The sequence below is a fragment of the Oryctolagus cuniculus genome, chromosome 1 (assembly GCF_964237555.1).
Source record: "Oryctolagus cuniculus chromosome 1, mOryCun1.1, whole genome shotgun sequence".
Lineage (NCBI taxonomy): Eukaryota > Metazoa > Chordata > Mammalia > Lagomorpha > Leporidae > Oryctolagus > Oryctolagus cuniculus.
In genome coordinates this window covers 4,481,163-4,539,193 of record NC_091432.1, presented here as the reverse complement: position 1 = coordinate 4,539,193, position 58,031 = coordinate 4,481,163, and the positions used below count along the sequence as shown (strand labels likewise).

The following is a 58,031-nucleotide window of genomic DNA, read 5'->3' as shown; positions in this document are numbered from 1 at the left end:
GGGCTCTGGGGCTCCGGGGCTCTGGGACTCTGGGGCTCCAGGCCCGGTGGGGTCTCTCGCGTGGGGCGGGGACCCAGTCGCTGAAGCCATCACTGCTGCCTCCAAGGTCTGCGTGGCAGGAAGCCGGAGGCAGGAGCAGAGCTGAGCATCAAACCTGGGCTCCCTGATACGGAATTCAGGTGTCTTCACTGGTGTCTTAGCCACTAGACAAATGCTTAACCACGGAGAATTTTTAAATCAACAGAAGAGAATTCAATTCATCTAATGAAAAACAGGATGGGGAAATAAAGGAAAACAGAATAAAATAGGAGGGTAAATCCCAACCAATAAATGTCATCACAATAAATGTAAATGAGTTACATTTGCCAATTAAAACACAGAGGATATGGGTCAATTTTTTTAAAGATCCAACAATAATATTTCAAGAGCGCCTCAGTCTTTGTGAGGCCAAGCTAGACTATTCTGTGCCAACAAACAAACACTGAGGCTGCAGCGACGTGACAAGATAAAAACCTGTCTCTCATTCACACCAGCCCAGTGCTGAGCTGTAGTCCTGAGACGCCCTCTGCCAGACAGGGACTCAAGGGCCCAGATGTTCCCATCTGTGGCTCTGTTGTCCTCCATCAGTCATGGAGGGACGGAATGAAGAGGTCGACAAGCAGTGGAGAAGACTGTGGGACATTGTACAGTCACAGCTAGAAATGGCAGGTGTCACTTCTGCCCAATGCTCCACCATCCAGAACCCATCCAACGGCCCCTCCCAACAGCAAGACCACCTGGGATGTCTGGGAGCAGTAAACAGGATTGATTGACACCTCCTGGGATGTCTGGGCGCAGTAAATGGGATTGATTGACTGACACCTCCTGGGATGTCTGGGAGCAGTAAACAGGATTGATTGATTGACACCACCTGGGGATGTCTGGGAGCAGTAAACAGGATTGATTGATTGACACCTCCTGGGATGTCTGGGCACAGTAAACAGGATTGATTGATTGACACCTCCTGGGATGTCTGGGAGCAGTAAGTGGGATTGATGGACACCTCCAGTTTATGCCACATGCATGTAAACCACAGGGTAAAACTTTCTTCATTTTAAGGGACATGGCCTTTTATTCAAAATTAACCAAAGAAAACAGAAACACACAAGTAACATTTTTTCTTTTCTGAAGATTTATCTATCTATTTGGAAGGCAGTGTGTGTGTGTGTGTGAGAGAGAGAGAGAGAGAGAGAGAGAGAGAGAGAGAAAGGTGCCTTCCATCCTCTGGTTCACTCCCCAAATGGCTGCAATGGCCTGGCCTGTACCAGGCAAAGCCAGGAGCCAGGAGCTTCCTCCGGGTCTCTCACATGGGTGCAGGGACCCAAGGACTTGGGCCATCCCCCACTGCTTTCCCAGGCACAGCAGAGAGCTGGATTGGAAGAGGAGCAGCCGGGACTAGAACCAGTGCCCATATGGGATGCCGGCCCTGCAGGTGGAGGATTAACCTGTTGCACCACAGCGCTGGCCCTAATAGCATTTGTGGTTTTTTTTATAAGTTATTCCAGATAATAGGAAAAAATACCTTCCAGAAAACGGCATGAGCATCGTGGAATTTTGATTCCTAAGCCAGAGACAGACAACAGAGGAAATCTGCCCTCACTCCAGCGTGAGCACAGGTGTTGAAGTCCCAACACAACACAGGGCTGTGTGTTCACAACAGCACGTCAGGACCAGCAGGGCTCGTTCCAGGGATTCCTTAGAAGACGCTCAGTGTGATTCTCCATGAAAAAGAACGGCCGCTGGGCTGTGGCGTAGCGGGGAAAGCCCCAGCCCATGGCTGGCGCCGTGGCTCACTAGGCTAATCCTCCGCCTGCAGCGCCAGTACTCCGGGTTCTAGTCCTAGTCGGGGCACCAGATTCTGTCCCGGTTGCTCCTCTTCCAGGCCAGCTCTCTGCTGTGGCCCAGGAGGGCAGTGGAGGATGGCCCAGGTCCTTGGGCCCAGCACCCCATGGGAGACCAGGAGAAGCACCTGGCTCCTGGCTTCGGATCAGCGCGGTGCAGTGCTGGGTATAGCGGCCATTTTGGGGATGAACCAATGGAAGGAAGACCTTTCTCTCTCTCTCTCTCTCTCTCTCTCTCTCTCTCTCTCTCTCTCCCCCCTCACTGTCTAACTCTGCCTGTCAATAAATAAATAAATAAGCCTCAGCCCGCAGTGCCGGCACCCCATGTGGGTGCGAGGAGTGGAAGGCAGGGGGCGGAATCCCCCCTCGTGTGGTCATTGATCTCGAAGGACCACTGGAGATAACACTCAAACTATCAGCAACGAGAGATGTCGTCGTAGCATTACTGATAGCAGCCTGCAAAGCCGACGGTGTCCCCAGACCATCTCTCCATCTCTGACATCCAGCTCAGACTAAGACAGCGCTGTGGTACCCTCAGAGCAGGTCTCCGCCCACGACGCCGGCATCCCGTGTGAGCACTGGTTCAAATCCCGGCTGCTCCTCTTCTGGATCCAGCCCCCTGCGAGGGGCTTGGGAAAAGCAGGGGAGGATGGCTCAATGCTTGGGCCCCGGCCATCCATTTGGGACAAGGATGGAGTTCCTGGCTGCTGGCTTCAGCCTGGCCCAGCCCTGGACGGTGTGGCCATTTGGGCAAATGGCCACAGTGGCTGGGGCTGAGCCAGGCCAAGCCAGGAGCCAGGAGCCTCATCCAGGTCACCCACGTGGGCGCAGGGATCCAAGCACTCAGGCCATCTTCTGCTGCTTCCCAAAGTGCATTAGCAGGCAGCTGGGTTGGAAGTGGAGCAGCCGGGACTTGAACCTGTGCCCATATGGGATGCCGGCGTCACAGGCAGGGCTTCACCCGCCACGCCACAGCGCCAGTCACTCAGATAGATGAACCTTTAAAAAGCAAAAGTAAAAAGGACTCGGCTATGGAAGCCAGGAGAGCACTGCGATGGGCATACAGAGGTGCAAGCAAAGTTTCTGCAGCGTAAAGCAGACACCCGCTCCCACAAAAGCAAACCAAACCTGGAGGAATCTGCGGTAAAGTCAAGGAGTTCTGTTCAGTGGAGCGCACCTTGGGCGAAGTGAACAGGGCGCAGAACAGAAGGCGCCGGTAGCACTTACGGCAACGAGAGGTTGATGTCTAACACAGGACGAGGGCAGCAAGCAGCAGCAGACCCAGGGAAGACGGCCCAAGGATGCAAACACGCAGCGTCCAGAAGAGGAAGGTGGTGTGTGTGTGTGCATGTGCGGTGCGTGTGTGTAGTGAGTGTGTGTCTGTGTCTCCATGTGTCTCTGTGTATGCATGTGGTGTCTGTGTGTGCCTGTGTGTCTCTGTGTGTGCACATGTGCCTGTGTGTCTCTCTGTGTGTGCGTATGTACACACACAGGAGCACACAGATACACACAGGCACACACGCAGGTACACACAGTTATACAGGGAAACACACAGGTGCACAGATACACGCAGGCACACACACAGGTGCACACACAGGCACACACACAGGTGCACAGATACACACAGTTATACAGGCACACACAGGCACACACGCAGGTACACACAGTTATACAAACACACAGGTGCACAGATACACGCAGGCACACACACAGGTGCACAGATACACACAGTTATACAGGCACACACAGGCACACACAGGCACACACACAGGTGCACACACAGGTGCACACTTGTGCAGCAGCACATGCAGGCATAACAGCCCAGGGCCATCCTGTGCCGGCAGTGTGGACGGAGCGGGGCGGGGCCAAGCTGTAGTGAGCAGTGACCCGTAGACAAGCCTCACGGTCCAAGGGCATCGGTGGGGAACCAGCCAGCTGTGGGTGGAGCCAGGCTGCTGGAATGGGGGAGGGGAGAGGGAGACAGGACCCCCCCCCCCCCCCCCCGCTGTCTCCTGAGAGGGGCAGGTCTGGCTGTCCCTGGTGCCTGGGACACTGAGCGTGTGCACGCCTGTGACGGCATGGCGAGGGGGCTGAGCAGGTGCCCACGCGGGGCGGCGGGAGCGTGTGAGTGCCATGATGGGGTGCAGCCCCCAGTGTGCAGGGACAACAGGAAAGAGCAGCGTCCCGGTCTTTGATATTAAAATATTAAAATACACCTGCTCCTTGGCTTTATTTTCTTTGTTGTTTGTGGTTCACTAAAGCCTGAGGATCGCGGAAGGAAAAATCCAAGTTGCTTTTAGATCATTTCCAGGTCCAATGAGCCCGTCCAGCCAGACCAGACAGGACCGGGGTAAAGGGACTGGGGACTAGGGGTGAGACACGGCAGGATCAGAGACCACCTAGGCCCAGGCCCCTGGACCCGGCGCCCGGAGGGAGCTCTCCGGGGATGGCGACCCGGCCCAGACCACGGTGGGCAGAATTTCACCTGCTGGTCGCCAAGCCGTGCCTGTCCCCGCCTGCCCTACTTTGGCCCATCCAGGCCTGGGGACCCCCGCCCACACCACCGGCGCCCGGCACGGACAAAGGCGCTTCCGTTCCAATCCCGGGGTCGCGGCGCGGGCAGAGCCCACAATGACTCAGCACGGGGGGCGGAGCGGGGGCCGGCCGGGGCGGGCCGGGGCGGGCCGACCCTAATAAGGCTCGGGGCCGCTGGCCCTGCGCCCGAGCTCCGCTGCCGCCGCCCGCCTTCCACGCAGCAGCCTGCAAATCTGCCCGCGTCCACCGCGTCCACACCGCAAACAGTGAGTCCGCGCCGCTGGACTCCGAGGGGCTCTGAGAGCGGGGATGGGGCACGAGGCCGCCCGTTCCAACGCCGGGCGGGGGTCTCGGGGGCCCGGGTAGACCGTAGCCCGGGGCTGGGGGCTCCCGGGGGGCCGCGGCGCAGCGGAGGGACCCCAGGGAGCGCAGCGGCGCCCTCCGCTCCGCAGCGGACCCTGCGCGCAGCCCCTCATCCACTTCTCTGTCGCCCCCCAGTGCCGCCCTACACCATCGTCTACTTCCCAGTTCAAGGTAGGCGTCGGGACGCGGAAGAGAGGGGATGGGGGGATGGGGTGGCCGCGGGAGACCCTCTGTGCCCGGGGCCTCCCTGCCTGGGTCCCGCGCCCACCCCACCGCTCCGTCCTCCTCATCCCCAGGGCGCTGCGAGGCCATGCGCATGCTGCTGACCGACCAGGGCCAGAGCTGGAAGGAGGAGGTGGTGAACCTGGAGACCTGGTCGCAGGGCTCCCTCAAGGCCTCCTGTGTGAGTGAGGGCGCCCAGCCCGGGGCGGGGGCAGGGCCTGCAGCGGGGCATCGAGCTCACAGAGCCGCGCCCTTTCTCCAGCTGTACGGGCAGCTGCCCAAGTTGCAGGACGGAGACCTCACCCTGTACCAGTCCAATGCCATCCTGCGCCACCTGGGCCGCACCCTCGGTGAGTCCCGACCCCCCCCCCCCAGGCTGGGGGCGTGTGTGCGGCCGCCATTGGTCCTGAGCTAGCTCTGCCCGCCTTCTTCCCCAAGGGGAGGAAGTGGACAGGCACGGGGTCTGGGCCTGGCTCGAGCCCTCGCTCTCTGCCCGCCAGCTCCCATTGTCCTGGGCAGCACTTGAATGAGGGTCAGCTGCCCCTCCTCTCTGGGCTGTGCAGCCACGTGGCCGCCAGTGCGTCAGCCGGGGTGCGGGGTGGGTCAGGTGTCAGTCACACTGGCCGCTCCCCCCCACTCTGCCCCAGGGATCTATGGGAAGGACCAGCGGGAGGCCGCCCTGCTGGACATGGTGAATGACGGCGTGGAGGACCTGCGCATCAAGTACATCACCCTCATCTACACCAACTACGTGAGCCTGGGCCCCGGCAGCCTTTAGCCCTGACCCCAGCCCGCATGGGTCTCCGGCCGACCTTGCCCGCGGTCAGGGCTCACCAGCCTGCTTCGGCCGGACACACTCCCGCCCCCACTGCGTGGGGCATGAGCACAGTCCAGGGAGGGGGCCCCTTGGCCAGGGCCGAGTTGCAAGGGCGGGAGGCAGCGGGGGCAGGTGCGTCCTGGTGACTGGCGGGCACCGGTGCTCTTGCTGAGTAAGGTGTGCACACAGCAGGGGCCAGGTCAGCAGAGGGTGAGTCCATGCACACAAGCCGGGGGTGGTGGGAGACAGGCCGGGGGGGGGTGGCAGGCCCAGGTCCTGATGAAGACCTTGAACCTGACCGTGTGGAGTCCCCTGAGGGCAGTGGAATGGGGGCCACGCTCAGCAGGTCTGTGTCTGGAAGCTTCCGGGGTGGGGGGATCTGGTGAAAAATCCTAGCGGGGGTGGGGAGACAGAAGAACCAGCCTCTGATGGTGGGGAGGGGGCTGAGGGGAGGAGCAGCAGGCAGCCCTGGGTCCCCCGCCAGGGGGCAGTGCCAGGCCCTGGGGGGGTGGGCGCTGGGAGGGCAGGTGGTGCCAGCGGCTTTGTGTTTCTGGCAGGACGCGGGCAAGGACAGCTACGTGAAGGCCCTGCCCGGGCACCTCAAGCCTTTTGAGACCCTGCTGTCCCAGAACAAGGATGGCAAGTCCTTCATCGTGGGCGACCAGGTGAGCCCCCGGCCTGCCCGCCTGCCCTCCGGCCCCACTCGCTTGCCCTCCGGCCCCGCTCACTCTCTGTAGCCGGTAACAGGTGCACATCACTGCTTCAGCAAGGTGGGGCCGCCCTAGGGGGTGAGGAAGGGGCTCAGGCCCGTCCCACTGGCTGAGACCCCGTCCCCTCCCCTGGCAGATCTCCTTCGCCGACTACAACCTGCTGGACTTGTTGCTAACGCACCAGATCCTGGCCCCCGGCTGCCTGGACGCCTTCCCCCTGCTCTCGGCCTACGTGGCCCGCCTCAGTGCCCGGCCCAAGCTCAAGGCCTTCCTGGCCTCGCCCGAACACGTGAACCGCCCCATTAACGCCAACGGGAAAAAGTGAGGGTTTGTGGGACCTGCCGGAGGCCAGGCTGTCAGGACCAATAAAATTTTCTAGGGAGAAGCTGTGCGGTGCCGCGTGTTTCCTGGGGAGGGAGCTCTGGGGCCCTTGACCTTCAGTTCGGGCCAGAGGGCTAGGAAACCTGCATCCGAAACCGCACTCCTAGTGCCTGCCTGGAGCCCTCTGTCTGTGTCCACAGAACTTCAGGCACAGCAGGTGCAAGCCAAAGAAAGCAGAAAGCACCGTGGTCACCAGAGAGAAACCTTGCTCCCGGAAACAGGCTTCCAGCCGAGCAGGTGCCCGCGGCCGTGGCTCCGCCTAGCACAGCGGAGCCGAGAGGGCTCTGGGCTCAGGGGACACTGGCAGAGGCGCCGGCCCTGGGACTCTCGGGGAGAAGCGGAGTAGCTCGGGGCGGCCAGGGGTGGGCTGGGGGATAGTCACCCCTCACCCCTCCTGCAGGGTGCTCTGGCTTCCTGCTGAAGTGGGGAGCCCTGGCGTGTCCTGTGCACACCAGCCACACCCGTGCCTTGGTCAGGTGCCCCAGAGAAACCAGTGATTCCTGGGGAAGGCAAACATTACCTCTGCCCTTTCAGGGTTTGGGGGCTGGCACTGAGCGTTAGACGAGGACAGGTGATGAGAAGAACGAGCACCCGGCAGCGTGCGCTCCGTGCAAGTTTACGTGGCGCTGGTGCCCTAGAAGGAAGTGAGGCTGCAGGGATGCACTTGGCGTTGAGGGCTGCAAAGGGAAAGGAACCTCAGACTGAGGGAGGGCGGAGGAAGGGCGGGCGGCTCTGGGCACGATGCCCCGTGGCCTGCGAGATCTCCCAGCGCCGGGATAGACCAGTCCCATAAAGCGGCTGAGCTCCAATCAGCTGGGGAGTGTCTGTCTCGTTCATTAAAAGGTGCAGCGTTGGCGCCAGCGCTGTGGTGTAGCAGGTAAAGCTGCTGCCTGCGGCACCAACATCCCATGTGGGCGCCGGATCGAGTCCCGGCTGCTCCACTTCCGATCCAGCTCTCTGCTATGGCCTGGGAGAGCAGTGGGAGATGGTCCAATGCTTGGGCCCCTGAACCCGCATGGGAGACCTGGAAGAAGCTCCTGGCTCCTGGCTTCGGATTGGCACAGCTCCAGTCGTTGTAGCCATCTGGGGAGTGAACCAGCAGATGGAAGACCTCTTTGCCTCTCCCTCTCTAACTCTGCCTTTCAAATAAATAAATAAATCTTTAAAACAAACAAACAAAGGTGCAGCGTGGACCCGGTGGGCTCCGGCGTGCAATGCACACAGAGGCACGGCTGTCCGCCAAGCACGGCAGAGGGTCCTCCTTGTCGCTCTCAGTGTGTTCAGTGCGCGATGATTTTGGCGGACTAAGCCTCTGGCATCTGATCTGAGTGCTTCTGACGTTTGCACAGTGATCATGAACCCCTGATAGACGTGTGTGTGTGTGTGTGTGTGTGTGTGTGTTTGTGTTTGGGTTTGTAAAAGCGTCCCATCCCGAACGTCTGGGAGGCAGACACTATGTTACAAAGGAGCCAAGTTTGCAGTGTGGCTGGCATGTAAGGTGGAGTGACAGGTGGAAACCCTTTGGATACTTTGTTGCCACAGTGCTGGAGCAAGTATTTAGCACAGCCGATAGGAGGTTTCTTGAGACCTCGGGGCTCGGGTGTGGCAGTGGCTGAGTTTGTGTCCCAGCTCCACTCCCATTGTAGCTACTTTCATGTGCACCCTGGGAGGCAGCAGGTGACGGTCCAAGAGCTCGGGTCCCTGCCACCCATAGGAGAGACCCTGACGGAGCTCCCTGAGCTCCCGGCTGCTGGCCTTGGCTTGGCCCAGCCCTGGCTACTCAGTGGATGGGCGATCACTGTCTTTAAAACGCATTTAAAAGGCCAGCGGGGGGTTTGGGAGGTGCCGGCAGAGATTCGGTGTCTCGGCGCCCCTCTTGTTGGCATCTGCACATCTCCATTTGCCGTGCGCTCCTGGAAGTTTGTAAAAGCAAAACAGGTTGGGACGCACCTGTGTGGAAGGGCTGTGGTCTGGCTTTAGCAGCTGCAAGGTTTGCTTGGGTGCCCGACCTTGGCCTTCACGTGGAAAATCCCTGGTATTCGGCTGCCCTGCTGGGGACGCGGCTGAGCTGCCTCCCAGGCTGCAAATGTTTGCCACGCGAGATTTGGTGCCAGGACCGCCTGAGACCCTCGCACGAGGCCTGAGGATGCCACCGGTGGAGTCGAACCCCGGGGTCCGGCTGCAACACTGCCGGGCTGTCACCTAGGAAGGGTTTCGGGATGCACCTGCTTTCTGGGGCGGGGGAATTCCTCCTGATGGCTCCACCTGCGGGAAGCGCAGCCCGCGGACTCCCGAGGACGTTCCTCCACCTCCCGTCAGCCCCGGGAAGCAGCAGACCCTGCCATGCTGTCTTCCAGGGCTGACCCGCCAGCTGCTCGCTTTGGCAGGAACGAAAATTTGCCTTTGGCGAGATGCAAATGTTGACATAACCAGCAATCAGATCGATCGGTCCCTGGGGGGGCCAGGGCTTGGGAAACCAGTGCCAGGGTGTGGGGACTGTGCCATCGAGCAAAGATTAGGGGTTACTAAGAGCGAGGCAGGTTTAAAGAAAGCTCATGGCAGAGGGCAGGGGGGGGGGCAGATGGCAGCCTTCAGAACCAGCGGGGGGAGGGGGGCAGAGGGCGGCCTTCAGAACCAGTGGGGGCGGGGAGGAAGGCAGTCGCTTGGTCTTGTTTGTTTTTCCCATCTCAGGCTTGCATGGGAAGGAAGCAGGTGGAAGTGCGGTTTCCTGACCAGGATTTTGGGGACAGCCGTGTGCTCCCGGAAGTCCTGCACCCCCAGGGCTGATCCGGGCGCGGCTCGCATGCCTCGGGAGTCCAGGAGGGGGGAGCCCAGGCAGTGTCCACACTGAGCACCACTTCAGAAGTCCTTCCCAGCAAGGTACAGGTGTGCTTGCTTCCAGAGCCCCCGAGGTAAACCTGGTCTGCTGAGTGAGGTGCATCGCAACACCTGTCAGTCAGCAGAGGTCATGGCCTTGGTACCAGCTGCAGTACGCTCCAAGTTAACGCCAGCATCCCACATTACAGCGCCAGATCAGGTCCCAGCTGCTCCACTTCCTTTTTTTTTTTTTTTAAGATGTATTTATTTATTTGAAAGAGTCACACAGAGAGAGGAGAGGCAGAAAGAGAGAGACACAGAGAGAGAAAGAGAGAGAGAGAGAGGTCTTCCGTCCTCTGGCTCACTCCCCAATTGGCCGCAACGGCCAGAGCTGTGCCTATCCAATGCCAGGAGCCAGGAGCTTCCTCCAGTGTGGTGGAATGAGAAGGCCATGCAAAAATGGCTGCTGGCAACAGAAACTGCCTGGCAACAGGCTGTGATTGGATGGCTTTGGAAACAGGCTGTGATTGGTTAGGGCATAGACCGCCCCTTGACCGGATTGGCCACCTTGGCTATATAAGCTGCTGTACCAACTGAATTAAAGGAGTCTTCAGGCTGCTCGCCTCTGGCCTGCTTTCACCCAGCTCCCGGGATCTGTGTGGTGACTGCGTGCCTCTTGCCCCCACCACCTACCTCCTCCCAGAAACGAATCCACAGCAACACTCCAGGTCTCCCACTCAGGTGCAGGGTCCTAAGGACTTGTGCCATCTTCTACTGCTTTCCCAGGCCACAGCAGAGAGCTGGATCAGAAGTGGAGCAGCCAGGACTTGAACCGGCGCCCACATGGGATGCTGATGCTTCAGGCCAGGGCATTAACCCACTGCACCACAGAGCCATCCCCTCCACTTCCGATCCAGCTCCTTGCTAATGTACCTGGGAAAGCAACACATGGCTGCCACCCACATGGAGTTCTTGGCTCTTGGCTCCTGCTTGGCCCAGCCCTGGCTGTTGCAACCATGTGGGGAATGAACCAGCAGATGGAAGATCTCTCTCTCTTTCTCTCCCTACCCCCTACCCACATCACTTTGTCTGCTAAATAAAGCTCTTTTTTTTTTTTTAAAGATTTTATTTATTTATTTGAGAGGTAGAATTACAAACAGAGAGAGGGAGAGGCAGAGAGTGAGGTCTTCCATCTGCTGGTTCATTCTCCAATTGGCTTCAATGGCTGGAGCTGTGCTGATCCAAAGCCAGGAGCCAGGAGCTTCTTCCAGGTCTCCCATTTGGGTGCAAGGGCCCAAGCACTCAGGCCATCTTCCACTGCTTTCCCAGGCCATAGCAGGGAGCTAGATCAGAAGAGGAGCAGCCAGACTCAAACCGGCACCCAAATGGGATGCTGGGGTTGCAGGCTGAGGCTTAACCTACCGTGCCACAGCGCTGGCCAAATGAATTTCTTTAGAAGAGCCCTCCAGCCATAATAGCTCATTCTTGCACAGAGCTGGTCATGGCACTGCATTGTTCCCTCGGGCCCATCACGTTCACTGGAGCCAGGAAGGGGAGGCTTAGCGATGCCGGAGGGCAGGGCAACCAGACGCCACTGCCAGAGGGGTTTGGTCTGTGCCTCGGATCCAGAGTATTCAAGCCCAGAATCTTTTTTTTTTTTTTTTGGTCTTTTCTTATTTTTTTAAGATTTATTTGATTATTTGAAAGTCAGAGTTACACACACACACACACAGAGAGAGAGAGAGAGAGAGAGAGAGAGATCTTCCATCCACTGGAACACTCTGGGCTCCTGGCTTCAGATCAGCCCAGCTCTGGCCATTGCGGCCAATTGGGGAGTGAACCAGTGGATGGAAGACCTTTCTCTCTCTCTCTCTCTCTCTCTCTCTCTCTCTCTCTCTCTCTCTCTCTCTTTCTCTCTCTGCCTCTGCCTCTCTGTAACTCTGTCTTTCAAATAAATACATAAATCTTTAAAGACTTATATATATCCTGGGGGGCAGGGAGATTTTCCATCTTCAACTTCACTCCCCCAGTGGTCACAGCAGCGAGGTCTGGGCCAGCCAGGAGCCTGGGACACCATCCCAGACTGCGACTTCAGAGGCAGAGGCCTGGGCACTCGGGCCCTCATCCGCTGCTTCCCAGACACTGTAGCAGGGAGCAGGATCAAAGTGGAGCAGCCGGGACTCAAACCAGCACTCTGAAATGGCATGCTGGCACCAGAGGCGGCAACCTGACCACGGTGCCACAGCATCTGCCCCGCGGGTCGGTCTCCGCGCAGGCTGCCCGTGAACAGCAGGGATTCTTCAGGTGAACAGCCTGGATCTGGGTCCATTGTTTGCTTCTGTAACAGAATCCTTGGCGCTGGGTGATCCACAGAGCGTGGAAAGTGACTCTCAGTTCCAGGGGCTGGGGGTCCCGGATGCAGGTGCCGGTGGGTTTGCTCCTTGGCCCTAAGCTCGGCAGGTTCAGCTCTCAGTTCTAGGCTGTGCCTTCTGGAAAGGAGCCACGTTGTGTCCTCCCGTGGCAGGAGAAGAGAGACCAGGGCCAGCGCTCCCACAACCCCTCATGCTTCAGCCACTGTGGGTCCAGCAGCTTGGCTGACGTCACACAGAGCACCTACCGTGTCCCTGGGGCACGGGGACGGGTGCTACAGAGCCAGCGACTGCGTCTCCCCAGAAAGTTCACCTTGGGAACCTAAGTGTTCTGGGCTGCTTAGGGCAGAGCTCGCCTTGTAGCCGTGAGGCGTTCCTGTGATTACCAGGCAGCCACGTGGAGCAGAGCGGGGCTCACCGCCCCCCGGGAGGGCTGGCAGAGCAGCCAGATTGCCACCGCCACAGCCGGTGAGAAGATGGAGCGGGCGGCTATCCCGGCCTGCTCACAGGCGATCTGTTAGGCGGAGCGGTGCTGTGTCTGAGCCTGTAAAAGAGCAGCACTGAGAGCCAGCGCTGGGATGCAGCCCGTTACGCTCCCGCCTGCGACACCGGCGTCCCACGCGGTGCTGGTTCGAGCCCTGGCTGCTCCAGTTCTGAGCCTTCCTGCTAATGCACCTGGGAGAGCAGTAGCAGGTGGGCCAAGTGCTCGGGCCCTGCACCCGCATGGGAGGGCCAGACTGAGCTCCTGGCTCCTGGCTTTGGCCTGGCCCAGCCTCGGTCACTGTGGCCATTTGGGGAGTGCACCAGCAGATGGAAGATCTCCTGTCTCTCTCTGTCTCTCTCTCTGTGTCTCTGTCTCTCTGTGTGTGTGTAACTCTGCCTTTCAAATAAGTATTTTTAAAGAGTTACAGGGCCGGCGCCGCGGCTCACTAGGCTAATCCTCCGCCTAGCGGCGCCGGCACACCGGGTTCTAGTCCCGGTCGGGGCTCCGGATTCTGTCCCGGTTGCCCCTCTTCCAGGCCAGCCCTCTGCTGTGGCCAGGGAGTGCAGTGGAGGATGGCCCAGGTGCTTGGGCCCTGCACCCCATGGGAGACCAGGAAAAAGCACCTGGCTCCTGGCTCCTGCCATCGGATCAGCGCGGTGCGCTGGCCGCAGCGCGCTGGCCGCGGCGGCCATTGGAGGGTGAACCAACGGCAAAAAGGAAGACCTTTCTCTCTGTCTCTCTCTCTCACTGTCCACTCTGCCTGTCAAAAAATAAATAAATAAAATAAAAAAAAAAAAATAAAAAAAAAAAAAAAAAAAAAAAAGAGTTACAATTGGGAGGACATGACAGATCACGCTGGCACTCTGCCTGTGCCAATCAGAAACTGCCAACCAATCTCTGAGGAGGGCGTTTCCACTCCAACCAATCAAGATGGTTTCCTCTGTCCTGCTGCTATGGCACTTCATAGAGCGCCCCGGCCCCGCCCCGCCCACGCCCCGCCCACGCCCCGCCCACGCCCACGCCCCGGCCCCGCCCCGGCCCCGCCCCGCCCCAGCTCCGAGAGCTGTGCGTTTCTCTAATTCGTGAGTCGCCGCCTACTCAAGTAGAATCTGAGTTAAACGTGCTCCAGTTTTCTCCTGACAGACCTGGTGTCAGGGGCGCGGTCTCAGAGATGCTCACTCCCGCCCCCGGGATGACCTACGACCTCGGGGACAGAGGCGCCCGCTCACACCTACGACCTCGGGGACAGAGGCGCCCGCTGACCTCCTGCTGAGGTCGGCGCTGCAGATCCGCACTTGAACGTGAACTCCACCCAAGCCGAGTTCTCTGAGCCTCTGTGAGGGTTAGGAAGTCAGGACGGGCCGGCGCTGTGGCGCGGCGGGTCCAAGCCCTGGCCTGAAGCGTCGGCATCCGGTCTTTGCGGCCATCTGGGCAGTGAGCCAACAGATGGAAGCCCTCTCGCTGTCTCTACCTCTCTCTGTAACTCTTTCAAATAAATAAAATAAATCTTAAAAAAAAAAAAAGAAAGAAAGTCACGACAGACATTGGGCACAGGGGCTTGTGCTGGGTGCGGCTGCCTAAGCTGCCACCTGCCGTGCCGGCTTCCCATAGGAACCGCGTTGAGTCTAGGCTGCTTCACTTCCCATCCAGCTCCCAGCTAAGGTGTCTGAGAAAGCAGCAGAAGATGGCCAAGTGCTGGGGCCCTGCCATCTGCCTGGGAGAGCCAGATGGAGTTCCAGGATCCTGGCTTCTGCCTGGCCCAGCTCTGACCATTGTGGCCATTTGGGGAGTGAGCCAGCAGACAGAAGATCTCTCTCTCCCCCGTTTCCTCCCTCCCTAACTCCCTCCCCTCCTTCCCCTCTCTGTTATTCTACCTTTCAAATAAATAAAAATAAATATTGAGAGGCTGGCGCTGTGGCATAGCGGGTAAAGCCACCACCTGCAGTGTCAGAATCCCATGTGGGTGCCGGTTCTAGTCCCGGCTGCTCCTCTTCCAATCCATTTCTCTGCTGTGGCCTAAGAAAGCAGTGGAAGATGGCCCAAGTGCTTGGGCCCCTGCACCCCTGTGGTAGACCCAGAAGAAGCTCCTGGCTCCTGGCTTTGGATCAGCACAGCTCCAGCCATTGCTACTAATTGGGGAGTGAACCAGTGGGTGGACGACCTCTCTCTCTCTCTTTCTGCCTCTCTGTAACTTTGCCTTTCAAATAAATACATAAATATTAAAGAAAAAGATGTATTATTTATTTGAAAAGCAGAGAGAGAGAGAGCTTCCATGCCCTGGTTCACTCCCCAGATGGCCGCATGAAGAGGCAGGATTCCATCCAGGTCTCCCCTGTGGCTGGCAGGGACCAGGCACTTGAGCCGTCCATAGCTGCCCTCCTCGGAAACACACTCTCCCTCCCGAGATGTGAGGAGGGAGAGACAAGTTTAACTAAGCTGGACGAACTTTTCAGACGGACACTTGGAGAAGAAAAGAAGCCGAAAGCTTCCAAATTAAGGGCCTGGCGTTGAGAGCAACTCCAGGCCAATCAGCGGCGAGCGTGACCTTGGCCCTGCCCGTAATCCACTGTGAAGCCAGCGGTTAATCCCCTCGTGTCTGTACGAAGTCGTCTGCTCTGTGCGTGTGGTATTCCCACCCCCTCTGGTGCTTCTGAACCAACTAGAATCTTCCAGGGGCCAGGCGTTCGGCGTGGGGCTCGGCTGGTGTGTGGGACCCTCGGGTCCCGTAGTGATTGCAGCGCTGGGTTCGAGGGCCAGGCCCACTCCCGATCCCAGCTGCCCACCGAGACAGACCCTGGGACGCAGCGCTGATGGCTGGGTCCCTGCCGTTCACGGAGGAGACCGGGGCTGTGTTCCCACTCCCAGCTCTGGCCTTCCCCTAGTCCCAGCTGTCGTGGGCAGCTGGGGAGTGAACTAGCAGACAGGCACTCTGTCCAGTGGTCTGTTCCACCCCACTCCCCCCAAGTAAAACAAAAACCTGCCTCTCAATCAAAAAGTCCTTGAAGGGAATTTCTATTCAAATTGACTTGGGATAAGTGAGTTTTCATATAAAGTAAACTATTCCTAAAACTTTCAGAAATATCAAAACTGCCCCACAATGGTTGTTATGATTTCATATGATTTAGGTGGGTCTTTGGTAAATAAAGCTATTTTCAACTTGGTGATAAAAAAGTAAGAATTTGTCATAGCTGAAGGTTTTCCCTCGGTTTCTGGCCAGGCAGAGTTGTGCCATCGCAGCTAAATGTCAAGACCACAAAGCTACAAATCCAGCCCAAGAGCAAAATGGGCACTAAAGATGATTGCTCGGTGCATATCATTTGCAGAAATGATGGTGGGGGGAGTCATGTTTAATTTTTTAGTTTCTTTGTTTCTATGATAATTCTTTTTAGATTTTATTTTATTAATTTGAGAGGTAGGGTTATAGTCAGAGAGAAGAGACAGAGAGAGAGGTCTTCCATCCTCTGGTTCATTCCCCAGATGGCAGCAATAACCAGAGCTGAGCTGATCCAAAGCCAGGAGCCAGGAGCTTCCTCCGGGTCTCCCACGAGGGTGCAGGGGCCCAAGGGCTTGGTCCAGTTCCTACTGCTTTCCCAGGCCACAGCAGAGAGCTGGATTGGAGGAGGAGCAGCTGGGACTCAAACCGGTGCCCACATGGGATGCCAGCACCTCAGGCAGAGGCTTGGCCTATACGCCACAGCGCTGGTCCCGCTTCTGTGATGTTTTTTAACACTTTCCTGTGTTGTCAACAAAATTAATTAACATCAAATGAGCACGCAGGGATGCTCTGTGGGTCTGTGCTGAATCTGTGGGGTAAACTGACAGCAGGCAAATGAGGAAGAGAAAGACTACAATTTCCTGCATGCAAGCGGATGTCCCAAGAGCGAAAAATGAATACGTCCACACCAGTTCACTTGCCTTTTCCATAGGGGAGAGGGTGAGGGGAGGCAGACAGCTCGCAGTGGTGGTGGGGCAATGGGCGGAGCCTCCGACAAGGAGATGATAGGTTGGTGGACAGTTTATCACTAGGAGGTGATAGAGTTTGGAAGTGGTGTCGACCCCTCGTGCTCCCTCCTGTTGTGTTCTGGGCTGGGCCCAGGATCTTCTCTGTCACAAGGAGTTCAAGACAGAGACATAGGTAGAAGTGGGCAGAGAAGCAAGATTTATTTACCTGCAAAATGAAAATACCACTCAGGAAGGAGTTTGGGCAAACGCAGGAGCCAGGGCTGCCCTCAGCAAGGTCTGGGTTGATCTGGAGGCACAGCAGGTGGTGTCTGGGGCAGGGTTCATTGAATATTCAAAGGGGGTGGAGCAAGGGAGCAGGGCTGGAACACCACCCATGTCCTTGCTGTTGTTTGGGAAATCTGGGGAGTGTCATGGCGTCAGGTGCATGATGGGAGCTGGAGTGTCAGCCATGGTAATTCTGTTATACCGACATTATAACGACCTAAAAGTCACCGTGGGGACACAGCCTACTGCACCGGCCCCTCATGCTGCGTTTTCGTAGGTCTTTTTATTAGAAAACAGGAGGGGGCTGGGGCCAGCATTGTGGTGCACGGCAGGTTAAGCCACTGCCTACAACACCAACATCCCACATGGTTGCCAGTTCAAGTCCCGGCTGCTCCACTTCTGATCAGCTCCCTGCTAACGGCCTGGGAAAGCAGCAGAGGACACGTGGGAGACCCAGAGGAAGCCCTGGCTCCTGACTTCAGCCTGGCCCAGCCCGGGCAGTGAACCAGCAGACGGAAGATCAAGAATGAAGATAACGGAAACATTTAACTTTCTCTGCCGTGAATCCCTCCAGGGCTGAGAATCCATTACTAAGTTCCTGCCATCAGGGATAAGACTCTCCTTATGAGGGCAAACAGCTGGAAACACCGCACTTCCATTACAGCGTCCCATCCCGAGCTGCCGGTGCACCTGGCTTCCAGGGTGCCCAGCCCTGCGCGGAGTAAAACGTCGCTTCCTGCCAGGCCCAGGATCCCCGCGATATTTTGGGGGCTGTGAGACAACAGCAGTCCACTCCAGCGTCAAGCTTCAGCCCAAAGCTGTTCCAGGTGCCGTGGCGGCAAGGGCCGGCTTGCGCTCAGCCTGGAGAACTCTCACACTGCAAGCTGAGATTCTTACAGTTCCCGCCCTGCGGGTCAGCGGTCGGCCGCCTGTCCCCAGTGCGCCTGAGGTTTTATTCTCTGCCTGAGCCCCCGGCCGGATCCTGCATTCCCGACCCTCTCCCGTCTTCCCCGACTTGGAATCGCTTTGTCCACGAGGCCGGACTCAGCCCCGCCGCCTGAGGTGTGGACCGCCCACCCACGGCTGGCTGATGCACCCGGGGCCACAGCCAGCCACTTTCCAACTGCAGACCGGGAGAGGCCACAGGAGCTCGGATCTAGCAGTCTTCCACGGTGCCGGCACTGGGCCAGGGGCAGGGGCTGCGGCGCCGGCGTCTCCCCACCCCACCCACGACGGAGTCGCCATCACCAGCGCCCGGCCGGGGCCGTCGAGGCGACACCAGGCGGTCTCAGCGATCAGGGCCGCACGAAGGGATCGGAGACAGAGAAACCAGGCTGTGACCGCTACAGAGAGACAACCCCTCCCGAGCTAACCGGTGGCTCAGGCGCTTTAAATCCCTACGCGTGGAAGTAGGCAGGAAAATGAAATGAGCCACTGGGCCAATCAGAAGTCTCCGCCCAACCTCGGAGGCGGGGCTTTCCCCCACGAACCAATCAGAACCGTCGTCTCTGTTGCGCTTCCGCCAGCCTCACAAAGCGGTCTTTCCCGCGCCAAGTTCTGACTGTGCGGAGGTTGACCGGTCGCCAGAGGTGGATGTGGGAGCCCCAAGGAGCCAGGCCTGTCAGGTGCCGGAAGAGCCTGCAGCCGCGGGCCGACCGGACACGAGAATCGTGCTGCGGCCACCCCCGGGAGGCCACGTGGCCCTGGAATACCCGCGACCATGCCATTGCTCTCGCGGCAACAGAGGGGCTCGGGGTGGCCCAGTGAGGAGGCCGAGGGCAGCAGTGGGACGTGCGGGGGGGGGGGCCGCCCGACGTTGGCCAGGGCTCTGGGGTCCACTTGGCCGTGGCCGGCTTGTCCCTGGTGTGGCCTCTGGGCGTCGCGGGGTGAGCTGTCGGACCCCTAAGCCCCTGAGGCTGAGGTCGGGAGGCCCCGCGAGCACTCTGCCCAGCTTGGGGGCAAGGCCAAAGGTCATCGGCGCCCGCAGCCAGCTCGCAGGGCTTGGGAGCCTTTGGGGGCTCTCAGTCCCCCCACGCACGTCCTGGTCAGCTGTCGCCCTCTATCCAGCCCTCCCCCACACGTGTCCTCGCCGGTGGCCCGCCTCTTGTGAATGGAGTGCGAGGGGATTGCCAGGAAAGCTGGCGGAGGCCAGCACGTGAGCCGGCTGCATCGGCAGAACGGGGCGGGGCGGAGCTGCCTCGCTGGCAGGGGTTTGGCCTGGCGGCTGAGGCCGGGTCAGGACACCAGCACCCCGGGCCGGCCATGGCGTAGCAGGTGAAGCCGCCTCCTGTGGCGCCGGCATCCCACAGCGGCGCCGGTTCACGTCCCGGCTGCTCCACTTCCAATCCCGCTCCCTGCTGTGGCCTGGGAAAGCCGCGGAAGACGCCCGAGTGCCTGGGACCCTGCACCCGCGTGGGAGACCCCGAGGAGGCTCCTGGCTTCAGATCGGCCCAGCTCCGCTCTGGCTGCTGGGACCATCTGGGGAGTGACCCAGTGGACAGAACATCTCTCTCTCTCTCTCTCTCTCCTCACTCAGCTTCCTGCTAACGCAGACATGGCAGGGAGCGGCGATGGGTCAATCGTGTTCCTGCCACCCCATCTGGAAGACCTGCAATGCTGGGATCCCCTGCCGTCCACGAGGGAGACTTGGATGGAGTTAGTGGCCCCGGCTCGGGGTGACCCTGTGGATGGGAGCTTTCTCCCTCTCAAGCACATTTTTAAAGTGTGTGTGTGTGTGTGTGTAACGGCAGCTGGCTTAGTGGCTATAGCAAGACAAAGAACTACAAAGGAACACAGGAGCTTGTTCCGGGTCTCCCACGTGGGTGCAGGGGCCCAGGCACTTGTTCCATCTTCCGCTGCCTTCCCAGGGCACAGCAGAGCTGGACAGGAAGTGGAGCAGCCGGGACACAAACCAGCGCCCGCATGGGATGCCAGCACTGCAGGTGGCGGCTTTACCCACTACGCCACAATGCCAGCCCTGAGGGACGTTTTAAGGTTGCAAGCTCTCCTAAAAATGTTCTTTCTTTATGAATTTAAGATGTACTTATTTATTGGAAAAGTAGAGTGACAGAGAGAGAGAGAGAGAGAGCGAGCTTCCATCTGCTGGCCCCTCCCCAGGTATCCTCAACAGCCAGGCTGAAGCCAGGAGCCAGGAAGCCCATCCAGGTCTCCTGTGGGACTGGCAGGCACCCAGACACTGGGGCCACTGAAGACACGGCTCTGCCTGCACGTGCTCCGGCCATCGGCACCCCCTCCTGAGACGGCTTCCCCACAGCCGAGCAAACCAGAGGGCGCGAGGCTGCTCCGAGTTGCTGTGGTAAGGAGCCAGCTCTGGCACTGCCGTAGGAGAGACTCGCAAGCTGGCGGAGGCGCAGGAAGCTTCAGGATGGACCACGGGAAGGTGGGGGCCTGACCCCAGGCGGTGGCCCAGCTGGCTAGAAGCAGGCGATGCGGGGTAACGGGTTAGGCGCCTGCTTGGCTTTGCCGGCTTGGTCCTGAGTAGGAGGCGGAGACAAACGTTGGGGAAATTGTCCGTTATTAATCAAGGCCTAGCCGGTGGGGACTGAGGGTTTCACAAGTTATTGTTTGGTGTTCTGGAATGTTCCAAGGGAACAGTGAGATAGCAGTGAGACAGGCCGGCTTCCGGGCTGCTTGCTGGAGGCAAGGACTGGCCTCTCAGGCCGGGTGCTATGTGTTGGAGACCTGAGTTCCACCTTCACACATGGTCTACACCTGTCGCACTGTCCACTCAGTGTCCCTGGCCCTGTGGGCCCAGCCATGCCGCTGGCAGCTCTTCTCTGAGTATAGAAACGTCCCACAGGGAAAACGGGAGCCGGCAGCGTCCACTTTGAAGCAACAGCTTCTGGCTGAGTTCGGGGCTCCAGGGGAGACCAGACACTTGATCTCAGGACCCCCAGGAAAAGACGGTCATGAGTCGCCCGTCAGAACCAAGGCTGGAAGACAGGGATCAAACAGCACCACCTCCGCTGCACGCGGTTACAGCGGGAGCTGCCCAGGCAGACCCTGGTGCCCTGGGAGACTGCGTGACTCAGGATGTGACACACTTGGGCCTCAAGGGCAGAGCCCTCTGGGGACAGTAACCCGAGAGCTTCCCTTCCCGAGGGCTCTGCCTGGTACTGCGGACCACCTCCAGCTGGGTCAGCCGCCCTGAGGACCCGGCTTCCCGTAGCATCCCTCTCCATCCACCTTGCCGGGGAAGAGAGAAAGCCAGGGTCGGCGCCCACAGACCCAGGCAGAGGCCGGTGTCAGGATCCCAGAAGAGGTGAGACTGAGGGGTGGGCACGGTGGGTGTCGTTGACAAGCTTTGAGGGAGAGGCTGGGTGGTGTCCACCTGTGCTGTGGGGACACTGGCCCAGAGGACCCCGCTTCAGAAAAGTGCTCCTGGGGCCAGCGCTGTGACGCAGCAGAAGCCGCACTGCGACGCCAGCATCACACGTCGGGGCACCGGTTCAAGTCCCGGTTGTTCTGCTTCTGATCCAGCTCCCTGCTAATGTGTCTGGGAAGGCAGCAGAAGATGGCCCTGCCACCGTGTGGGGGACCTGGTTGGAGTTCCAGGCTCCTGGCTTTGGCCTGGCCCCAGGCACAGTCATTACGGGCATTTGGGGCGTGAACCAGCTGATAGAAGATCGCTCTGCCTCTGTGACTTTCAAATAAATAAAATAAATCTGAAAAATCGGTGCCGTCGACCCACCGGAGACAGCGGCTTGCTGGGCCCCCGTCACCTCTCGATGGATTTCGGGCATCTGTCTGCCACATGGCGAGGTGGATGGCTTTGATCACCATTTACTTGCTCACAATCCGTGGAGCAGGAGGCAGACAGCACCACAGGTGCTGTGAGCTGGAGTGCCCTGGGCTGCATTCCCAGCCCCCAGACGCCAGCCCTGTCCCCCAGCCCAGAGTCTGGAGCGAGCAGTCAGGCCCATTCCCAGGTGGGAGAGCGGAGGAGTCCTCTAGGGGCAGCGCCCACCAAGCCTGCCCTGAAGTTCACGGCTTCTCCCTCACGTGGGACTTGCCATCAGCTTCCCTGTGCACTCCCAACGCAACAGACACCAACAGGCACCATGCGACTGCCGGGCACGCGAGGGGCTTCCCTGACATGAGAGACAAGAATGAACAGGAAGACTGGGTGAGCCTGTGGTGCAGTGGTCAAGCTCCCATTGCAGGGCCAGTGTCCCATATCAGGGGTTCGAGTCCCAGCTCCCTGCTAATGGCCTGAGAAAGCAGCAGAGCAGGGCCCAAGTGCTTGAGCCCCTGCCACTCACGTAGGAGATCTGGATGGGTTCTTGGCTCCTGGCTTCAGCCTGGCCCAGTCCCAGCCATCGCAGCCATCTGAGGAGTGAACCGGCAGACAGAAGACCGCTCTCTCGCTGACTTTCAAATAAAGAAATAAATACTCTAAAAGGAGGAGGAAGAGACTAGAAAGAAATACGCCACTCAGAGAAGACAGGGACCCCAGAGGCAGAACCCTAGAAAAGATTCACAGGAACTTTAATCATCGTCTTCAGGGAGATAAAAGGCCTTACACCCAGCATGTCAGAGAGGAAGTCCGCTAGAAGAATATTTAGGGGAAAAGGAACTTTTGGGAATTACAAGTATGTCAGAAATGAAACATCTCAGGTGACAGTCAAACATGTCATATAAAAATAGAACAAAAAGACAAAAGTGTGGAAAGGTAATGGGAGAATTGTTGAGGAGGGCCAGACAGGGCAGAAAACCAGGTAATGGAGGCAATGGGCGCCTGTGGACCACAGTGCCGATCCTGGGCAGAGGGATCTCCAGGTCTGGCAGGTCACTGATGGAAAAGAACCCGACACAGACGCCACAGCAAGCTTAGCCCGGAACCTAAAACCCACGGAAATACAGTGGAGAGCCCTCAGCCTTCCAGACGGGGGAGAACAAAGAGGCCACGCCGGGCGGGAGAAGGAATTTGGAATTGCGTCAGATCGCGTGCGAGTGATTTTGAAACACGGCCACAAAGCCCCAGACACTCAGCGATCTCTGGGGACGCTGGGCAGGCTCGTGCCTGCCTGGACAAGGGGATGCTGCGGAAGTGACGCCGTGGCCCTCACAGCTGGGCTTTGTAGATCCTCTGTGCCACTCATCACAGGCTTCGTGCGAGGGGTCCCACTGCCTGGAGGCTGCGGGGGAGGGGGGAGGATGGGTGCTGGGGCCTTGGCCAGCCCGACTTCCAGGTGCCAGCCAGCTGGGAAAGAAAGCCTCAAGGTGACCTTGGAAGAGCTGTCACCTGACTGTGACCCCAGGAGACTGAGAACTGCCCGGATTCACAGGAGACAGAATTGGTAAAACCAATCCATCGTTTTAAGAAAAATGACTGGATCCCTTACCTCACGCCATACCCAGTCAACTCCAGAGAGATCACTGGTTCTCAGCCGGGCGCCCGGCAACATTGGGATGCGTCTGTGTTGTCATGGCTTGTGGGGTGCTGCGGGCTCCTGGGGGAGCTGCGTGGTACCCACAGTGCACAGGACTGCGCCTGCCACGAGGACATCTCCAGCCTGAACCGCCCGTGGGTCCAGGCAGAGTGACCGCGCAGCAGGGTCCACCTACATGCTGGACGGGAAGAAAACCCCAACCAATAGTAACAATGCTGCTGATGATGATGATAAGGACGTCCTCCTGACCCTGGCATGACTGCACAGGGCCCCTGACCGGATGACCTTGACTACTCAAAGCTGAAGGTCACGTGTCAGATCTGTCACATCTGACAGATGGCAAACTCAGGCAACACCTGCAGCATCTGACAGGGAGGAAGCCTTGTGGTTATGGCAGGGAAGGCGGTGACCTAACTAAGTTCTTCAGAATCCCCCCAAAGCCGCAAGCAACAGGAGAACCAAGCATGCGCCCCCCACCCTTGGGAAAGTCGGAGGCACAGGAAGTGATGACGGCTATGAACTTCTACACACCAAACCACACACCCAGACATCCGCAAAGCAAAAGCCGACAGCAGCGGCTGGCGGTGTGGCATAGCGGGTTAAGCCGCCTCCTGCACCGCCAGCAACCCATATCAGTGCCAATTTGGGTCCCAGCTGCTCTGCTTCAAATCCAGCTCCCTTCTCATGCACCTGGGAAGGCAGTGGAGATGGCCCAAGTGCTTGGCCCCTGCACCCACGTGGGAGACCCAGATGAAGCTCCTGGCTCCTGGCTTCGGCCTGGCCCAGCCCCTCCCAGCTGCTATGGCCATTTAGGGGGCGAACCAGTGGATAGAAATTTTCCTCTGTGTCTCTTCCTCTCTGTCTCTGTAACTCTGCCTTTCAAATAAATCTTTGAAAAAAAAAAAAAAAAAAAAGCTAATGAGAGGCCAGGACTTTGGCAGCTCTAAGGAACAGGAAGAGAACGAAGGCGAAGGCACCAGCCTTTTCATTGCTACTGGACATTTGCTAAGATAGCCATGTTCCATGCCTCAAGGAGGGAGTTAGAGGGGCTGGCTCTGTGGCGCAGTGCATTAAAGCCCTGGCCTGCTGCATTGGCATCCCACATGGCGCTGGTTCGAGTCCCGGCTGCTCCACTTCCTGTCCAGCTCTCTGCTGTGGCCTGGGAAAGCAGTAAAAGATGGCCCAAGTCCTTGGGCCCTGCACCCATGTGGGAGACCCAGAAGAAGCTCCTGGCTCCTGGCTTCAGATCAGCCCAGCTCCAGCCATTGCGGTCATCTGGGGAGTGAACCAATGGATGGAAGACCTCTCTCTCTGTCTGGCTCTACCTCTCTGTAACTCTGTCAAATAAATTTAAAAAAAAATATTTTTTTAAAGTAAGATTTAGAGCATGAGGGAGAGGCAGAGACAGTACAGCTAACAGTCTCAGAAATAAAACTAAAAATAGCAAAAACCAGGAAACGAAAAACAGCCTACCACCTGCACATTTATAAATCTCACTTAACGTGACTCCTGTCAAAAGAGGAAATAAACACTGAAATCGCAGCGCCTCTAGCAAACGGTAATAAAGGAGCTCCATATATCAGCGCCCAGGTCTGCTTGTCCGACTGCCTCAGACTACAGCCGCGGCTGGGCCAGCCGCGCACACCTTGTTCTTCAAAACAGCCTGGCCGGTGGGTGCTTTGCTGTTGCTTACATTTAGCGCCAGCTTTCGCAGTTTCAGGCGCATCCCGGTGGGGTTTCTGCCGGGAACTTGCAGTGAGCGTATCCATTCATTTGGAAGGAAGCGGCATCTTTATTCAATTATCCCACCCCACCTGGGAAGGCCCGCTGAGCAGCGAGGGGGCTGGGGGCCTGGGCGCACGCAGGAGGAAGTCATAAATACCGCCCCGGCCTGGGGGACCCCCATCCCGCAGCCTTTGCGGCCAGAGGTTTGCCCGGGGGAGGAAGCTGGCTTCGCAAGGTGCAGAGCCGTCAAGGGAACAAGACGAACAGCTCACCCTGTTTCTAACGACACTTCAACGGGTTCTTGCTCTTTCTTTTTGCTGATTTATGGGAGGCGCTTGCGCACAGGGCAGCCGAGTCTTCCGTTCCTAACAGCTTGGATTAGGCGGAGGCGGGCGTAAGCTCCTCTGAGCATCTGGCATCTCAAGTAGCCCTCAAGGGCCACGCGGTGCCCGTGGGGAGGAAGCAGAGCCCCGAGCTTTTGTGTTGGGAGACAAAGGAGGTGCAGGCAGGAAGCCAGGTGTAGGCAGGGGACCCACACGGAGACACCAGGTTCCCAGCTCGGCTCCCAGGGCTCTGCACAGGCTCTGCTGCCCTGGGAGCCACAGGACACAGGTGCCCACTGAGGTCCCCCCGATGGACGCTGCAGGCCATGTCCCATGCTTGAGGACCAGGCTGAGCCGAGGGGGGACCCTGAGATCCAGGACTGAGAGGAGAGGGTCTGGGAGGGATCCGAGCCAGGCCAGCAGGGAGGGAGAGCTGCGCCGTGCCTCAGCGGCTGGGGGCTCCCCTCCTTCACCCTGACCGTGGCTTAAAGGCACGGGAAAGTCAACAGGGAGAGTCCTAGCCCCTGACGCAGAGCAGGTGCACCCTGTGCTTTGCAACCCCAACAAAACCCCAGGAGGACAAGGACAAGCTCTGTGGAGTCTCTCCCCGAAGGAAACAGGAAGAGGGCCCCCAGCCAGGGCCCGAGCTGGAGCCTGGGTCTCCGCCAGGGAGCGGGAGCACAGCCAGGCGGAGCACACAGGCTGGGGGCCAGGTCCTGGGTGTGTACCCGGGGCTGGTAGAGCCGACCGCCCAGCCACGGCCTTGGCCAGGCCTCCGCCACCAGCCTGGAGCAGAAGCCGGAAGTGCAGACCCAAGGGAGAACACAGGAGTGCGGGTGGTGGTGGTGCAGGGACAGCAGAGTTCCGGTGGGGTCCACCGCCTTGCGCCTGGGAAAGGAGCGGAGGACGGCCCAAGTGCTCAGCGCCCTGCAGCGCCTGGGAGACCTGGACGGAGCTCCTGGCTCCTGGCTCCAGCCTGGCCCAGCCTCAGCCATTGTGGCCCCTTGAGGAGTGAACCAGTGGATGGAAGATCTCTCTCTCTCTCTCCCTCCCTCCCTCCCTCCCTCTTTTTCTGTGACTCTGCCAGCGCTGCGGCTCACTAGGCTAATCCTCCGCCTTGTGGCGCCGGCACACTGGGTTCTAGTCCCGGTCGGGGCGCCAGATTCTGTCCCGGTTGCCCCTCTTCCAGGCCAGCTCTCTGCTGTGGCCCGGGAGTGCAGTGGAGGATGGCCCAAGTGCTTGGGCCCTGCACCCCATGGGAGACCAGGAGAAGCACCTGGCTCCTGGCTTTCGATCGGTGTGGTACGCCGGCAGCAGCACGCCACTGGAGCAGACATTGGGGGGGTGAACCAACGGAAAAGGAAGACCTTTGTCTCTCTCTCTCTCTCTCTCTCTCTCTCTGTCTACTCTGTCAAAAATAAATACAAATAAATAAAAATCTAAAACAATTGCATTTGTCCTGAAAAGGCACATGCCCTTTCCCCTGCCATTGATCCCCTGAAGTGCCCCAGCACAGCACCTACTTGAGCAGCAGTGACTTTGTATCGGGTGCTACAAGGCTGCGGGAGGACGTGCGCTATGCAGACACCAGGCTGTGTCACAGGAGGGACCCGGGGCTAGACTGTGGTCTCCACAGGGGACGTGGACCCCCCTCACCCCCACGGCTCCTGTCCTCTGCTTCTGTTTCCTACTCAGCAGGAAGATGCAGGCTTTTGGTACAGCTTCTGGTGGTGATGAAATTTAGGCATGACTTAGAAATGTGAGGTAACTGCTGAGAAGAGAGAGGAAACACATGCCTCCCAGACCAGTGCTGCAGCCCCAGTCCGAGTCCCGGCTGCTCCACTTCCGATCCAGCTCTCTGCGTGGCCTGGGAAGGCAGTGGAGGATGGCCCAAGTGCTTGGGCCCCTGCACCCGCGTGGGAGACCTGGAAGAAGCTCCTGGCTCCTGGCTTCGGATCGGCACAGCTCCGGCCGTTGTGGCCACCTGGGGAGTGAACCAGCGGATGGAAGACCTCTCTCTTTCTCTCTGCCTCTCTGTAACTCTTTCAAATAAATTAATTAATTAAAAAAAAAAAAACAGCACAGGCAGCAGAGTGCAAACAAGCAAAAACAAACTTTCTGGGGACGCAGCCGCGGTGGGAAGCAGGCCTCCTCTCCTCTACCTTTGCCGTATTTCTTAAATCTCAAACATCAGCATGTCATTTGCCGCGTGTCAAACGTGGTTGCAGTGTTGAATAGCCTTCTCCCTGGAGGAGCTCTGATAGCTGTCACTCAAAGTCCAGAGCTGCCGGGGCAGGGACACACCCACCTTTGTAGGCGGAGCGATGGAGGCAGAGTGGGGCTCTGCGAGGGGCTCGGTGCTTTCTCCCGAGGGAAGCGGAACTGGGCAGGGGTCAGGGCAAGGAGGGGCAGGCGGGCTGAGCTTTATCATGAGCCCGCCACTCCGTGTCCACAGAGGAGGGGTCAGCAGGGCCAGCCCGCGAGGCTGGCACACCGGAGAGGCACCGCAAAACTCCAGGCGAAAGATGACCGGTCAGAACAGAGTGGGAACACAGTAGTAGTAGTAGTACTGCTATTTTAAAATATTTGTTCATTTAACTTGAAAGGCAGAGAGAGAGAGAGAGAGAGAGAGAGAGAGAGAGAGAGTCTTCCATCACTCCCCAAATGGCTGCAGCAGCCAAGGCTGGGCCAGGCTGAAGCCCAGAACTGCACCTGGGTCTGCCACGTGCATGGCAACAGCCCCAGCACTTGGGCTGTTCTCCCCACCTTCCCAGGCTCGGTAGCAGGGCGCACACGTGCAGCAGCCAGGACTCAAAGCAGCGCTCACCGGGGACTGTGCAGCCCACGCACTGCGGTCCCCAGGCAGTGGGCAGATCGAGCTGGGAGGATGCAGTGGGTTGGGGGGGGGGCACAGGCAGGCGCCCCTGTTGGTCCCTGTTTCTGGCCCGGAGGCTGCTGGGGGAGGCAGGTACAGGGACGGGAGCACCGGATGGATCAGGTGCTGAGGGAGAGGTGAGAGCCAGGCCTGAGCCCAGGCAGAGGGGCCTCCTTAACCCCTGCGGTGCCGGACGAGCCAGGGCACAGGGTGGGTGTGGACCGAGGCGGGGGGGGGGGGGTTTTATGGTGAGGAGACCTCAGGCCCAGGTCCGGCAGCTGTGCCCACCTGGGCAGGCCACCCAGCACCTCTGAGTCACTATTTCTGAACAGAGGCCCCCACTACCCCACCCTGGGTGTGGGAGGATTAAGGGGCTACCACACGGCAAACGCCCGGCACCCAGCCTGGCCCTGGGGGACAAGGGGATTCTGCCCCAGCCATTGCTTCTCCCTGCAGCCGGCGTCCCCTCGGCCCAGTTAGCGAGAGGAGGAAGGAACCCACCCTCTGGCTCCATCCTGCCCCCTTCTCCCCCCTCGAAGGAGGGATCCATGGACTCAGCCCCGGATTAGCTGTGTAATCCCCGGCTCTGCCCGGGCAATCGCCTCCCGCCCGCCGGGAGCGGAGGCCCGGGGCTGGGAGCTGCCCTACCCGCAGGGGCGACCGTGGTCAGAGCGGGGGTCTCTCGGGGGAGCGCGCCTGCATCCACCGGGCCGCTGGTGGCATGGATGCGCCGCGCGCAGGGCGCTTCGGGACGCTGGAGTGAGGCTCCGGGGCTCGGCAGGGGAAGCAAGCACATCGCTAGAGAGCTGGCATCCCAAGGGGACACAGGCCGAGCTGGGGCCCAAGACGTCCCCTCCGAGAGGGGCAAGCGCGGGAGGGCACGGCCACCCAGGGGCCACAGAGGGGTCGGCCGGGAAGAGGGGATGGGGGTGCTGGCCGCACGCGGGGCCGGTGCAGGGCACCCCGAGCCCTCAACGCCCGGCTTGGCAGGGCCGGACTCCGAAGGCGGCGGAGGCGACTCCAGGGCCGGAGCCCGGCGACAAAGGGTGGCGGCGCCCGGCAGTGCCCCCGGCCGCCTCCGTGCTGGGCCGCGCCCCGCTGAGGCTCTGGACGCGCGCCCTCGGGGAAGCCCTCGGCTGACAGCTCCTGCCTGCGGAAGACTCGCCCCGGCTCTCCGCGGCTAACGAGCCGGGGAGTCCTTTCCCGGGCACTCGGAGGCACTGCGGACGTCACAGCGCGGGAGGGACCAGCCTGCTGGCGAATGCCCGCCCCCACAGTGGAAGATGGCGGGCCCAGGGCAGAAAGGACTACAACTCCCAGGAGGCTCCGCGCCAAAAGTCACTTCCGGTCCCCCTGTCTTCCCACAGGAGGCGGAGCTGGAGAGGCGCAAGGCTGCCTGGTCGCGTGACGTTCTTCCTATGCGCCGCGCGGCAGCCTCGTCGCGCCGGCTCCTGAGCCTCGGTGTTGTGAAGGTGACAGCGGGAGGTGACGGTCTGGCCCCCGCGATGCTGGTGGCGCGGCGGCTGCTCGGCGGGGCGCTCCCCGCGCGGGTCTCCGTGCGGTTCAGCGGCGACACGGTGAGAGCCGGCCTGACCCGGGCCGCGCCTCGGAGCGCGCGGTGCCTGGGCTGTGTGGCGCCTTGTGGGGAAGCCGCCGCGGGGGCTGGCTGTGCTCGCGGCCCCGCGGCCCCTCCGGCCTCGCCGCAGCCTGGGTCTCGGAGGCGGACTGCAGCCGCGGAAGAGGAGGCGCGCCGCGGGGTCCCACGTCCGGGGTCTGCCCCCTCGCAGTGGCGGAAAGGTGCCTCCACGGGGCGACGTCGGGAGTGAGGTTCGAGTGGACCTCCCCCGCCCGTCCTGCTTAGAGTGAGAGTTGAGGCCCGGCGCACCCAGTCTTGGCCGCAGGAGAGGCAGACCGAGAGGTGGACGGGGCGTCGGGGCTCCCGGCCCACCTGCCGCTCTGGCCCTGTGACCTTCCGTGAGCTCGGTCACCCCGGCCTCGGTCTGCTCCTCCGTAACTGGGCTGTGGTGAGCAGGAACTGGGACCCCGCGTGTAAGATGCTGAGCGCGGGGGGCACGGGGAGGGTTGGGGGCGGGGCCCCGGCTGCAAACCCGTAGCTTCTGGCCGAACCTCTGCCCCCGACCCTCTGACCCCCAGACGGCGCCCAAGAAAACCTCCTTCGGCTCGCTGAAGGATGAGGACCGGATCTTCACCAACCTGTACGGGCGCCACGACTGGAGGTGAGCCGGGACCAGGGCCTGGGCCTGGTGAGCTGGGGCAGGGGCTGAGCCCGGTGAGCTGGGGGCTGAGCCCGGTGAGCTGGGGCGGGGGCTGAGCCCGCTGGGGTGGGGGCTGAGCCCGGTGAGCTGGGGGCTGAGCCCGGTGAGCTGGGGTGGGGGCTGAGCCCGGTGAGCTGGGGCAGGGGCCTGAGCCCGCTGGGGTGGGGGCTGAGCCCGGTGAGCTGGGGCGGGGGCTGAGCCCGGTGAGCTGGGGGCTGAGCCCGGTGAGCTGGGGTGGGGGCTGAGCCCGGTGAGCTGGGGCGGGGGCTGAGCCCGGTGGGCCGAGGCGGGGGCTGAGCCCGGTGAGCTGGGGTGGGGGCTGAGCCCAGTGGCCGCGTCCGGGCCCCGTTCACTGCCCGCCGTCCCGACCGCGCAGGCTGAAAGGCGCCCAGAGCCGAGGGGACTGGTACAAGACGAAGGAGATCTTGCTGAAGGGGCCCGACTGGATCCTGGGCGAGATCAAGACGTCCGGCCTGCGGGGCCGCGGGGGCGCCGGCTTCCCCACGGGCCTCAAGTGGAGCTTCATGAACAAGCCCTCGGACGGCAGGTGCGTGTGTGCCCTCGCCGCGGTGGACTGGGGGTGCTCTCTGGACTTCCTGTGGGGAGACGCGGGTGCAGACCTGGGCTTCGAGCCCTGGGCAGCCCCGGGCGGCCTCCTGGCCCTCGTGAACCTTGGGGTCCCCGCGCGTGGCCATCCCGGCGGCTGCCGGCCCTGGAAATGGGGCGGAGGCCGAGGCCGCTCTGGCCGCCCGCAGTTTGTTTCCAGGAGAGCGGGGAGCCGAACGGAGGCCTTCTCGGGGTCAGCGCTGGCCACGGTGGGGCCGGGAGCTGGCCGTGACCGCGGCGAGCAGGCAGGGGCGGCAGGGGTGCCCTGCGGTGGAGGCCCAGGCTGACTGTGACCCGCACAGGCCCAAGTACCTGGTGGTGAACGCGGACGAGGGCGAGCCGGGCACCTGCAAGGACCGGGAGATCATGCGCCACGACCCGCACAAGCTGGTGGAAGGCTGCCTGGTGGGGGGCCGCGCCATGGGCGCCCGCGCCGCCTACATCTACATCCGCGGCGAGTTCTACAACGAGGCCTCCAACCTGCAGGTGAGCGGGGGCGGCGCAGGGAGGGGCCCTCCCGCCCCGTCCCGCAGGTGGCCGTCCACGAGGCCGCGAGGCCAGGGCCCTCCCTCCCACCCCGTCCTGCAGGTGGCCGTCCGCGAGACCGTGAGGCCAGAGCCCTCCCTCCCTCCCGCCCCGCAGGTGGCCATCCGCGAGGCCTATGAGGCTGGACTGATCGGCAAGGACGCCTGTGGCTCGGGCTACGACTTCGACGTGTTCGTGGTGCGCGGCGCCGGGGCCTACATCTGCGGGGAGGAGACGGCGCTCATCGAGTCCATCGAGGGCAAGCAGGGCAAGCCGCGCCTGAAGCCGCCCTTCCCCGCGGACGTGGGTGAGGCCCGGCCGTGTGGGGCCACGGGGCGGCGGGCGGGCGGGCGCTCCCAGCCCCGACTGCCCTTAGGGCGGGGCCCTGCCGCAGGAGCGAGGCCCTGAAGCAGAGCCTGGCAGCCCCCGCCCAGGAAGCCACTGGGCCCCTCCCCTTTCCCTGAAGGCGTGTTTGGCTGCCCCACGACCGTGGCCAACGTGGAGACGGTGGCCGTGTCCCCCACCATCTGCCGCCGTGGCGGCGCCTGGTTCGCCAGCTTTGGCCGAGAGCGAAACTCGGGCACCAAACTCTTCAACATCTCTGGCCACGTGAACCACCCTTGCACCGTGGAGGAGGAGATGTCCGTGCCGCTGAAGGAACTGATTGAGAAACACGCGGGTGAGGCCGGGGGGCAGGGAGCGGCAGGTGCCCACAGAGACTGGGCGGGAGGGCCTCAGGGTAGGGCTGGCTCCAAGGGCTGGCAGAGGCCCTGGCTCAGGCTGGGCAGGTGTGCCACCCTGACCCTGACCGTCCGTCCTGGGGACTGCCTTGGGGCCCAGGGGGTGTCACAGGCGGCTGGGACAACCTCCTGGCCGTGATCCCTGGCGGCTCGTCCACCCCGCTGATCCCCAAGTCCGTGTGTGAGACGGTGCTGATGGACTTCGACGCGCTGGTGCAGGCGCAGACGGGCCTGGGCACGGCCGCGGTGATCGTCATGGACCGCTCGGTGAGGGTGGGGCCGCGGCCAGAGACGCCAGGGAGGGGGCGAGGAGGGAACGAACGAGGCTGCTGGGGTGGGGTCAGGGGACGCCCGGGGAGGCGGGAGGGCCCAGGGGACGGCGTGCCACGGGGCTGAGGCCCGGCGCCTGCCCACTGCCCTTTGTCGCCCAGACGGACATCGTGAAAGCCATCGCCCGCCTCATTGAGTTCTACAAGCACGAGAGCTGTGGCCAGTGCACCCCGTGCCGCGAGGGTGAGCATCCCGGCCGGCGGGGGCTGCTCGGCGCGGCTTCGCCCCCTGAGCCCCGTGTCACGGCTGTGCCGCAGGTGTGGACTGGATGAACAAGGTGATGGCCCGCTTCGTGCGCGGCGACGCCCGGCCGGCCGAGATCGACTCCCTGTGGGAGATCAGCAAGCAGATAGAGGGCCACACCATCTGTGCTCTGGGCGACGGGGCCGCCTGGCCCGTGCAGGTGCCGTGCCCGCCGCGCGGCCCTTGGGCGGGGGTCGCTGCGCGTCCGGGGGCGGGGGCAGTTTCGGACTCTGGTTCACCCCGTGCCTCTCCCACCCCAGGGCCTGATCCGCCACTTCCGGCCCGAGCTCGAGGAGCGCATGCAGCGGTTTGCCCAGCAGCACCAGGCCCGGCAGGCCGCCTCCTGAGCCCCCCTGCGCCGCCCCCACCCGCGGCTCCGCCGTCTGCCTGCAGTGCCGGGCAATAAAGCGAGTGCCGCCCACCGTGCCCTTGTGACTTCTGACTTGCGATCCCGCCGCCCTCAGCCACTCCTTCCGGACTCCACTGGGTCTAGGATTTGCACGTGGCCTCCCGGGGTCAGTGTCAGTCTAGGGTTTGCACGTGGCCTCCCGGGGTCAGTGTCTCAGTCTAGGATTTGCACATGGCTTCCCGGGGTCAGTGTCTCAGTCTAGGGTTTGCATGTGGCCTCCCGGGGTCAGTGTCTCAGTCTAGGGTTTGCAGGTGGCCTCCCGGGGTCAGTGTCTCAGTCTAGGGTTTGCACGTGGCCTCCCGGGGTCAGTGTCAGTCTAGGGTTTGCACGTGGCCTCCCGGGGTCAGTGTCTCAGTCTAGGGTTTGCAGGTGGCCTCCCGGGGTCAGTGTCTCAGTCTAGGGTTTGCACGTGGCCTCCCGGGGTCAGTGTCTCAGTCTAGGGTTTGCACGTGGCCTCCCGGGGTCAGTGTCTCAGTCTAGGGTTTGCACATGGCCTCCTGGGGTCAGTGTCTCAGTCTAGGGTTTGCACGTGGCCTCCCGGGGTCAGTGTCTCAGTCTAGGGTTTGCACGTGGCCTCCCGGGGTCAGTGTCTCAGTCTAGAGCATCCTGGCACCCTTCCCTCCGTGCAGAAGCAGGCTGGGGTGGGAGAGGCAAGGTCCCGTGTGGGGCCCTGGGCAGTGTGGCTTGAGGCCAGTCCTGGGCCTGGCCTGGTGCCAGCCTCTGGGAGGTGGGAGCTGGGTCAAGAGGGCCCAGCCTGCCCGGTGCAGCGATGGTTGGAGGAAGGACGGCTGCGGTCTGGCTGAAGGGGATGTTTATTTTGGTTTCGTGGCTGGGGTGGGGAGAAGAAACACCCTGGGAACGGGCTGGTGGCTGGGGCAGTGGGAGAGGCAGGCCCTGGGCTCTGCTCAGCTCCGAGACGTCCGGGCGCTTGGGGGCCGGCCTCCAGGCTAGTCGCCGAGCTGGGGGGGCGCGCCATCCAGTGGGTGCCACAGCTCCAGCCGGTGGTCGCTGCGGCCCAGACACTCGCGCCAGTGCCACCCGCGCTCCCCACTGGCTCGGCTGCTCAGCTGCACCCCGCCTGTCGGGGGACGAGGCGTAGGTCAGGAGCCGGCAGGGCCCCGGCTCCCCCGCTGCCCGAGCTCCCGCTCACCGATGAAGTCGTCGGCGGTGCCCAGGTCGTAGTCCCACACGGACACCAGCAGTGTCTTCTGCAGCAGCTCCTCCCGGGCGCCTGCGTAGAAGAATTCCTGCAGGAGGGGGCGGGTCCTCAGGCCGGCAGAGGCTGGCTCGGGGCCAGGTTTGGCGAGGTCTGCCCGCCCGGCTCACCTCGTTGAACTCGGGGTTCAGGGTCTTCCTGCGAACGCTGGTCTTGTATTTAGACTTCTTCCCCGGGTTTGGACGCAGGAAGCTGATGGGGGGGGGCGGGGTGAGGTGTGGCCCTGCCGAGGCCAGGAGCTGCCCGCCTGTCCACCCGCTCACACTCACAGGCGCACGAAGGGGTCCGAGTAGCCGTTGGCGTCCATGGGGGCGAGGTGGGCACAGCGCAGCACGCCCACCAGCAGGCCGCCCCGCCGCGAGTTGTAGCACAGGGACAGCAGGACGCGCCCGCGCTCCTCCCGGGCCGCCTCCGCCTCCTGCAAGTGGAGGCCCTGCTCAGCCCCACGGCGCCCCCCCACTCCCCGTGCAAGCGTGTTTCAGAACTACAAAAGGCCTGGCTGCGTGAGGGCGGGGGAGGGGCGGTGGCTGGCTCAGCCCGCCAGCCCACCGTGTGCAGGCTTCAGTTACAAAATGGCCTGGCTGCGATGACCGTGGGGGGCAGTGGCTCTGCCCGGTGCCCGGGAGGGAAACGGTCGGCAGGACTGACGGGAAGGGGACTGGTGGCCTCTGGGTACCAGGGCTGTTCCAGGAGCTTCCCAGGGCACCTTGTGCAACCCGAGGCTGCACAGGCCTCCTCAGGTGCACAGCCCACCCCTCCGCCCTCCGCCAGACCACACTGGGCCCCCAGAGCTCCAGGACTGGGGGAGGAAGCAGGCCGGGTGCTTCTCTCACTCGGTGGGGAGTCCCTCTGCAGGGAGGTGGCCTCCTGGCTCCCAGCCGGTCCTCTGGCTCGCTGGGTGCAGTGGGGGCCCGGGTCAGGAGGGGGTGTCGCAGGTGCTAAGCGATGCCCACATTGTAGCCTCCGCAGCCTGCGTGTAGCTAATTGGGCTGCAGCACCTTTGTGGCCCCACTAGGGGGCAGGGCACCCCACCCTTTCCCCAGAGCTGCAGGGCCAGTGGCCTTAATCTGAGAAGCATGTGAGGGGGCAGCCAGCCCGGGAGCCGCCCACCCTGCCCCAGGGCCAGATCTGGAGGCCCAATCCTTCTGCCTCTCTGACCTTGCCAACTCTCCCATCTTGGGCCACAGAAAAATAGCACCCACGTGTGCCTCCGGGTTGCAGGTCTCTGCCAGGCTGGGCCCCAGAGGGAGATCTGGCCCCACCCTGCCCAGGCATCAGCAGCCTGGCTGTTTTCCGGCTATGAGAGCCTGCAGGGCCCGTGCGAAACCCCGACACCACCCCCGCCCCATCCGGCTGTGCTACCCACCTCCTCATACAGGGACATGCCCCGGGCGGTGTCCAGGCTCTTGGGTCTCTTGGCCTGAAAGAGTGGAGAGCCGGGTCACCTCTGCCACACGCACAGGCCGCCCAGGGCCCCTCCCTGCTCCACCCCCACCCCACCCCGGTGCCCACCGCTCACCGGCTGGCGCGTCTCCAGACAGACGTCAAAGCTCCGGGCTCGGTTGGGCACCAGTTTCCTCAGGGGCACCCGCAGCTCCCCCAGGGGAGGTGGGCGGCGCCGGGGCCGCAGGCGGGGGTCTTCACACACGCACAGCCTGCTGGCCCCGCAGGTCAGCCCTAGCCGCAAGCCCTCCCTCTTCCCCACACCCCTGCCCCCTGTGGCTGAGTGGGACCCTCACCGCAGGGTCTTGTGCCTGGCATCCTGGCAGGTGAAGCCGTGGTAGGTGAGTGTCTCCTCCCAGACAGGTGCCCGCGTGCCCCGGATGGTGCGTGTCCGAAGCTGGCTGGCCTGGGGGCCAGGAGTGGGTCAGGGCCTCTGGGCCCAGACACCCGCCCAGCCCTCCCTGGGCCTGGGAGGGGGCAGTGGGGCGGGGCCTGGGTCTGAGCTCACCTTGCTGGGCCCTGGCAGCAGATTGGCCTTGACGTAGGTGTCCACGGAGCCCGAGGCCAGTGGCTTGAGGCCCTGGGGAGAGACAGTGGACGTGGGGCAGCCTGTGGCCCAGCCCCTGGTCCCCAAGACCCCTTCCCCATCCTCACCTTGGCACAATGAGCTGTGCAGTGCAGGGCACTGTTGTCCGCGTCAAAAAGAAGTGTGAACTCCAGGGTGCCCAGGGCAGCTGCGGGCAGGTGCAGCAGGGTCAGCCCCTACCTCGACTCCCTGCCCCTCCACGCGGCTGGCAGGGCTGTGCCCCTACTCACTGCTGTCGTCCGAGTCTCCCTCTGGCTCCGGGTCAGGCTGTGGCTGGGGCGCAGGATGGCTGGTGGGGGCCGGGGTCCCCCGGGCAGGCTCAGCGAAGGGGGAGAAGCGCGGGAAGTGGTGGGAAATGAGGCGGATGGGCCGGATGGGCCCGGGGTTCACGTCGATGGCCATGTGCTCCTGCACGCTCACCCGCTGCGGCCGCCCCCGGCCCGCCGGCCCCGCGCCCGCCATGGGCTCAGCCACAGGGCGGGGCTCAGGGGAGCCCGTGAGGACTGGGGCTGGGAGGAGTGCACCGGGCCCCCAAGGCAGGACGAAGAGGCATCGCTGGGGTGGCAGGCAGCAGAGGGGTCCTGAGGACAGAGCTCAGGGCTGGGGGCCCCCGTGTGGTGGACGCCCAGCTGGGTGCCTGCCCCACCGGCTGGGCTCCCTGCTGCTGCTGGCGCAGGTGTGTGCCTGGGCTGCTGAGCCGGACTGGGGCTGCGGCGCCCAGAGCCCCCACTAGTGCTGGGGCTCGGCTTCCTGCCCTGCCCCCTTCGCACATTGCCAGAGGGAGTTATTTTTACTGCGGTCATGTGGCCCCGCTCCCACCTGGAGGGCAGGAGGTGACAAAAGGGGTGTGGGGTGAGGAGGGGGTGCGTGGGAGGTGGGGGTGCTGGGGGAGCGCTAGCAGGCAGGGGGCGCATGGGAGGGAGGGACAGGGAGGGGCTGGGATGCTGGTGGTCCCTGTTATCCGGTGCCCTTGCCTGCAGGAGTGTTGGAAACCACACATCAGACGGCTCCAGCCCGCCCCCAGCCTGGAATGGAGTCTTAACCCATCCTTGGGGCGTCCCCTGGTCCCCTCACCGAGGCCCTTGGCACTTCACAGTGCCCCCCAAGGTGGGGCCCTGCTCCCCTCCCCATCTCCACATTGCTCTTCCTGGCTAGAGTTACAGAGTGAGGGAGAGACAGAGGTCTTCCGTCCCATGGTTCTCTCCCCAAATGGCCACAATGGCCAGAGCTGGGCTGATCAGGAGCCAGGAGCTTCTTCTGTGTCTCCCATGCTGGTGCAGGGGCCCAAGCACTTGGGCCATCTTTTGCTGCCTTCCCAGGCCATTAGCAGAGAGCTTGATCAGAAGTGGAGCAGCCGGGACTAGAACCGGCACCCATATGGGATGCTGGCACTGCAGGTGGCAGCTCTACCCACTGTGCCGCAGCGTCAGCCCCTGGCCCTTAGTTTTAAAGGGGCAGTCATGGGACCAGCACTGTGGTGTAGCAGGTTAATCCACAGCCTGCAGTGCTGTCATGCCCCACTTCTGATCCAGCTCCCTGCTCATGCGCCTGGGAAAGCAGGGGGAGATGGCGGAAGTGCTTGGGTCCCTGCACCCACGTGGGAGACCCAGAGGAAGCTCCTGGCTCCTGGCTTCAGCCTGGCCCAGCCCCCACTGTTCAGCCATTTGGAAAGTGAACCAGCAATTGGAAGATTCTCTCTCTCTAACTTTTTCAAATAAATAAAATAAAGCTTAACAAATGCGCTCATGTACTCATGTGAAAGGCAGACATCTTCCATGCCCTGGCTCACTCCCTCCCTGTATGACTGGAATGGCCAGGCCTGGGCCAGGCTGAAACCGGGAGCCAGGAGCTCTGTCCGGGTTTCCCACGTGGTACTCGAGCCACCATCCCCTGCCTTCCCAGGACTTCAACATGCACTCTGGCAAGGGGTTGCAGCCTCTCCAGTGGTGGCTTAACCCATGTGCCCCAGTGCCGGGCCCCGGTCACTGCCGCAACCCCCTCAGCTTCCAGAAGTGCCCATGTATGAGTGGGACCATGTGGGGTTCGCCCATTTCACTGAGCAAAACGTCCTCCAGTGTCACCCCTGTTGTTGGCAGTGTCCTGCTGTAAGGTGGAACAGTATTTCTGGGTGTGTGTGTGGCATCTTCCTTACCCCAGCTGGGATGCTCCGCCTTCTCTCCTTTCTCAGCTACTGTAACACTGAAATGTACGCGGGAGTGGACAGCTCTTCCACACACAGTCTTCAGTTCCTCTGGGTGCAAACCCAGAAGTAGGACTGCTGGGTCCACGGCACTTCTAGCCCTAGATTGTTGGGCAGCCTCCCCGGTGTCTTCTACAAGGGTGGCACTGACCTGGCTTCTCACGGAGAGCAGGCCAGGGACGTCTCCTCTCACCCTGCCCGATGCGGAGGAGACGGCCCCGCCCTCTGTGCTTTGTCTGCATTTCTCTGCGGTTTGGGGATGCTGAACATTTTCCCACACACCTGTTCGCTGCTGCTGTCTTCTTTTGAGAAATGCCTGTTCAGGTCCCTCGCCCATGTCTAAACTTGGGTACCTCCCTTTCCGGGATCTCGAGTTCTTCGTACGCCCTGGGTCTTAACCCTGATCATGTGGGTGTGTGCGGGCATGTTCTCCCGACACGTGTGCTGTCTCCTCACCCTGGGGATGGCTTCCTGGGCCACACAGAGGCTTTCCGGTGTGACACAGTCCTGCTGTTTGCATTTGTTGCCTCGGCATTTGGGGTCCCAAGGAATCATTGCCCAGAGCTTCTCCCGTTTTCTCCGTGTTCCTACCATTCCTGTCTGCTGTTGAAGTGTTTCGCCCAGTCTGCATTGGTTTTTGTATACTGAACAATTGAACCCCAAATGTTCTTGGGGCCACTGCTCCCCCACCCAGCCCAGGGGGTCCAGCCAATCCCCAGCGCCGCATCACCACCCAGTACCCTGGAAACCCAGCAAGCCTGCACTGGTTCAGGGAGCCGCATCCTGGGTTAGACGAGCAGGGAGAGAGAAGCTGTTCACTGTTGGGATGCTGGCGCTGGGCCGTCCTCTCCTCGCCTCCCCCACCTCTGGACAAGAGGCTGCTGGGAGTGGGGCCAGCGGGCGGCAGGCACAGCAAGAGAGGGAGAGACGTCTTAGCTCCTGCTGGGCTTTCCTTTCCTTTCTTGTTTTGGTTTAGATTTACTTGTTTATTTGAAAGGCGGAGTTAGAGAGAGAGAGAGAGAGAGAATCTTGCATCCGCTGGCTCATTCGCCATGCCGAGCTCAGGCCGCCCATCCCCTCGACTCTCCCAGAAGCTGGAAGCCATAACTGAGCTGTGACGCCACGGTCACCTAGGATGATGGACGTGCCATCACTTCCCTGGGATCTGGGTGGCCCCGGACCGGGCACCCCCAGCACTGGGGGGCAGGGCACACCGTGGAGGGGCCCAGGCACAGAGGAGGGCTGGGGCCAGCTCAGGTTCAGACCCCAGCCCGGAGTGACCTCGGGCAAGGCCTGGAGAGAAAGGCTTCCCGGAAGACAGGAGGTGCCCGCTGCCGTGGGGAGCAGCAGGGCTGGGCGTCTGCCCAAGGCCAGGCCCAGGAAGGTGCAGGAGGCCGAGCTGCCAAAGGCTCTTTATTCAGTCCTGGCGTGTAGCCGCGGAGGGCCGGGCGCTCAGCCGCCGGACAGCCTGGTGCCGGCCAGGCGGGGCTGGTAGGTGCCGGGTGCCAGCAGCTGCAGGGTGAACTCGGTGATGATGGCTGTGAGGCCCCAGACTCGGTGTGGTCCGTTCAGGAAGACAGGCAGGGTGTAACGGAAGTGGCCGCCCTTGCAGAAGTGGGTGTAGCCCTGGTTCTGGGTCTCCAGCAGGTGAGCCAGGGGCAACGTGAAGACCTCGTCCACCTGTGGGCAGGAGGCCGGGGGGAGGTGGGCGGGGGAACCGGCCGCTGCAGCCCCTCACTGGTACTGCCTGGCCCTCAGCAGCCCCCACTCACCTCCTCGGGGTTGGGCTGGAGGCTGTGCAGATCCAGCGGGCCCACGCCGGCCAGCACTGGCACCACCGTGGCCTTATGCTGGGGGGGATGGGGAGGGGTGGCGGGCGGTCATGGGAGGCGTGGCCTGGGGGTCTGACAGGAGGACCCGCCTCACCACCAGAGGGGTTCAGTGGTCTCAGCCAGATCCACACTTGGCCTCACCCCTAAATGTACGGACACCTCTGAACCTGCAGCACTGGTCCCTGCACTCAGCCCCCCCCCAACCTGCCAGTGTGCCCCCAACCCTCCTCCCCAAGCACAGCACAGCTGGCTCCCCGCCCCCTCGGCTCCACAGCTCCCTCTCCCGCCAGCCGGGTGCCCACAGGAGCCAGCAGCCGCCCCCTCCTCCCTGGGGCCCCGGCCCCCTCCTCCCTTGGGGTCCTGGCCCCCTCCTCCCTTGGGGTCCTGGCCCCCTCCTCCCTGGGGTCCTGGCTCCCCTCCTCCCTGGGGCCCTGGCCTCCTCCTCCCTGGGGCCCTGGCCTCCTCCTCCCTTGGGGTCCTGGCTCCCACTGGTCCCTGAGGTCCTGGCTCCCTCCTCCCTGGGGCCCTGACTCCCTCCTCCCTGGGGCCCTGGCCCCCTCCTCCCTGGGGCCCTGACTCCCTCCTCCCTGGGGCCCTGACTCCCTCCTCCCTGGGGCCCTGGCTCCCTCCTCCCTGGGGTCCTGGCTCCCTCCTCCCTGAGGTCCTGGCTCCCTCCTCCCTGGGGCCCTGACTCCCTCCTCCCTGGGGCCCTGGCCCCCTCCTCCCTGGGGCCCTGACTCCCTCCTCCCTGGGGCCCTGACTCCCTCCTCCCTGGGGCCCTGGCTCCCTCCTCCCTGGGGCCCTGGCTCCCTCCTCCCTGGGGCCCTGGCTCCCCTCCTCCCTTGGGGTCCTGGCTCCCACTGGTCCCTGAGGTCCTGGCTCCCTCCTCCCTGGGGCCCTGACTCCCTCCTCCCTGGGGCCCTGGCCCCCTCCTCCCTGGGCCCTGACTCCCTCCTCCCTGGGGCCCTGACTCCCTCCTCCCTGGGGCCCTGGCTCCCCTCCTCCCTTGTGGTCCTGGCTCCCCTCCTCCCTTGTGGTCCTGGCCTCCTCCTCCCTGGGGCCCTGGCCCCCTCCTCCCTTGTGGTCCTGGCCTCCTCCTCCCTGGGGCCCTGGCTCCCCTCCTCCCTGGGGCCCTGGCCCCCTCCTCCCTTGTGGTCCTGGTTCCCACTGGTCCCTAAGGTCCTGGCTCCCACTGGTCCCTGGGACCCTGGCCCCTCCTCCCTTGGGGCCCTGGCCCCCTCCTCCCTGGGACCCTGGCCCCTCCTCCCTTGGGGCCCTGGCCCCCTCCTCCCTTGGGGTCATGGCCCCCTCCTCCCTGGGGCCCTGGCCCCCTCCTCCCTGGGGTCCTGTCTCCCACTCCAGGCCAGGCATGGGATGAGGATGGTGTTGGGCTGCCCCGGCCTGATGGCTCACCTGGGCCCACACTCACCCGGTCCCACACGGGCCGCAGGACGCCCCACACGCGCTCAGCAGGCACGGCCAGCCCCAGCTCCTCCCGGGTCTCGCGCAGTGCCGTGTGCACCACGTCCTGATCCGCGGGGTCGCACTTGCCGCCTGGGAAACTGAACGGGCACAGGGCGCCTGGTCCTTGGGCTCTCGGGCCGTGCAGGGCTGCGGGGTCGGCAGTGACCCGCGGCCCGGGACCGGCCAAGCATCAGCTGCCCCTGCCCTCGGTCAGCAGCAGGCGGGCCACGCGCCCGCGGGCCAGCGGGGCGAGGGAGAGGCCCTGGGCGGCGCCAGCCGGGGCGGGAGGGTCGGGCAGCGGGAGCACGGAGCTCCGCGCCCGCGTGGACCGCCGGGGGTCCTCAGGTCCCGCCGGGGCGGGGGTCCAGGCGGGTTCTCCGCGCCCGGCCGGCAGGGGGCGCGGTCCAGCCCCGGCAGCCGGGTGAGCAGCCCGCGGGCCGAGGGTTGGGCCGGGGTCGGGACGGAGGCACACCCGGGGACCCGGGGGCCGAGCGCCCCGCAGAGGGAAGGGGGCCCGGCCGGGGTACCTGACGTCGCCCTTGTGCCTCCCGGCCAGGCGGCTGGACCGCAGCGTGTAGAGCAGCGCCGGGACCCCGCCCACGGAGCACAGAGGCACGAGCACCGCGGCCGCCGCGGGCCGCGCGCGGAGCCGGGCCGTGGCCCCGGCCAGCAGCTGCCGGCATCGCCGCTCGCCCTCGGCGGACAGGCAGTCGGGCAGCATGTCGAGCCGGCGCGCCGGGGACACAGAGGGCGCGGGGCCGCGCGAGGGCAGGGGCGGGACCGCGCAATCCTTCCCGGGTCCTCCCCGGGTCCCGCCTGCAACTGGAGGGGCCGGGGGCGGGGCCGGGGCGGGGCCTCTGGCGGAACTGGGCGGGGCTCCCAGGGCGGAGGAGCGGGCCGTTGGAGAAGATCGAGGGCGGGGCTGTCGGGGCGGAGCCTCTGGCTGGATGGGCGGGGCTTCCCAGGGAGGAGGGTGGAGCCGCTGGCGGCGATCGGGGGCGGGGCCTTTGGCGGAACGGGGCGGGGCTCCCGGCAGGAGGGAGGAGGGGCGGGCCGTTCGGCGGTCGGGGGCGGGGCGTGTCGGGGTCCTTGCCCGGAGCCAGGGGCCAACCGGAAGGGGTGTGGTCACGCGGGCGGGGCTTCCGGCAGGACGGGCGGGGCGTGGCCCGTGAGAGGAACGGGCGGGCTGGCGGCGGGACCCGGCTGTCCTCCTCCACGGGCTGCGGGAGGCGGGGGTCCCCTCGGCCGCGGGTCTCGCAGGGGCCCCGGATGTACAGAGTCCGGATGCCGCGGGGGCCGTGGGGGCCTGGCGTGGCCTCCGCGGGCCCCTCTCGCCCGGTCCCAGGCCCTCGCCCGCCGCGCGGAGTGTCCCTACCACTCTGCGGCCATTGCCGGGCTCCGGCCCTGTGTCCGGCCCGCCTTGGGTCTGCACCCCAGGGACAGGCGGCGCCGCCCGGGCACAGGGAGCAGGGGGCGGGGTTAAGGCGGCCTGCAGGGGTGCAGCGCCCCCACCTCTACTCGCAGGCGGGCGGCGCCCCCACCTCTACTCGCAGGCGGGCGGCGCCCCCACCTCTACCCGCAGGCGGGCGGCGCCCCCACCTCTACCCGCAGGCGGGCGGCGCCCCCACCTCTACCCGCAGGCAGGCGGCGCCCCCACCTCTACCCGCAGGCGGGCGGCGCCCCCACCTCTGCCTGCAGGCGGTGCCCCCACCTCTACTCGCAGGCGGGCGGCGCCCCCACCTCTGCCCGCAGGCGGTGCCCCCACCTCTACTCCCAGGCGGGCAGCGCCCCCACCTCTAACCGCAGGCGGTGCCCCACCTCTGCCTGCAGGCGGTGCCCCCACCTCTACTCGCAGGCGGGCGGCGCCCCCACCTCACCGTGACGGGGTGGGCCTGGGAATTCCTGCGGCCTCCCCCATGGACCCCCGAGATGAGAAGTCCGCGACCACCGTGCCAAATGGTTTAATGCTGGGGGCAGAAGCTGGGAAGGGGAGTCGCCCCGAGGCGGGAGCCCGCACGGCTTCGGCTCGGTCGCTGGGCTCTCCCTGCCCGCTGTCCTTGGGAGAGGAGCAGCCCGCGGGGAGGTGGGCGGGAGGACTTCCAGGGGGTGCGCATCACTGGGCGCCCTGGCCGGGCCCCAGGCACAGGGCGGTGGGGGACAGGAGCCCCAGCCCCGCTGGGAGGGGCAGGCCTCCCCCAGCCCTGTCGGCCGGGATGCTGGGGAGGGGGTACGGCGCTGGGCGGGCTCCCGAGATCTTGAGTCGGCCTGGGGCTCCGGGGTACAGTTCCTGGTAGGCGAGAGGCCTGTGGGTGGCCGGGGCCAGCGGGGCCTCAGGGGAGGGCAGCAGCTGCGGGTGGAGCCGGGCTGAGGTCCCAAAGGCGGAGGCTGAGTCTTTGTTGGGGCCTGGAGGAGAAGCTGGTCTGAGTGGGCCCCACGCCCCTGACACCCTCAGCCCTCATCCGGCCCTGCGCTGCCCTGGCCCCTCCACTGCTCCCCAACCCCAAGCTGTCCACCATTCAGCCTCCCCCCACAGCCCACCCCCGTCCCAACCTTTCCCGGCCCTCCCAGACCCGGCTCTAGGGCCATCTCCTCCAGGCAGCCCACCTGGCACCCCCACTTCTGCCCTCGGCACCTTGATGCCCAGCGGGGTTGCTGAGTGGGCTGCAGCTCCTTCCTGGGGGGAGAGCGGGAAGCGGACAGGGCCCCCCCCCCCCCCCGCAGGTCCTGGTCAGCCCGGGACTCACCCTTCTCCCGCTGCGCAGGGTCCCTCAGCAGGCTGGGCCTGAGGCTGCCGCGGCTCGGGCCCGGGACACTGAGCAGGGGCCGGGGGGCCACGGGCCTGTGGGTGGGACAAGGTGAGGCGGTCGAGGGTCACGGTCAGGAGTGCAGGCCTCAGGAGATGCCCGGGGTGGGGCCGGACAGTACCAGGCGTCGGCGTCGCTGTCTCTGAAGCCCTTGGCGAAAGGGTTGCTGGCGATCTTCAGCTGGGTGATCTGCGGGGGCGCAGCCGTCAGGGGCCGCCCCTCCGCCCCGGGCCTGGGTCTGCACCCGAGGAACGGCCCCGGCCCACCCACCCGGTGGTTCTGGTAGGCCGTCACGGCCGTGAACTGCGTCTCCGTGAACACGAAGGACTTGAAGTTCTCCTGGGCGTAGCGCGCGCTGTCCCTGCGCCGGTCCACGAACACCACGTGGAAACGCGGCTGGTAGCGGTGCATGGAGTTGAGAATGATCTGCGGGGTGGGGAGCCGCAGCCGCCTCTGAGCCCCCTCCTGGGCGGGGCAGGGGCGCCCGTGTGGTCCCCCCGGGCTGCTCTGCCTGCCCGCCCCTGCTCCTCCCGCCCGTCCTCCACCCAGCAGCCCCTGCCGCCCGCAGACCCCGCCGCGGCCGCCCCCACACAGGGGACAAGCCGGGCCCCTCCACGGCCGCTGTCCCCGCCCTCAGCCCCTCCCCGCTGCTCTCCAGCCTGGCCAGGGGCGTGGCCTCGGAGCGTGGGCGCTTGCCCACATAAGCCACGCCACACCCTCTGCTCCCCGTCCTTGGGACCACAGCATCACTGGCACACACCCCCACCCCACCGGCAACCGCTTCCCGCCCGCCTGGACGGCCCTCTCTGCCGTCCAACCCCGCGCCCTGGCCAGCCGCTGCCCCGGGCCCCGGCCTCACGTGGCCGTTGTCGTCCAGCAGGTTGTTGGTGAGCTTGAGCTTGTCGAAGGACACGATCTGGCGCATCCACTGGGCGCCCTTGGCCGGGGAGTCTGGGTGGAAGTGCACGCGGCCCGGGGTGGCCGGGTCCGCCTTGCCCGCCACCAGCCAGGCTGAGCTGTGGAAGGCGTACCTGGGAGGGGAGTGAGGAGGCGAGTGCCCACCCCCACCTGGAGCTGGTCACTGACCCCCCACTGCCTACTCTGCCGGCTGGGCAGCTTGCAGACGGGAACCGGACCTCACTGGCAGACTTTGACTGACAGGCATTGGGGTAACCCTTGCTGCTCTGGGCTAGCCCGTCGCCCATCAGGCTGTTGGCTGGCCTGAGCTGGGTGCCCTCCTGCTGGTGCCCAGCCAGGCCCCGCCTTGCCCGAGGGTCTAATTCCTGGTCCGCACCCCCAGACCTGTATCTCTTGTTGTCCAGCGGGAGGAAGTCCATGAGCAGGGCGTAGTCGGCCAGTGCGTCCATGCCCCGGATCTTCACCTGGAAGGTGGGGAACATCCTCCTGCGGGGGGGGGGGCGCTCAGCAGCCTGGGCGTGGCCCAACCAGGCCCCTCCCCTGCCACAACCAGGCCCCGCCCCGCCCCGCCCAGGCCCAACCAGGCCACGCCCCTGCCCCGCCCAGGCCCAACAAGGCCCCGCCCAGGCCCCACCTCTGCCCCGCCCAGGCCCAACAAGGCCCCCCTCTGCCCCGCCCAGGCCCAACAAGGCCCCACCCTGCCCCACCCAGGCCCGGCCCCTGCCCCAACCAGGCCCCGCCCTGCCCCACCTAGGCCCAACCAGGCCCCGCCCCTGCCCCGCCCAGGCCCAACCAGGCCCCGCCCCTGCCCCACCCAGGCCCAACAAGGCCCCCCTCTGCCCCGCCCAGGCCCAACAAGGCCCCACCCTGCCCCAACCAGGCCCCGCCCCTGCCCCGCCCAGGCCCCGCCCTGCCCAACCAGGCCACGCCCCTGCCCCGCCCAGGCCCAACCAGGCCCCACCCCTGCCCCGCCCAGGCCCTGCCCCTGCCCCACCCAGGCCCAACCAGGCCCAGCCCCTGCCCCTGCCCTGGCCCAACTTCACATCTGCCCTGGTCCACCACACCCCAGCCCCGGCTCAGCCCCACCCCTGCCCTGATCCAGCCACACCCCTGCCCTGGCCCAGCCCCACCCCTGCCCAGGTGCAACAAGACTCAGCCCCCCCCTGCCCTGTCCTGCTCCAGCCCCACCCCTGCCCTGGAACAGCCCCGCCCCTGCCCAGGCCCAGCCCCACCCCTGCCCGGCGCAACAAGACTTAGCCCCACCCCTGCCCTGTCCTGCTCCAGCCCCACCACTGCCCTGATCCAGCCCCACCCCTGCCCAGACCCAGCCCCACCCCTGCCCTGATCCAGCCCCACCCCTGCCCAGGCCCAGCCCCACCCCTGCCCTGGTCCAGCCCCGCCCCTGCCCCGCCCAGGCCCAACCAGGCCCCGCCCAGGCCCAACAAGGCCCTGCCCTGCCCTGCTCCACCCCTGCCCTGCTCCACCCCCGCCCCTGCCCTGGCCCAACTCCGCATCTGCCCTGGTCCACCACACCCCAGCCCTGGCTCAGCCCCACCCCTGCCCAGGCCCAGCCCCTCCCCTGCCCTGGTCCAGCCCCACCCCTGCCCTGGCCCAACTTCACATCTGCCCTGGTCCACCACACCCCAGCCCCGGCTCAGCCCCACCCCTGCCCTGATCCAGCCCCACCCCTGCCCAGGCCCAGCCCCACCCCTGCCCAGGTGCAACAAGACTTAGCCCCACCCCTGCCCTGTCCTGCTCCAGCCCCACCACTGCCCTGATCCAGCCCCACCACTGCCCTGATCCAGCCCCGCCCCTGCCCTGGCCCAGCCCCTCCCCTGCCCAGGCCCAGCCCCACCCCTGCCCAGGCGCAACAAGACTTAGCCCCACCCCTGCCCTGTCCTGCTCCAGCCCCACCCCAGCCCTGATCCAGCCCCACCCCTGCCCAGGCCCAGCCCCTCCCCTGCCCTGGTCCAGCCACGCCCCTGCCCTGGCCCAGCCCCACCCCTGCTCTGGTCCAGCCCCAGCCCTGCCCTTACCCTGGTCCAGCCCCGCCCCTGCCCTGGCCCAGCCTCTCCCCTGCCCAGGCTCAGCCCCGCCCCTGCCCTGGTCCAGTCCCACCCCTGCCCTGGCCCAGCCCCTCCCCTGATCCAGCCCCGCCCCTGCCCTGGCCCAGCCCCTCCCCTGCCCAGGCCCAGCCCCGCCCCTGCCCTGGCCCAGCCTCACACCTGCCTGCCTTGGTGACGATCATCTCCGTGCCCAGCCGGTGGAACTCTTCCCACAGCGGCTTCATCTCCAGCTGGACCGTCACACCGGACACATGCGGGTTCTTGGGGCCCTGCCCGGGGGGCTCAGCCCTGGCCTGCGTGCCCAGGGAGCTGCTACAAGGGCCTGGGGGGCATGGCGTCCCCAGCTGGGGCTCCCAGCCGCTCATGGGCAGGGCGTGGGTCTCCGAGGGTGCAAGGGCACTGAGGCCGGCAGGCAGGAAGGCTGGGGAGAGAGGACAGAAGTGGGGCCCTGTGTGCCTCTTCCTCCAGGAAGCCTTCCGTGTGACCAGGCCTGTGTTCCCGTCAGCCAGCTCAATGGTGGAGACGCTCCCCGGGGGGACTTTTGAGCTGCTCTGTGGCTGTGTGGCCTTGGAAAATCTCTCCACTTCCTACAGCCTCAATTCCACGTCTGTCACAGGGGTCCTTTTTACTTATTTATTTATTTGGAAGTCAGAGTCACAGAGAGAGAGGGAGGTCTTCCATCTGCTGGTTCACTCCCCAAATGGCCACAGTGGCCGGGGCTGGGCCAGGCCAAGGCCAAGGCCAGGGGCTTCCTCCTGGTCTCCCACGCGGGTGCAGGGCCCGAGCACTTGGGCCATCCTCCACTGCTGTGGAAGTGGAGCAGCCGGGACTTGAACCAGTGCTTGTATGGAGTGCTTCACCCGCTACACCACAGCGCACCTGCCTGCCGCAGGCCCAGCAGGAAGAACACATGTGGGACCCTTATTGGGGACACCGAGGATGCCCGGGGCGGCCGCGGCGTGTGTGTGGGGCCTCCCCAAGCTCCCTGCAGCCCCTGCCCTGTGCTGGTGGGCCCAAGGAAAGCCGCGCCCCTGCTCCCCCAGACCGTCCTCCCCGGCCTAGAAACTGCCCGGCTCCTGCCGCCAGCCCCTTCTAGCGTCTTCCCCAGTTCTCGGAGGCCCTGTCTTGATCTGACCCAGCACCCCCACATCTGAAAAGCAGGCGGGTGCCCACGTTCATGGCCACGGCGCCCACAGCGGCCAGAAGGTGGAGCACCCAGGGGCGCGGCGGGGCTGTGTGGAGGAGCCTCGCGGTGCACTCGCGCCGTGGGACGTTCTCCCGTGGAAAGATCGGGAACACTGACCCACACTCCAACAGGGAGGGCCCTGGGCTCCCTCCGGTTGCCCGAGACGTCAGAGTCGGGGAACCGAGCAGTGGGGGGTGCAGGGCGGTGTTCGATGGGGACAGCACTGGAGGGGGCCGCGGTGCGGCGGCACAGCCCTGAGAGCTCAGGGCTCAGTTTTAGTGCATGTATCTCAGCCCAACGAAAATGTCCTAATGGTCAAAAAAAAAAAAAAAAAAAAAAATTCCTGAAACCGGAGCTGTTCATGAGTCACAGCCCCGAAGAGGCCGAGGACCGTGCGCCGGGGGCTGCAGTGGCCGGCGCTCAGGGCACAAGGCTCGCGTTCCCAGCAGCACCCAGCCGGGCAGCTCGGGGCGGAGCAGGTGGGCGGAGCCCGGCCAGAGCTGGCCCCCAGGGAGTGCCTGGTGAGAGGGTGGGGCCCAGGGCCAGCACCCATGTCCTCCACGGCACCGGGCACCCATGTGTGGGATCCAGGGGTGGGGTCTGGCGCAGGGGGATGGGCCGCATCAGGTCTGGGGACCCTGGGGCGAGAAGGATGCCATCGGCCAGGAACTTGGCCAGCCCGCCGGGCAGGTACCTCCTCCAGGTGGCCCAGGCCAGCCCCCAGCTCTGGGGCGATGGGTGTCCAGGGGAGGGCTTGTGGCTGCACTCGGCCGGGGGCCTTTGTGTCCTGGTCACACCAGGAGGGGTGTCCCTCAGCACAGAGGCCTGGCCTCTGCCCAGCCTCACCCGAAGCTAGCACCCCTGGACTCCCCCAGCGGCCCGAGTGTTGGATCTGGAAGGGGAGGCAGAGACTTCCTGCCCAGCCCCCACCCCACACGCCAGGGGGCAGACCCCAGCTCACAGGCGTCCCGTGGGCCCAGCTCCCAGGACCAGCTGGGTCCGCACCTGTCTGACCGCCCTGTCCTGACCGGAGCTGAGACCACAGCCTGGCGCCTGCCCCCCAGCCCACCGCCCGGAGCCTGAGCCCGTACCTGCCATGACTACACTGATGTCCAGTTCCTGAGCCCGTACCTGCCATGACCACACTGATGTCCAGTTCCTGAGCCCGTACCTGCCATGACCACACTGATGTCCAGTTCCTGAGCCCGTACCTGCCATGACCACACTGGTGTCCAGTTCCTGAGGAAGCTTCTCAGCTGGGGGGGCTCAGCCGTCCCGGGGGGGTCCCACCTGCCAGGAGGGTGGGCGCCGGTCCTGGGCTGCTTGGTGATGATCAGACACACACACGCGCACACACGCACACACACACGCACACACGGTGTCCCCAGCCGCCGGGCGGGACCGTCCTGGTGTCCGAAGGTGAGCCCTGGCTCTGGGCGGTACAGGCTTTTCCAAGCAGCAGCCGAGACTGGGCCACGGGCTGGGCTTGTCAGACCCAGGGGCCGGCGCTATGCGGGTGAGGGTGGGCGGGGAGGTTCTGACGTGGCCAGCCCCCCTCCCCCTCCCTCTCCCTCTCCCAGCCCTCCCTCCCTCCGCCAGTTAGGAGCCCCCCAGCCATTGCAGATCAATGCCCACCCCCCTGCACGGGGCGGGATGGCATGGAGATGGGCTGGGTGTCCACGGGGGCCCAGCACAGCTGGCTGGAGGGGCTGAGCCCGCGGGCCTCGGGGAGACGGGGGACATGGCAGCAGCAGCAGATGGAGGGCTGAGGGGCAGAGGCGGTGCCCTGCCCGGGGGGCCGGACCCCTGACCCGGGGCTGGCTTCACGGGGGAAGTCCGGGCGGGGAACACAGGGGGCAGTAGCAGCAGGCGCGGTCGGCGTGGAGCCTCCGGAGCTGGGTGGCACCGGCCGGCCCCTGACGGTCTCTGCCTCGGTTTCCCTAAATGACCAGTGCACAAACTCTGCTGCCTGGGACGGCCTGGCCCGGTGTGGGGAGCAGGGAGCCTTCCCCGCTTGAGCCGGGGGCAGTGACCACATGGTCCCCAGCAGGGCGTGTGTGGCACCCTGAGCTGGGCTGCTCAGAGCCCCGGGGTGGGCGTGCACGGTGCCCGCAGGTCTGTCTGTGCCCTCCAGCCTGTCCTGGCATCGGCGGTCAGGAAGGTGGGGGGCGGGGGCCAGCACCCATCGGCTGTGCCGGCTCCTTGGCTGAGCCTGCTCTTTGGTCGCTGGATCCTTGCCAAGTAGCCTGGAGAGGGTCGTTTGGCTGGACCCTGGCCTCCAGGCCTGGGTGGGCTGGGTGCACATGTCCCCAGCGTCAGCTGGACCCGCCATGTCCTCCCGAGGCCCCAGTCTTTGAGAGGGGGATGTGGGGGCGGAGGACTCGGGGGGCTTCTCTCTGTTCAGGCTTCTGCTCCCTGCAGCCAGGGGTGCCTGCTGGCCCAGTTCCTGCGCCCGACAGCCCAGTGCAGTGGGACCCCACGGAGAGGGTGGGCTGGCCCAGGGCCGTGGAGGGGGGGAGGGCCAGCCCCTGGCAGGCCCGTGCCCAGTGGGGTCAAGGGAGGCAGCCCTCAGCTGTGGTTCACTGCCAGGCAAGGAGGGTGCCCTGTGCCAGACACGGGGTCCCAGCCCCTGCAGGGGTGCGTGGGGGATGGGGAGGGCGGGGGGCATCCCGGGCTTAGCGGGGCCCCAGCACCTGCAGGAGTGGGTGGGAAATGGGGAGGGCAGGGGGCCATCCCAGGCTTAGCAGGGTCCCAGCACCTGCAGGGGTGGGTGGGGATGGGGAGGGCGGGGGGCCATCCCAGGCTTAGTGGCTCCCCCTGAACCCAGATGCCCAGGGTTCTGTTGGCTCCTGATGCATGTGCGTGCGTGTGACCAGTGTAATAGGAGGCACTGCCCTCCCCCCCATGCGTCCACTGACTCCCTAACCCACACGCACACACACGCAAGCTCCAGTGAACACACACGCACACACACTCGCCACGCACACGCCCATCTCGCTGCACGCCCCTCCCCGCCCGTCCTGCCCGAGGCGCCTGGCGGCCCCTGCCCCTCATCCGTCCTGCTGTCAGCCGGTCCCTGGCGCCCCTGCGTCTTTCACACCTTCTCATCTCACTGCTCAATAGCAGGATGCGCGCGGCAGCCGTGGCCTCGGGGAGACGGATGGGCTGGGCCGGACAGCCGGAGCCCACCTGGAGCCCGCCCAGCGGTGCTGCTTCCAGGGAACCGAGCCCTGGGCTCCGTCCAGCCAAGACCACTTCCTCGGGCTCGGGCAGATGCGGGCAGTGAGCCGCAGCCGGCCCGCCCTGGAGGGTGCCTGCACCAGGACGGGGTGGGGGGACCCCATCCAGGGCACCCTGCCTGCCCCCTCTGGCACCACAGCGGGGGTTCTGGGGATGGTGGACGCGGTGGAGGGGGCAGGGCGTCCCTGTGCCGCAGCCTGAGGCACCTCCTCCCTGTGTCACGGCAGGTGGAAGGCCGTGCTGGCATCCCTCCCCGCAGCCCTGTCACCCAGGGCCATCACGGGCATAGGCTCATTCCACACCCAGAACTCCACAGCCCGCTGTGTCTGCACCCACATACAGATGCCCACAGGACACTCGGGAACTAAGCTTCAGACACTGTGTGCATGGAAGAACGCCCACCCTCTGAGGGGCACAGGGGGCAGGTGCGTGCAGGGCCAAGCGTCCCAGTACGTGGCCAGGGCTCTGCTGGCCCCAGACCAAGCCTCGGGCCATGCTGTGTCCAGCAGCTGGCTGGACCTCCCCTCTGGGCTGGGACCTCTCTGTCTTCTCCCTCTCTGGCTGCTTCTCCCAGCTCTGGGTGCCCCCCCACCCCCCCACAGATGGGTGTGCCCAGGGCAGCGCTGACCAGACCCACCCCAGATGCCGTGGGCAAGCCTCCCCGCCTCCACCCACTTCCCCTGCACAACAGACCAAAGACACAGACCATGGGTCCCCCGGGCGTCTTCCTTTTTTTTTTTTTTTTTTTTTTTTTTTTGGACAGGCAGAGTGGACAGTGAGAGAGAGAGACAGAGAGAAAGGTCTTCCTTTGCCGTTGGTTCACCCTCCAATGGCCGCCGCGGCCGGCGCGCTGCGGCCGGCGCACTGCGCTGATCCGATGGCAGGAGCCAGGAGCCAGGTGCTTTTCCTGGTCTCCCATGGGGTGCAGGACCCAAGCACCTGGGCCATCCTCCACTGCACTCCCAGGCCACAGCAGAGAGCTGGCCTGGAAGAGGGGCAACCGGGAAAGAATCCGGCGCCCCGACTGGGACTCGAACCCGGTGTGCCGGCGCTGCTAGGCGGAGGATTAGCCTAGTGAGCCGCGGCGCCGGCCCGTCTTCCATTTTACAGAATGGGAAATTGAGGCCTGGGTGGGGGAGTAGGGGGGCCCCGGGGGCAGAGCCTGGTCAGCAGCATGGGTTAGGGCACCAGGGTGGGGGTGGGGGCCAGCGCGGGCAGGGCGGGCACGGAGAAGGTGAACTTCTCCGTCCGGATGAAGGCCACGCCCTTCTCGTAGTAGGCGGCCTCGTTAATGAATATGGGGTACACAGTGGACTCCCCCTCATAGCACACGTCCTCGCCGCTGAACAGCTGGAAGATGGGGGCGCCGGGCTGCAGGGGCTCGAAGTCTCGGTCCTGGAGGGGGAGCCGGAGGCCAAGGTTGGGGGGCTGACCTCTGCCCCCGCCCCGCCCCAATGGACAGCGGCCCCAGCTGGCGGCAGCCCAGAGGCACCCCTCACTCCGGCTGGCCCTCCCGCCCCTGTGACCGGGTACCTGGTGAGGACCCACCCTGCTGCCAGTCGCCCTGGAAACACACCTGTTGCTATGGAAACCTAGCCTAAAGGTTATGGACTCAGAAACGGGTTCGAATCCTTGGTGGGGGTGTGACGCTCAGGAAGTCACGTTAACCCCTCTGTTCCCCAACCTCCTGGTCTGCAAAACCGGGGTCCCCACGTCTCACCCCCGCCCCGTTTCTGAGTCTCAAGGTCAGGGGGTCAACAGCGCTGGAGACTGTGTGAACGCTCAGTTGTAGGGTAGGGCACCCAAAGTGACTCTTATGCTCACCGCTTGCAAGGGGGCCAGGCCAGCTGGCCCCGACTGCTGGGGCTCCCTCCCTGCACCCCAACCCGAGAGCCGGGCTCAGGACCGCACCGAGCCCTGTTCCACAGCGCCCCCGCGCGGCACCGGCCGGAGCAGCAGGGCGAGTCCCGGAACCCCGGGAAGGGCAGGCCCGGGGCGCGGGGTTGGGGGCGCTCGCGGGTTCCGCGTTGGCGCCCTCCCGGGGCTCGCTGTCCAGGCTGCTGCGCCTGCCCTGGAGTCGAGAGGACCACGGGGCGCCAGGGCCGGGGCGTGGGCGCCTGGATCCCCCCAGAGGCCCGCCCACACACCTGCAGCTGGGGGTGCACGGTGCCCGCAAGGTCCCCGTCGGCCGTGCGAGGGAAGTCCACGCCGCCCAGGTTTCTGTACGCTTCCATCTCGAAGGCTGGGAAGGCGGCCCCTGTGTGGGGTGGGGCGAGGTGAGATACGCGCGCTCGCGGGCCTCGGCTCCCGCACGCCCCCCAGGGGCCTCACCCTGGTTGAAGAGCTCCACGAAGTCCAGAGTGGAGGCCACCAGGGCCCTCATGCGGGAGAAGACGTCGGCCCGCAGCACGCCCTGAGGCTGCGGGCCCAGCTCCAGGCCTGGGGGGCCGGGGGCAGAGAGAGGTAGGAGCAGCAAGGGGGGCGGCCCCAAGACCAGGCCCCGCCCTGCCCTCGTGGCCCCGCCCACTTATCAAAGAAGCCCAGCCCTTGTGGCCACATCCAATCGGTCAGGCCCCGCCCACTTCTCCCAGGGGCGTGGCCTACCCAGCGAGTTCTTGGCCACAGAGCCCACGTGGTAGCTCTCCTCCCCCGGCTGCTTGTACAGGAGGACCCGGCAGGGCAGCTCTGGGGTCTGCAGCTGCGGCCGGGAGAGGCGGGTCAGGGAGGGGAAACTGAGGCAGTGGGGGTGGGGGGAGCACGGGACACCCTACACCAACACCCGGTCTCCCTCGGTCCTGGGGTGCAGGACTGGAGCTAACCCCAGGGAAGGAAGCCCGAGAGAGCCCCCCACTCTGTCCCCACTGCCCCCACCCCTCCCCCACCGGGGGCGGGGCCACCTGCAGGTGGCGGCACAGGTGCATGACGAAGACTTGGTGGGCCGTCTCGGCGATGAGGCAGGTGCCCACGTTGGCTGTGGTGTTGTGCAGGTCCAGGACCAGGTCGAAGGCCGCGCCCGAGGCTTTGGGCCCCAGGAGCTGGTCCAGCTCCCGGGCCCTTGTCACCTCATACGGGTCGTCTGGACTGGCCTTCGCGCTACGGGGATAGAGACGGGGGACGCCAGCCCCCAGAGCTTCAGTCCGTCCGCAGGGGCACTCACGACGGTGGTCCGCCCTCCTGCGTTTCCCCACGAAGCCCCAGCCCTTGTCCCGGCCCTGTCCACCGCCCTGTCCACCTGTCCTGTCCACCGCCCTATCCACCTGCAGGGCCTTGTCACCCGCTGGGCCCTCGCTGGTCACTCCTCTCCTCACCTGGCTAACTTCTCACTTTTGGGGGCTTGGCTGAGACACTGCCTCCCCCAGGAAGCCTTCCCTGACTGCCCGTGGCCCACGCCCCTGCATGCAGCCTCCGGGGTTGTGGCTGCCGTATCGGCCTCTGTGTTCCTAGCACACTGAGGCTTACCCCTCGGTCCTAGGCCCATTCCCATCCTGAGCCGGCCGGAGCCTGGCCTCAGTGGATGCCCACTGAAGAAAGGCAGGAAGGGGAGACGGGGGTGCAAGACAGGTAAACACAGCCTGTGGGCCTGCTCTGAGAGGACCCCCGGGGCTGGGGAGCCCGGCCCAGCCTGCAGTCTGGAGGGCTTCCTGGAGGAGGTGGCCTCTGTCTGGATTTCTGCCTGGAATGGAGGAGGGAGGAACAGCGGCCCAGGAAGTGGGAGAGCCAGAGCGAAGGCAGGGGCAAGGGCGCGCACCTGAGGAAGCCGCTGGTGAAAGCCCGGTTGAGGTCACAGCCGACGTAGCGGCGGCAGGCGGCCGCGGCGGCCGGGTTGGCCAGCACGGGCGTGGCGGCGAAGCTGGGTCTCCGCAGCTCCCCCGGCGCCCGCAGCCAGTGCCGCACCAGGTGGACGCCGGACAGCTCGTTGCCGTGGGTGCCCCCGGTCACGGCCACGCGGCGCAGGGGCTCCCGGGGCACTGGCAGCGCGCACATGCTGTGCGTGGGTGGCTGCCTGGCGGGTGGGCGCACGCAGGGCCCGGCGGTGAGCTCCCCGGGTGGTGCAGCTGGAGGGGCCGTCAGCCGTGAGAGCCCCCGGCCCCCGCGGAGGTCGTCACTGGCGCCCCTGCCTGGGACCTCTCCCTTCTCTGGGGGCTTCCTGCTCCCTCTGGGGTGAGAAGAGCGGGGTGGGGGCGCGGTGGGGAGGGAGACCCCAGGGAGGGGCTCACAGGGAGAGCCCTAGGCCTCCGTCTCGGAGCCGGGGACCGGACAGCATCAGAGCGGGAGGTGGCTGTCCGGAGCCGGGCCCAGGCCACCCCTGCCTGCCCTGCCTGAGAGCCTGGGCTCCCCGGGGCCTGGCCACCCAGGTCAGCGCTGTGTGTGGGCCCGGAGCTCTGGGGACGGGAAGTGTTTGTGCTAAGCCAGCAGAGGCCAGGGGCTGAGGTCCACAGCCAAAGGTCGCACCCCGGCTCCGCCCCGTCCTGCACGGCCCACTGAGTCCAGGCAGCTGCCCTGCCTCCCAGGCCCAGGGGAGGCTCCCTGCGGGCAGAGGGACCAAGCCCTGGAAGTCACGGTCGGGGCAGGCCAGGTGAGGAGCCTCACCCCGGCCCCTCCCGGCCCTGCCTGTCCCAGGGCCCCGGTTCTGCGGCTCGCGAGGCTCCATGAAACGGCCACGAGTCCCGCCACAGCTGTGTTCTCCTTGTTCTAGGCGCTGGCATGACTTCCAGAAACGACTCTCAGGACCCATTGTACAGATGTGGAAACTGAGGCCGAAACAGAGTGGTCAATGGCACTCAGAGCACGAGGGGCGGGCGGCAACCCCTCCAACCCGCCCTGCCCCCGCTGTGCCCCTCTGCGCGCAGTGGGGGGGCAAGGCAAAGTCCCCTGCACTTGGCATGGGCTCAGCTCTCTGCTGGGGGGAGCACGGTCCAGAGGTCACTGACAGGGAGGCAGGCAGAGGCGTGGCGGTCAGCCTGGCCACCTAGTGCCCCCGGAGGCCAGGTCCTGGGACCCCAAGGCCCCACAGGGCAGCCAGGCCCCTCTGGGCTAACCCTCCTTGAAGCTGCTGCTGGCCCGCACCCCTACACTGGGGGTCGTGGGGCCTGGGGACACCCCTGGTCCCAGGGGGCCTCCCCAGGCTGGGACCTGTGCTCCCTGGCAGGCTGTGTGACCCCAAGAGACGTCACACCCTCTCTGAGTCTCCGCTCCTGCCTGGGAGCCCAGGACAGCTGTGAGCAGAGGGGAGCAAGGGCCGCGGGCCGCTGGAAACAGCGCATGTGCGGGCAGCCCCTGGGCGAGAGAGTGGGGTGGGCGTCGTGGCACGGCGGGCTAAGCCACGCGTGGGAGAGCCGCATCCCGTATCAGAGTGCCGGGTTCGAGTGCCGGCTGCTCTGCTTCCAATCCACCTCCCTGCTAACGCGCCCGGGAAAGCAACGGGTGATGGCCCGAGCGCCCGGCCCCTGCGTCCACGTGGGAGTCGTGGATGGAGTTCGACTCCCGGCTTTGCCTGGCCCAGCCCTGGCTGTCGGGACCATGTGTGCATCAGCAGATAGAAGCCTTTCTCTCTCATATAACTAAATACCTCTCTCTCTCTCTCTCTCTCTCTCTCTCTCTCTCTCTCTCTCTCAATAAAAGCGTCAGCTTTCACAGGGAGACAGACCAGAGAGGGCTCAGAGCCCCAGGCAGCCCTGCATGGATTTGCTGGTCCCGGCGGGGCCGTGTGGCCTGGGAGCCACGCCTGGAGCCCGCTGGTCTCTGCTGTGGCCTTGGAGCCCCTGCCTGACCGTGCACGCTCCCGAGTGGGCCCTGTCACCCCGTG

At 64.5% G+C, this 58,031-nt stretch overlaps 6 protein-coding genes across 7 annotated transcripts; 2 read left to right on the top strand and 4 right to left on the bottom strand.

The window, feature by feature from the left end:
• The first annotated feature begins 4,518 nt into the window (after nt 1-4,518).
• Nucleotides 4,519-6,912, top strand: GSTP1 (glutathione S-transferase pi 1). Its single transcript, XM_002724272.5, has 7 exons — nt 4,519-4,681; nt 4,914-4,949; nt 5,075-5,181; nt 5,263-5,350; nt 5,648-5,751; nt 6,375-6,482; nt 6,664-6,912. Coding segments are annotated over exons 1-7 (633 nt in total). The 5' UTR covers nt 4,519-4,680; the 3' UTR covers nt 6,853-6,912.
• A 22,606-nt stretch (nt 6,913-29,518) lies between these two features.
• Nucleotides 29,519-33,287, top strand: NDUFV1 (NADH:ubiquinone oxidoreductase core subunit V1). Its single transcript, XM_051830220.2, has 10 exons — nt 29,519-29,718; nt 30,296-30,378; nt 30,794-30,964; nt 31,326-31,509; nt 31,666-31,855; nt 32,015-32,227; nt 32,389-32,555; nt 32,720-32,801; nt 32,876-33,021; nt 33,122-33,287. The coding sequence occupies exons 1-10, from the start codon at nt 29,560-29,562 to the stop codon at nt 33,206-33,208; spliced, it is 1,482 nt and encodes a 493-aa protein (XP_051686180.1). The 5' UTR covers nt 29,519-29,559; the 3' UTR covers nt 33,209-33,287.
• A 777-nt stretch (nt 33,288-34,064) lies between these two features.
• Nucleotides 34,065-37,540, bottom strand: LOC127486373 (double C2-like domain-containing protein gamma). The gene is made up of 10 exons (XM_051830221.2): nt 36,746-37,540; nt 36,584-36,663; nt 36,438-36,509; nt 36,226-36,335; nt 36,006-36,141; nt 35,853-35,906; nt 34,756-34,904; nt 34,597-34,678; nt 34,421-34,517; nt 34,065-34,348 (listed from the first exon to the last, which is right to left on the bottom strand). Exons 1-10 carry the CDS (start codon nt 36,975-36,977, stop codon nt 34,218-34,220), a joined length of 1,143 nt encoding a protein of 380 aa, XP_051686181.2. The 5' UTR covers nt 36,978-37,540; the 3' UTR covers nt 34,065-34,217.
• Nucleotides 37,541-40,115: 2,575 nt separating this feature from the next.
• Nucleotides 40,116-42,862, bottom strand: NUDT8 (nudix hydrolase 8). 2 transcript variants are annotated; one of them, XM_051830222.2, is made up of 4 exons: nt 42,539-42,846; nt 41,977-42,109; nt 40,488-40,565; nt 40,116-40,395 (listed from the first exon to the last, which is right to left on the bottom strand). In XM_051830222.2, exons 1-4 carry the CDS (start codon nt 42,730-42,732, stop codon nt 40,168-40,170), a joined length of 633 nt encoding a protein of 210 aa, XP_051686182.1. In that variant the 5' UTR covers nt 42,733-42,846; the 3' UTR covers nt 40,116-40,167. The 2 variants fall into 2 exon arrangements, with proteins under 2 accessions (XP_051686182.1, XP_051686183.1); XM_051830223.2 differs by lacking the exon at nt 40,488-40,565 and having other exon boundaries at nt 42,539-42,862.
• Nucleotides 42,863-43,956: 1,094 nt separating this feature from the next.
• Nucleotides 43,957-50,083, bottom strand: TBX10 (T-box transcription factor 10). Its single transcript, XM_070050846.1, has 8 exons — nt 50,077-50,083; nt 47,959-48,220; nt 46,118-46,219; nt 45,675-45,846; nt 45,086-45,241; nt 44,937-45,004; nt 44,756-44,850; nt 43,957-44,414 (listed from the first exon to the last, which is right to left on the bottom strand). Exons 1-8 carry the CDS (start codon nt 50,081-50,083, stop codon nt 44,125-44,127), a joined length of 1,152 nt encoding a protein of 383 aa, XP_069906947.1. The 3' UTR covers nt 43,957-44,124.
• Nucleotides 50,084-52,954: 2,871 nt separating this feature from the next.
• Nucleotides 52,955-56,653, bottom strand: ACY3 (aminoacylase 3). Its single transcript, XM_051830831.2, has 6 exons — nt 55,974-56,653; nt 55,123-55,318; nt 54,830-54,923; nt 54,557-54,664; nt 54,373-54,482; nt 52,955-53,620 (listed from the first exon to the last, which is right to left on the bottom strand). The coding sequence occupies exons 1-6, from the start codon at nt 56,207-56,209 to the stop codon at nt 53,405-53,407; spliced, it is 960 nt and encodes a 319-aa protein (XP_051686791.1). The 5' UTR covers nt 56,210-56,653; the 3' UTR covers nt 52,955-53,404.
• Nucleotides 56,654-58,031: the final 1,378 nt, after the last annotated feature.

What these genes read in the sequence shown, in the direction of transcription:
- GSTP1 (XM_002724272.5), top strand. An exon ending in CGTCTACTTCCCAGTTCAAG is followed by an intron (nt 4,950 to 5,074) that starts GTAGGCGTCGGG and finishes CCTCATCCCCAG; the next exon opens with GGCGCTGCGAGGCCATGCGC. An exon ending in CCACCTGGGCCGCACCCTCG is followed by an intron (nt 5,351 to 5,647) that starts GTGAGTCCCGAC and finishes ACTCTGCCCCAG; the next exon opens with GGATCTATGGGAAGGACCAG.
- NDUFV1 (XM_051830220.2), top strand. Translation starts at nt 29,560, where the DNA reads ATGCGCCGCGCGGCAGCCTCGTCGCGCCGGCTCCTGAGCCTCGGTGTT. An exon ending in TGCGGTTCAGCGGCGACACG is followed by an intron (nt 29,719 to 30,295) that starts GTGAGAGCCGGC and finishes TCTGACCCCCAG; the next exon opens with ACGGCGCCCAAGAAAACCTC. An exon ending in ACGAGGCCTCCAACCTGCAG is followed by an intron (nt 31,510 to 31,665) that starts GTGAGCGGGGGC and finishes CCCGCCCCGCAG; the next exon opens with GTGGCCATCCGCGAGGCCTA.
- LOC127486373 (XM_051830221.2), bottom strand. Translation starts at nt 36,977, where the DNA reads ATGGCGGGCGCGGGGCCGGCGGGCCGGGGGCGGCCGCAGCGGGTGAGC. An exon ending in GGGAGACTCGGACGACAGCA is followed by an intron (nt 36,664 to 36,745) that starts GTGAGTAGGGGC and finishes ACCTGCCCGCAG; the next exon opens with CTGCCCTGGGCACCCTGGAG. An exon ending in GCCAGGCACAAGACCCTGCG is followed by an intron (nt 36,142 to 36,225) that starts GTGAGGGTCCCA and finishes CGGGGCCAGCAG; the next exon opens with GCTGTGCGTGTGTGAAGACC.
- NUDT8 (XM_051830222.2), bottom strand. Translation starts at nt 42,732, where the DNA reads ATGCTGCCCGACTGCCTGTCCGCCGAGGGCGAGCGGCGATGCCGGCAG. An exon ending in TGCGGCCCGTGTGGGACCGG is followed by an intron (nt 40,566 to 41,976) that starts GTGAGTGTGGGC and finishes CATCCCCCCCAG; the next exon opens with CATAAGGCCACGGTGGTGCC. An exon ending in TCCAGCCCAACCCCGAGGAG is followed by an intron (nt 40,396 to 40,487) that starts GTGAGTGGGGGC and finishes TCCTGCCCACAG; the next exon opens with GTGGACGAGGTCTTCACGTT.
- TBX10 (XM_070050846.1), bottom strand. An exon ending in TGCTGGACGACAACGGCCAC is followed by an intron (nt 45,242 to 45,674) that starts GTGAGGCCGGGG and finishes CCCACCCCGCAG; the next exon opens with ATCATTCTCAACTCCATGCA. An exon ending in CCCTGCGCAGCGGGAGAAGG is followed by an intron (nt 44,415 to 44,755) that starts GTGAGTCCCGGG and finishes CTTCTCCTCCAG; the next exon opens with GCCCCAACAAAGACTCAGCC.
- ACY3 (XM_051830831.2), bottom strand. Translation starts at nt 56,209, where the DNA reads ATGTGCGCGCTGCCAGTGCCCCGGGAGCCCCTGCGCCGCGTGGCCGTG. An exon ending in TGTGGCCAAGAACTCGCTGG is followed by an intron (nt 54,665 to 54,829) that starts GTAGGCCACGCC and finishes CCGGCCCCCCAG; the next exon opens with GCCTGGAGCTGGGCCCGCAG. An exon ending in CGTGGAGCTCTTCAACCAGG is followed by an intron (nt 54,483 to 54,556) that starts GTGAGGCCCCTG and finishes CACCCCACACAG; the next exon opens with GGGCCGCCTTCCCAGCCTTC.